This window comes from Rousettus aegyptiacus, unplaced genomic scaffold, assembly GCF_014176215.1.
Source record: "Rousettus aegyptiacus isolate mRouAeg1 unplaced genomic scaffold, mRouAeg1.p scaffold_m13_p_16, whole genome shotgun sequence".
In the NCBI taxonomy this organism is placed as follows: domain Eukaryota; kingdom Metazoa; phylum Chordata; class Mammalia; order Chiroptera; family Pteropodidae; genus Rousettus; species Rousettus aegyptiacus.
Genome location: NW_023416291.1, coordinates 32,629,148 through 32,701,236, shown reverse-complemented (window position 1 = coordinate 32,701,236; position 72,089 = coordinate 32,629,148). Strand labels below are relative to the sequence as shown.

At 37.1% G+C, this 72,089-nt stretch overlaps 1 protein-coding gene and 1 pseudogene across 1 annotated transcript; one reads left to right on the top strand and one right to left on the bottom strand.

The window, feature by feature from the left end:
* Positions 1-23,694: 23,694 nt before the first annotated feature.
* LOC107515095 (zinc finger protein 709-like) lies at positions 23,695-53,102 on the bottom strand. Its single transcript, XM_016153529.2, has 5 exons — positions 53,036-53,102; positions 28,501-28,575; positions 27,551-27,677; positions 27,302-27,374; positions 23,695-26,995 (listed from the first exon to the last, which is right to left on the bottom strand). The coding sequence occupies exons 1-5, from the start codon at positions 53,066-53,068 to the stop codon at positions 25,513-25,515; spliced, it is 1,791 nt and encodes a 596-aa protein (XP_016009015.2). The 5' UTR covers positions 53,069-53,102; the 3' UTR covers positions 23,695-25,512.
* Positions 42,942-43,060, top strand: LOC118612569 (annotated as a pseudogene).
* Positions 53,103-72,089: the final 18,987 nt, after the last annotated feature.

The window sequence follows — 72,089 nt, the reverse complement described above, 5'->3', positions numbered from 1 at the left end:
CCTGCGCCCAACCTTGGCTGCCGGACCAGTGGACGCAGGCCTATCTCTTATCTTTTTGATCATAGCCATGCTAACAGGTGTGAGGTGATATCTCATTGTGGTTTTGATTTGCATTTTCCTGATGATTAGTAAATACCTTTTCATGTGCTTGTTGGCCATTCATAGACCTTCTTTGGAGAAATGTCTGTTCAGGCCCTTTGCCCATTTTAAATTGATTATTATTTGTTTTTCTATTCAACTGTATGAGTTCTTTATGTATTTTTGGATATTGATCCTTTATCAAGTTTATGTTTTGTAAATATTCTTTCCTATTCTGTAGGTTGTCTCTTCATTTTGTCAATTGTCTCTTTTGCTGTGCAGAGCTTTTTAGTTTGATGTAGTCCCATTGTTGATTTTTGCCTTTTTGGTCATTTATTTATTTATTCGTTCATTTATTCATTTATTTATTAATTTATAGTCTCACATCTCTTTTCCCTTTGGCAACCATCAGCTTGTTCTCTATATCTATGCATCTGTTTCTGTTTTGTTTGATTCTACATGTAAGTAATATTATTTCACTTAACATAATACTCTTTAGGTCCATCCATTTTGTCACAAATGATGAGATTTCCTTTTTTTTTTTTTTATTGCTGAATAACATTCCATTGTATATATGTACCGCATCTTCTTTATCCAGTTACCTATTGATGGACATCTAGGTTGCTTCCATATCTTGGCTATTACTAATAATACTGCAATGAACGTAGGGGTGCATATATCTTTTTTAATTACTGTTTTTGTTTCCTTCAGATAAATACCAGAACTGGAATTGCTGGGTCATATGGTAACTATTTTTAAATTTTTGAGGAATCTCAATACTGTTTTTCATAGTGGCTACACCGATTTACAATCCCACCAATAGCGCATGAGGGTTCTCCTTTCTCCACATCCTTGCCAGTTCTTGTTATTTATTGATTTATTGATAATAGCCATTTGGACAGGTGTGAGGTGATATCTCACTGAGGTTTTAATTTGCTTTTCCCTGAAGATTAGTGATGTTGATCATCTTTTTATATGTCTGTTGGCCATCTATATGTCCTCTGTGGAGAAATGTCTATTTAAATCTCCTGCCCATTTGTTAATTGTGTGTGTGTGTGTGTGTGTGTGTGTGTGTGTGTGTGTGTTTTGTTTTGGTGTTGTTACTTATATATTATGTTATGAGTTACATATTTTGGCAATTAACCCCTTATTGGATATATTATTTGCAAATATCTCCTCCCATTCAGTAGGTTGCCTTTTTATTTGTTCTACAAAATCTTTTTAGGTTGATGTAGTCCTATTTGTTTATTTTTTCTTTTGCTTTTGTTCCCTTTGCTTTTGGTGTCAGATTTAAAAAATCATTACCGAGACCTACATCAAGGAGCTTACAGACTATGTTTTTTTCCCTAGAAGTTTTATGGTTCTAGATCTTGCATTTAAATCTTTAATCCATTTTGAATTAATTTTTGTGAGTAATATAAGGTAGAGGTCTAGTTTTATGCCTTTGCATATGAACATTCAATTTTCCTAGCACCATTTATTGAAGAAATTGTCTTTCCTCCATCGAGTTTTCTTGGCTCCCTTGTCAAATATTAGTTGTCCAAATACATGTGGCTTTATTTGTGGATTCTCAATTCTGTTGCATTGATCTATGTGTCTGTTTTTATGTCAGTATGATTCCATTTTGATTACTATAGCTTTAGAGTATAGCTTGAAACTATGAAGTGTTTTTGAAATCAGGAAACTTTACTCTTCTTTCTCAGGAGTGATCTGGCTATTTGGGGTCTTTTGTGGTTCCATATAAATTTTAGGATTGTTTTTTCTACTTCTGTAAAAAGTGTCATTGGAATCCTGATAGAGATAGCATTGAATCTATAGATCGCTTTGACTAGTATGAACATTTTAACAATATTCTTTTAATACATAAACATGGGATACCTTTTCATTTATTTGTGTCTTCTTTGATTTCTTTCATCAATATCTTATAGTTTTCAGTACACAGGTCTTTCACTTCCTTGGTTAAATTTATTCCTAAGTATGTTATCATTTTTAAAGTTTAATATATTTTAGCAACAAACTTGCCAGAACAGCACAAAAGACTGACAACATTAAAAAACATGTACTGGCATGTAGGACAATTCAGTTAAGCAAGTATAGTGAATGAATGGAATGTATTGTGCGATAAAAACTTCATTTTGTTACAAACTTCATTTTGCTTCATTTGTGCTACAAATTTCATTTTTTTTTTGCCATCGGTAAGAAATTTAATTTAAAAAATCCAAATGCTGCCATTGTTTAGAAAAAATTATCAGGTTTATTTATAATAGTTATAAAGTAGAATGGCTGAAACTTGTTTACTGAAACATTTTGAATTGCATTAATGCTTTATGTCCCCATATTTATATTAAAAATTTACATACAAATAAATGTAAATGAGAAAACTTCTCATACCTGATTTCTGTGCCCTATTTTTTTACTTGCAGTCATATACTTGGGTATCTTTTGACCTCATGGGGAAAAAATATCTAACATTCAGAACTACCAATAACAGGAAGAAGAGAAAAAAAAATTAAAGAATGAAATGGGTTCCATTATAGCGTATTCGCCACACATGCAGCGTGCTAGCTGGGTGTCTTTGGCATAATTGTTACACGTTTGGCAGGAATAGCACACAGGTTGGTATCTTTAAAAAGGCCAACTAGATAGGTCTCACTTGCCTCCTGCAAAGCACCAAGAGCTGTGGTCTGGAAGCACAGATCTGTTTTGAAGTCCTAAGCAATTTCTCGCAACATGCTGAGAGGGAGCTTTGCAAATGAGAAGTTCAGTGGACCTCTGATAATGTCTGATCTCAGAGACCCACAATACCAGGCCTGTAAAAATTAGGTTTTTCATTTCTCCAGTAGAGGGCTCGCTCTCGTGAGTGGCTTTTGCAGCCAGTTGCTTCCTTGGTGCTTTACCACCAAGCCAACTTTGGGACAGTCTGTGTACTACGACCCCTAGTATAGAGGCCTCCCTACTAATCCTCCTTCATCTGGCATTCAGTAAACTAGAGGTGGCGTTGGCATTAGACAGCAACACCAGTATTTTATTGTTTTGGATGCCATTGTGGATGGGATTGTTTTCTTTATTTCTTTTTTAGATAGTTTGTTGTTAATGTATAGAAATGAAACTGATTTCTGTATGTTGATTTTGTATCCTGTAACTTTACTAAATTTATTGATTAGTTGTAACAGTTTTTTGATAGAGTCTTTAGGATTTTCTCTCTATAAGATCCCATTATATTTTACTCCTTCCTTTCTGATTAGGATGCACTTTATTTCTTTTTCTTGCCTGACTTCTCTGCCTAGGACTTTCAGTACTATATTGAATAGGAATAGTGACAGTGGACACCTTCATCTTGTTCCTGTTATTAGAGGAAAAACTTTCAAACTTATATTAACTGTGGACCTGTCATATATGGCCTTTATTACATTGAGATCTGTTCCTTCTATACCCGATTTGTTGAGTGTTTTATCATGAAAGAATGTTGTATTTTTGTCAAATGCTTTTCTGCATCTATTGGGATGATCATGTGATTTTATCTTTCCTTTTATTAATGCAATGTATTACATTTATTGATTTGCATATGTTGAACCATCTTTGCATCCTAGGGATAAATCCCGCTTGATCATGGTGTACAATACTTTTAATGTGCTTTTGAATTCAATTTTCTAACATAATGCTGAGAATTTTTGCATGTATATTCATCGGGGATAATGGTCTGTAACTTTCTTTTATTGTAGCATGTTTGTCTGTCTTTGGTATCAGTGTAATAATGGCCTTGTAAAATTAGTTCGAAAGTATGCCTTCCTCTTCAGTTTTTTGGAAGAGTTTGAGAAGGATTGGTATTAATTTTTAAAAAATGTTTGGTTGGATTCAATAGTAAAACCATTTGGTCTTGGGCTTTTCTTTTTTTGGGAGATTTTTGATTACTGATTTAATCTCCTTACTTTTTATAGGTCTGTTCAGATTTTCTGTTTCTTCATTATGCAGTCTTGGTCGGTTGTATGTTTCTAGGAATTTATTATTTCTTCTAGGTTATACAATTTGTTGGTGTATAATTGCTTATAATAGTCTCTTATGACCCTTTGTATTTCTGTGGTTTCAGTTGTAATGATTCCTTTTTCCTTTCTGATTTTATTTATTTGTGATGTTTCGCTATTTTTCTTAGTCTTTGTCAACTTTTTGACTTTTCAATAAGCCTGCTGATACATTGATTTTTTTTTTTTCTGTTCTTTTCTGGTTTCTATTTTCATTATTTATTCTCTGATCTTTGTTATTTTCTTCCAATTTGGGTTTAGTTCATTCTTTTTCTAGTTCCTTGAGGTATAAAGTTAGGTTATTTATTTGAATTTTTTCTTTTTTTAATGTAGGAGTTTATATAAAGTCGCCTTTTGAATTGCTTTTGTAGTGTCCCATAGGTTTTGTTATGTAGTGGTTCCATTTTTGTTTAAGATATTTTTTAATTTCTTTTTTTACCCATTCATTATTTAAGTGTATGTTGCTTAATTTCCACATATTTGCAAGATTTCAGCTTTCCTCCTGCTATCGATCTTAAGTTTCATACCATTGTGTTCAGAAAAGATATCTGATATGATTTCAGGCTTCTTAAATTTTCTAACAATTGTTTTGTGAACTATTATATGATCTATCCTGGAGAACATTCCATGTGCACTTGAGAAGAATGTATATCCTGCTGTTATGTCTGTTAGGTCTGTTAGGTGGGACAAGGTCTCAAGGTCTGGGAGGTTCTTACTAAATGTTATTCTTTCTACATGTTAAAATGTAGCGTGGTATTTTGCAGATGCAGTTGTAAACAGGATGAGCTTGACAGGAACCCAACCTGATAAGTGTAGCCAACTGCAAAGAAGAAATCAATATGTAATTAACCAAATAGTATATATAAGCAATGGCTAAGCCTCCCTTCCCAGAGGGAGAGAGAGAAAGTCTGAATGTGAATCCGGCTCTTGTAGTTGTTGCAAGTAAATAAAACTATCAAAGGATGACCTTGTCTTATTTTTGAATGGAACACCCCAAGCAGGGGACACCCCTGAGTTCAGTAACAGGCCCATTTGGTCTAAAGCATAGTTTAAATTCATTTCCTTGTTGGTATTCTGTCTGGATGATCTATTCATTATTGAAAGTGCATATTTAAGTATTCTATTATTGTATTGTCTATTTCCCCCTTAAGCTCTGTTAGTATTTGCTTAATATATTTAGGTGCTCTGGTGTTGGATGCCCAAATGTTTATGATTGTTACATCTTCTTAATGAATTGACCCCTTTATCATTATAAAATGATCTTCTTTGTCTCTTGGTATTATTTATGACTCTAAGTTTATATAAATACTGCTCTCTTTTGCTTTTCACTTTCATGGGATATCTTTTTACATCCTTTCGCTTTGAGCCTATGTGAGTTCTTATAACTGAAGTGAGTCTCTTGTAGGCAGCATATAGTAGTTGGATCTTGTCTTTTTCTTCACTTCCTGAATAAGGAAGTGAGTGAGGGGAGGAGGGAGAGGGAGGGGGGAGGGAGGGAAGGAATGAAGAAAGAAGAAAGAAAAAAGAAGAAAGAAAGAAATAAAGAAGCAATGCTTGTGTGTATTTCTTTCGGGGGTCATTTCTTTCTTTCTTTCTTTCTTCCTTTCTTCCTTCCTTCCTTCCTTCCTTCCTTCCTTCCTTCCTTCCTTCCTTCCTTCCTTCCTTCCTTTCTTTCTTTCTTTCTTTCTTTCTTTCTTTCTTTCTTTCTTTCTTTCTTTCTTCTCTTTCTTTCTCTCTCTCTCTTTCTTTTTCCTTCTTTCTTTCCTTCATTATTCCACTCTATGTCTTTTGATTAGAGGATTTCAATCTATTTACATTTGAAGTTATTGATAAGTAAGAACTTACTAGTGCCATCTTATTAATTTTTTTCCTGTCTGTTTTGTAGTTCCCTTGTTATTCATCTCTTGCTGTTTTCTTTTGTAGATTAATTTTACATTGTGGTATGCTTTGATTCCTTTTGCTTCATCTTGTGTGATTCTTTTGTAGGTTTTTGCTTTGTGGTTACCATGAGGCTTACTTAAAACATCTTATAGATATAAGAGCCTATTTTATGCTCTTAACAACTTCAATCACATAGTAAAACGCTAACTTTTTATTCTTTTATATTTTTGATGTCACAATTTACATTTTTTATTAGTAATAATTAATAAATTATTATATAGTTACTTGTAATATTGTCCTTAACCTTTATATTAGAGTTAAATTGTTAACTTTTCACAATTTTACAGCATTAGAGTATTCCGAATTTGACTATATACTTACCTTTACCAGTGTGCTGTATATTCATAGGTTTTAATGTCACTAATTAGTGTCATCTCATTTCAGCTTGAAGATTCTACTCAACATTTCTTGTAAGGCAAGTCTAGTGGTGGTAAACTCCCTCGTATTTTGTTTGCCTGGGAAAACTTTTAGCTCTCCTTCAATTCTGAAGGACAGCTTTTCTGGGTAATGTGTTCTTAGTTGATAGTTTTTTTTTTTTTTTTTTTTTTTTCTGCCAGCACTTTGAATATATCATCCCACCCTCTCCTGGTCTGGAAGGTTTCTGTTGAGAAATCCTCCAATAGCCTTATGTGGCTTCTCTTATATGTTACAAGCTTTTTTTCTTTCTGCTTTTAAGAGTCTCTCTTTGTCTTTGATTTTTGACAGTTCTGTTCTAATGTGTCTTGGAGAGAATTTCTTTAAGTTCATTTTGTTTGGTGATCTGTGAACTTCATTTCCTTGGATAGCCGAATCTCTCCCCAGATTTGGGAAGTTCTCAGCCTTTATTTCTTTAAATAAGCTCTCCTCTCCTTCCTCTCTCCTCTTTCTGCAACTCTAAGAATGTGCAAATCTGGTCTTTAATGGCATCTTACAGATTATGTAGGCTTTCACTCTTTTTCATTATTTTTCTTTGTTCTCTGACTAGATATTTTCAAAGTTCCTGTCCTCAATCTCAGATTTTTTTTTTCTGCTTGATCAAGTCTGTTGCAGATGCTCTTTCTTGCTTCCCCCCACCCCCCCATTTCATTCTTTATATTCTTCAGCTTCCGATGCCGGCCCAGCACATAGTTAAAAGCTGCTAGCAATTTTCATGAGCATATTTAACTAAGTGGACAGATCTGATTAAAAGTGATTCAGAAAAACAGTGGCCACTCTGGAGAACATTTGAGATTCCCAAACTTAATTTTCTTAAAATGGAATTTGACCATAATAGTGCTGAGATTGGTAAAACTGAGTGGAAGGCCTATTGTGAATGGTATTTTGAGGCTTCCAAATGAGACCAAGAATTTGAAGTTGCCTCTTTGCGAAATAAAGTCTTAAAATTAATAGAAGCTACTGAGAATTTTAAAAAAGAATGCCATCTGAAGCTGGAGGAATTGTTCACTCAAATGGCTAACCTTATAATCAGCTCTTTGTTCTGCTTCTGTAGATATGCTTGCCACATAGGCCGAAGGGCAGGGTGACCTCGAAATTAACTAAAGACTCATCCCCCCTTTTGTTTGTTCTATCTAGGTAACAGATGTATTGCCTGAGTTCCTGTCTGAAAATCTGGCACTTTGTAATTTTTTGTAACTGCCTGTAACCTGTAGCAACTCCCACTCTTTGTAACTCTTTGTAACTGGTTGAGAACAAATTAACCAATGGACTGACCCATGCCAACTGGCCAAATGTAACTGTGTGGATAAACTATAAAAAAGCAAAATTGCATCTGACCTTGTGGCCCAGATCTTCAGAGCACTAGTTCTGGGATTGCTGGCGTTTTAAACCTGAGTTCTCCAACTCTCTGAGTGGCGCTTGGTTTCTCGCCTGTCTAATTTTGCAACAATTCTGCAACAAAGCCACCATTCTTCCTTTGCAGTGCTGTCTTGCCCTTCCTCCTCTCCTCCATCATCTTAGGATCTATCTCCAGGTCCACCCTATTCTTCTATGAGGACTTTACCTCAGGCTTGTTCCCCAACTAGTTTGCCTCAAGCTCCACCTTTGATGCCATCTTGCCTTCTACTCTCACCTTCCTTATCTTCATTTCCACTTCTAGTGCCATTTTCCCTTAAATCCTCTACTATTTTTTCATCCTCTGAACTTATCTTTAAGATTAACCCCCTGAGGATCCTAATAGAACCTGTTTCATATGTCCCCTGGACTAAAGCTGTGTTATAAGTTATTGTGAAGGAATTCCTTAATGTAACTGAGGATCCTCCCAAGTTCTGAGGAATTTGATATTATTGTTCAAGCCTAAAGCCTGGGTTCTCTGGTTTATACCAGCTACTTCATATGTTAGTTTGTGAAGGCCAGGCATGACACAGGATGAAAATTGCTGGATGCGAACATCCCAAAAGGGACTTGGAAAAGTAAACCTCCAATTTTGGGGAAGAAGCTAGAGAACTTGCTCAAAAACTACCCTGAGGGGCGGCTCCATAGCGTAGTGTTTAGCATGTCTGCTTTACACCCAGAAGGTCCTAGGTTCGCGCTTGAGGTGAAGCCATGGACCATACCCCGGGTGCGCCAGGTTCTGGGTGCGCCAGGCCCCGGGTGCACGCTGTGAGTGTGTGGGAGGAGATGCCCTGCCTTCAGAGATCTAGTTCTTAAGGGGAAATGGCAACATCCATAGGTCAGGGGTGAAAGTGGTGGGGGTGTGGAATTAAAGAGGGGGGAAAAATAAAAAAAATACACTGAACAATTCCCAAGGCTTCCCCAAAGCCTGTTAATTGGAGCAAAATTCAGACTTGTTCACAAAAGTGTGATGAATCTGTTCATGACTATTACAATAGGCTCCAGGTCATTTTTAAAGAAAATTTTGGGTCTTCCTTCAGATGCTGATTCCATTCGGGTAACTTTTAATTCTTTGTTAATGTACTGAACAGAGAGCCTAGATGTTATCTTTAAGAATGTAGAATTCTATTGACAAAATAGCCCTGAACAGAAAGCTGACTGCTCTATAAATTATTATTTTCTTGTATTTAGACTCAGAAAAGGATTGAAATGTTTGTATTAGTTTCCTAGGGCTGCTACAATAAAGTACCACAAACTGGGTGTCTTAAGATAACAGAAATGTATTCTCTCACAATTCTGGAATCCAAAAGTCTGAACTTTAGGTGTCAGCAGGGCTGTGCTCTGAGACTCTGGGCAGAGTCCTTCCTTATCTCTTCCTAGCTTCTGGTGGTTGCCTTCAGTCCTTGGTGTTCCCTGGCCTGTAGTTGCATCACTCCAATGTTTGCCACTGTTGTCACATGGTGTTCTCTCTCTGTGTGTGTCTGTATTTAAATGCCATTTTCCTCTTCTTTTAAAGACACCATTTGTATTGGGTTAGAACCCACCCTGATCTTAACTTAGTTCTATTTGCAAAGACCCTATTCCCAAATAAGGCCACACTCCTCTGTATTGGGGCGAGAAGACACAATTCAACCCATAATATGCTCATTTAAATTTTTCAGTTATCTTTAAATATATTTTATAAGAAAAATTAAATGCTAACATGGTTTCTCAAATTGGAAGATAAATTGTGACAGTTCAAGTCAAAATTATTATAGTTTTGTCATGTACACAATTCCAAAAGAACTTCAAACTTTAAATATTTCAACTTAATTCAACTTAATTTGTTAACTTAATAAATAGTACTTCCAAAATTTATAGAAAGATTAACTTAGCACCATAAACATTCATTGTCAATGTCACTTTTTTATTATAGTTAATTTATAATTTTATTTGCTGTTATATTCAAGTTTATTCAAAGACACAATCAAGAATTACAAGGGCCAGAGTCATTGCGAATACTCTATCTCATATGATATTCACAACTAAATATCTGTCAAATCACATTCAAGAAGGCGATGATATAAGCTTTGGCAGTTTTCGAGAGACATTGGTCAACCCATAAATAAATCTCAATGGATTAGTTAATATCTACTGATCACCTTCTTTTATAGTTAGGATTATATTAGGTGCTTAAGGAAAAGTAGTTTGGCTCAATAAATTTCAAAAATGTATATATTTAAAACTTATATTATTCAGAGTTCTTGGCAGAATTATATTTTGAGGTTTTTATTGCTGAGAAATTTGCGTTGTCTCTCTTTCAGACCCAAAAGCTCTGTTTTGAGTTCTCCAGGCTTCAGTGGAACTTCAGGTAGTGTCAGGTTCGGCCAGCAGTACTTGCATACCACTTTGGCCCTGCTGAACATGGTGGCCAGGAGGCTGGCTGCAACTATTTTTATGTAGGTGGCCCTAGACATAGGGCCATGGTTGGTGGGCACAGAGTACACAGGTGCTTGGCAGCAGGTCAGAGTATTAGAGGAAGTGCCATTTTGCCAAGCTTATTAATTGTCAGCTTTGGCAAATGAGAACTCTATGCAAAACCAAAAGACTCCAAACTTTTGCCATTATTGCAAAGAGCCAGGACACTGGAAAAGCGATTACTGTAAGTTTAAGCGAGGGGTCCCCTAACCCAGGGCTGTGGACCAGTACTGGTCTGTGACCTGTTAGGAACGGGGCTGCACAGCAGGAGGTGAGCAGTGGCCAAGAGAGCAAAGCTTCACCTGCATTTGCAGCTACTCCCCAGTGCTAGCATCACTGCCTTGGAGCTACCTCAGATCATCAGTCATTAGATTCTCATAGGAGCACCAGCCCCTGGTGCCAAAAAGGTTGGGGACCACTGGTTTAAGCATTTCAGATGATCTCAGCCTCCTAACCAGCCTTCTCAATGTCCTCCTAATCTCTAATGATGGGGTTCCAAGGGACTACAGGGAGTGTTTCCTCTGTTTCTATCTAGTGGGAAAGAACAAATAGAATCGACATTATTTTTCCTTAAATGTTCGGTAGAATTCACCAGTGAATTCATCTGGGCCTGGTGCTTTATTTTATAGGAAGGCCATTAGTTATTGATTAAATTACTTTAATAGATATAGATCTCTTCAGATTACCTGCTTCTTGATTTTTTTATTGAGATGTAATTGACACATAACATTATATTAGTTTTAGGTGTACAACTGTGGGCACCAGGCCTGACTGGACCAAAGTCTGGCAGTTATCCAAGGCCTGGCTGATCCAAGGCCTGACTGGCCCAAAGTCTGGTTGGTCCAAGGTCTGGCTGTAATCCAGGCTTGCAGCTAGGAATAGGACCCCAGATTTAGAAAACATGTGGACATACTTTAGCTTATTGTATCATGCATATGTAGCTGAATGCCACTTTTTTACTCTGCTATGTGAGGAGCCATGCAGTCCTCTAGGGAGGAGAAGGGGAGAGCAGAAGGGGAGCACAAGAAAGGGGAGCAGAAGAAGCACATGTAAGACTGTGTGCCCTGTGCAATAGACTGCTCTGCTCCAATAGAACTGCATTTCCTAACAGAAGTGTGCTTCGCACAATAAAGTTGGTGCCTGCCATTTCATCCTCATGTCTGTGTCTTGTGCATTCTTCCAACTGGGCATTTCACCATTGAACCTTCTCTACTCGGTCAGCAATACCACTGACACTTGACGGAGTGGACACAGACAGCTCGGCCCTGACATGATTTGATATTTGTATATGTTGCAAAATGATCACTACAATAAGTATAATTAACCTCTGTCACCATATAGTTATGTTTTTTTCTTGTGATGAGAACTTTCAAGATCTACTCTCTTAGCAACCTTTAAATATGCAATACAGTATTATTAAATGCAGTCATTGTGATGTACATTATATCCTCGACTTATTTTATAACTGGAAGCTTTTACCTTTTGACCCCTTTCACTCATTTCAACCACCTCCCTGCACCTTCACCCCATTCGCCTCCCTCCCCACGCCTCTTGCAACCATCAATCTGTTCTCTATATCTGTGGGCTTGGTTTGTTGTTGTTTGAATTCCACATATAAGTGAGATCATATGGTATTTGTCTTTCTCTCTCTTTGTATTTCACTTAGCATAATACCCTCTAGGTATATCCATGTTGTCACGATTGGCAAGATTTCTTTCTTTTTTATGGCTGAATAGTATTCCATTGTATGTATATAGCACATCTTTATCCATTCATCCATCGATGGGACACAGGTTGTTACCATATCTTGGAGAAATAATGATGCAATGAACATGGGGGTGCATATATCTTTTTGAATGAGTTTATTTTTATTTTCTTCAGACAACTACCCAGAAGTGGAATTGCTGGGTCATATGGTATGACCATATGGTCATAGGGTTCTATTTTTAATTTTCTGAGGAATGGCCATACTATTTGCCATAGTGGCTACAGAAATTTACATTCCTACCAATAGAATACAAGAGTTCACTTTTCTTCACATCCTCACCAACACTTTCTATCTCTTGTCTTTTTGATAACCATCCTAATAGGTGTAAAGTGATATTTCATTGCAGTTTTGATTTGCATTTTGCTGATAATTAGTGATGTTAAACATCTTTAAAAAAAACTTATTTAGTTTCAAGTATATAGTACATTGATTAGACATCTATATAGTTCATAAAATGATCCCCCCAATTGCTCCCTCCCTCCCCTGACCCTCCAACTAGTCGACATATTAATGCTATCAGCTATTAATTTGCACTTCTTTAACCCTGCACCCCATTCTCCCAGTCCCCCAAATCCCCCTCCCCTCTGTCTGTCACCAAATTGTCCTCTATATTTGTGAGTCTGTTTTTGATTAGTTTTTCCCTTTATTCCTTAGATTTCACATATAAGTGAAATAATATGGTGTTTATATTTCTCTGTCTGACTTAAACACCTTCTAAGTCCATCAAAGCAGTATCTTTTTCCATCCCTTTCCTTTTAGTCTGTGTGTGTCATTTAATCTGAAGTGAGTCTCTTGTAGGCAGCATATAGGGGTCTTGTTTTTTTTTATCCATTCATCCACTTTATCTTTTAGTTGGAGCACTTAATTTTTTTCCATTTGAGGTACTTAGTGATAGGAATCTAGTCATTACCATTCTTTATTCCTGTTTTTGATACATGTTTTTTTCTTCTTAAAGAAGTCCCTCTAACATTTCCTGTAATATTGGCTTGGTGGTGATAAATTCCTTTAGCTTATTTTTGTCTGGGAAGCTCTTTATGTCCTTCAACTCTAAATGAAAGCTTTGCTGGATAAAGTATTCTTGGTTGTAGATCCCAGAACTTCATTACGTTGAATATTTTGTGCCAAGCCCGTCTGTCCTGCATAGTTTCTTTTGAGAAATTAGCTGCCAGCCAGTCTTATGGGTATTCCCTTGTAGGTAACTATCTGCTTTACTCTTGCTGCTTTTAAGAGTCTTTCTTTGTAGTTAGCCTTTGGCATTTTAATTTTAATTATGATGTGTCTTGGTGTGGTCCTCTTTGGATCCCTGATTTTTGGAATTCTCTGAACTTCCTGGGGTTGTATATCCATTTCCTTCAGTAGGTTAAGGAAGTTTTCCATCATTATTTCTTCAAACAGCTGTTTGACATCTTGATTTTCTTCAGTTATGCTGATCAGATGGATATTTTGACCTTTAATAGTGTCCCATAGGCTCCTTAAATTATTTTTCTAGTCTTGGCATCTTTTCTCTTGCCATTCTGCTTGCATGTCCTTGGCTTTCCCATCCTCTAGACAGGGCATTCGATCTTTTTCTTTATTCACTTTGTTTATTCCTTTCTTTACTTCATTTAATATACTTTTTATCTCAGATAATGTGTTCTTCATTTCAGACTGGTTACCTTTTATAATTTCCACTTTTATTTTTATGCTTTTTCTCTTTTTAAAAGTTCTCACTGAATATATCTACACTTCCCAAAAGTTCATTGAACATCTTTATAACCAGTATTTTGAACTCTCCATCTGCTAGATTACTTGACTCCATTGTATCCGGATCTGTGTTCTGTTCTCTCATATGGTTTCTGCTTCTTTGTCTTCCCATTTTGGCTGCCTTTCTGTGTCTGTTTCTATGTACTAAGCAAAGCTCCTAAGTCTCCCTGTCTTATTAGTGTGGATTTGTGAAGTAGGTGTCCAGTGGCACAGTCCTGAGAGGGGTTCAGCTGCAGGCCAAACTTAGCCCAAGTCTACGCTCCTCCGGGGCCACCTTTTAAGATTCAGCAAGCAATCCACAGATTCCATGCTTATAGTTGCCTCAAAAGGCCACACCAGAAACTGAGGCTAGCTGCCTCCAGTGTGAGTCTAGGCGCTGCTCAGCAAGGAGCACCTGATGCACTGAGGATATACCTGGATGTGGCTTGGGTGTGGCTGTGAGTTGGACAGAGCAACCTCTGTTATCCAGTTTGCTGACATATCTGCTATGGCAGTGTTGTGTCCATGCACTGGGAGGGGGGAGGGCTCAACAGAGGAACAATGGATACCACCAGCACTTCTATACAGAGCGAATCTCACCCAGGCTCTTACAGGGAGATAATATCTCCCCGAAAGTCCCTGGTGCCCTCTGTGCACAGCTAAATTGGCACTGGTGCTCAGAGCAAGCAGGTCTGTCACTGCAAAAGTCTGCTCATGGATGTATCCCCTTTAAGAGGCTTCTACCGCTGCTGCTGTTGCAGCCTTCGTCTCACTCAGCCTCTCGGGACTGGACAGCCCCCTGTCTTGGCCCTGTCCTACCTTCTGCCATTGCAGGGTGATTTCTTGGATTTCTCTCTAGTTGAATGAGTTGTTCATCTAGATCCTAGGTGATGTTTCCTTGCTGTTTGTTCCTTGTTCCCATCACGACTTTGATTTGGTTGCCAGAAGGACGACTAGAGCCTCTGTCATCTATATTATTATTTTTTTCCTCTTGAGCATCTTTTTATGTACCTGTTGGCCTTATGTATGTCTTCTCTGGACAAACATTTATTTAAATAGAGGTTATTTGTTTTGTTTTGTTTTTGCTATTGAGTTTATGAGTTCTTTATATATTTTGGCTACTAATCCCTTATCAGAAGATGATTCACAAATATTTTCTATACTCATTGATTAGGTTGCCTTTTCATTTTGTTAAAGAGTTCCTTTTGTGGTGCAGATGCTTTTCGATATAATAAGACTTGTTTTCTTTTTTTTTGCTGCCTTTGTGTTTGGAGTCAGATCCAAAAATGCATCGTCAATATTGATGTTAAGGAGATTCCCACCTGTTTTCTCCTGGGAGTTTTATGGTTTCAGATCCAACATCAAGCCTTTAGTCCATTTTGAGTTTATTATTATTATTTATTTATGCCTACAGTACCTGGTCTTCCTAGGTGGTCTCCCATTCAACTACTAACCAGGCCCGACCCTGCTTAGCTTCTGAGATCAGACATTGGGCTTGTATTATTATTTTTTTATGGTGTAAGACAGCCACAAAAGTGGCTGTCCAGTTTTCCCAGCACCATTTATTGAAGAGACCATCCTTTTTCATTGTATATTTTTGGCTCCTTTGTTGTAAATTAATTGACCACATATAAATGATTTTATTTCTGGGCTACTTGGTTCCATTGAGTTATATGTGTTTTATACTCATACTATATATACTGTTTCGAATACTATAGCTTTGTAATATAGCTTGAAATCAAGAATCACGATGCCTCCACCTTTGTTCTTTTTACTCAAGATTGCTTTGGCTTTTCAAGGTCTTTGGTGGTTTCACACAAATTTTATGATTGTTCTATTTTAGTGAAAAATGCCATTGGAATTTTGAGCCTGTAGAGTGCTTTCGGTAGTGTGAACATTTTAACAACATTGATTCTTAATTCTTCCAATCTATGAGCATGAAACGTGTTTCTATTTATTTGTGTCTTTTTCAATTCCTTTCATCAATGTCTTATAGTTTTCAGTGTACAGGTCTTTTGCTTTCTTGGTTAAATTTATTCCTAGGTGTTTTATTCTTTTTGATGTAAATGTAAATGGGATTTTTTTTTATTTCTCTATTTACCAGTGTATAAAAATGCAACATATTTTTGTATGTTAATTTTTCTATCCAGTAATTTTACTGAATTCATTTACTAATTCTAACTCTGTGTGTGTGTGTGTGTGTATGTGTGTGTGTGTGTGTGTGTGGAGTCTTTAGGATTTTCTCTGTATAGCATATCTTCTTTAAATAATGACAGTGTTACATCTTTCCAATTTGGATATTTTTTTTTGTTTTTCTTTTTGTGGGCTTTGGTAGATTATGACTTTCAAGAAATTGGCCCAATTGGTCCAGGTTATCAAATTTATGGGCATGGAGTTTTCCATAATATTCTTTTATTATTCCTTTAATGTCTATTATATCAATTGTGATGGCCTCTTATATGTGTGTGTGTGTGTGTGTGTGTGTGTGTGTGTATTTATTTATTTATTTATTTTTGATATTAACAATTTGTCTTCTCTTTTTTCTGTTACTCTGGCTAGAGATTTATCAATTTTGTTGATCTTTTCAAAGCATTAGTTTTGGTTTCAGTGATTTTCTGATTGATTTGTGTTATGTTTCTTTTGACTCATCTTTCTCTAGTTCCAAAGGTGGATTACATTATTGATTTTTAAATTTTCTAATGCACATATTCAATGCTATCAATTTCTCCTCGAACACTGCTATTGCTGCATCTCACATTTTGATATAAGACATATTTTAATTTTATTAGTTGAAATGTTTAAATTTTTTTTCTTTGGACTTCTTTGGTGTGTGTTATTTAGAACTGTGTGGCTCAATCTTCAATATTTGGTGATTTTCCAGGTATCTTTATGATACTGATTTTTGGTTTAAATCCATTGTGGCCTGAGAGCATACTTTGTTGTATTTCTATTTGTTAAATTTTTCAGGTGTGTTTTATGTCCCAGAATGTGGTATATCTGGTAAATGTTCCATGTTATCTTGAGAAGAATGTTTATTCTGCTGTTGTTAGACAAAGTGTTCTATAAATATCATGTAATTCCAGTTGACTGATGGTACTGTTCTCTTTAATAATATGTATACCAATTTTCTTCCTACTGGATCTTCCAATTACTGGTAGAGTGTTGTTGAAGGCCTCAGTTGTAATTGTGGATTTGTCTGTCTTACAGTTCTGTACATTTTTGTATCAGTTCTTTTGACAATATGTTGTTCAGCACATATATATTAATGATTATGTCTTCCTGATATAATCATCATTTTTATAATGTTCCTCTGTAGTTTGCTTCATGTGAAATTAATAATTATTTTAAATTCATAGCCTAGTCATTAAAAAATCTCTGCCATACCTGTCTTGTTTTGATTTCTTTGTCTCTTCAGAATGTTTCTCTTGTTTTCTAATTTTTGGTTAAAGGGTAAATCGGCCTTTAGTGTGAGCTTTCATGTATTCTTGAATAGGCGTTAGGCTGCTTAACGTTCACTGTAGCTATAGGTGCCAGAGGCTCAATATCCTCTGTTGTCCTTGTATTTTTCTCCCCTGGTGTATCTGCATATCCCTAGAAAGTAATTCTTTTTTTTTTCTTTAAATTTTTAAAAATTTATGTATAGTTGGTATAGAATATTAGTTTCAGGTGTACAAAAGAATGATTTGACATTTATACTGAATTTTTTTGAGGATGAGAACATGTCAGTTTTCTTTTTTAAAATAAAATTTATTGTGGTGACATTGGTTAATAAAATTATATGTTTTAAGTGTACAATTCAATAATACGTCACCTGTATATTGCATTAAGTAGAGTCTGTGTTGTGCAGCTTGCTATTTTAATTCACTGCGATTATAGTGGGGCCCTGACGACATGGTGGTAAGATATTTGGAAATAAAATGTTTTGTTATATTATGATTAAACCTGCAATGTTTTGGTTGGACAGAATCTCTGGCTGTGAAAATCAGAAAATGTTTTCTGCCTTTATATTATCTCTGCTTTTGTCAAAGAGGAAAGCTAAAGAGGGCTAGATTTATCTAACTGCTCTTTTCCCAATCAGATAAATTAGTTTTCTTTGAGGCGTAGCTGAAGTTATGGAGACCAGAATGCATTGTATATATATCAAAATATATTCCCATTTCCTGGATAAAGTATGAGGTGATTTTTTTCAGTCTTTATGGTGGGAACCTGATTTGGCTCCTGCAAAAAGAATTCATTCAACAGTGGGGGCTTTCCAGACCTTTTAATTCTCCAGCTACTCTGTACTGTGTCTCCAGCAATTCATCTATTACAGTTTGTGTTCCTACAGATTACTGGCTTGAATGGCTTCTGCTTCTGGTTGATTGCTCAAAAGCACTTTTCAAGAGAGTACAGCAAGTGAAACAGGTACAAGTGACTGGAACAAAGGAGTGAGATTGTGTCGACCTTTAATGTGTGAAGGCATTGAGGCTGAGGGTTTTTAAGGTTTGCCCCTACTATCCACTGGTACAAAAAGAAAAGGGGCGTATGTTAATCTTCTTAACTCGATTGCCTATTGTGGGCCAGAGTAAGTGGGTATCTAAAGCCAATTAACAGTCAACATCAAAAATAGAGTCAATATCTTTATTAAAGTTTACTCCTGATGATTGACTGAATTCTGCTAATCTCATTTACATGAATTTAATTTTGAATATGAATTTTAAAAGCCATGTGAAAAGTACAAGCCACAGTTGAGGAAGCCTTATAAGTATCAGTGGGAAAAGTATCAGTGGGGTTCCAGAGTTGTTCAATTACTTTGTAACGTTATTGGTTTTCATCTGTGGTCTTATTTGTTGTGTTACAGGTGGCACCTTGCCAGTATAGCCTATTCACATTCAGCAAGGGAACAGAATTTTAAGGGAACAGAATTTTCTCTGGCTGCTAATAGTCCAACGCTACCATCATCTACCATGGCTGCAGGAAATTTCTCTTCATGGACAGCCTCTAAAATACTAGCTGTCTGCTACATGTTTAGAGTGTTTTGGGCATTTCTTGGTTGGGATCAATGATGTTTGTTGGATGGCAACACGTGTCAGTACCAGTGACTCCCATGACAGTATTTGCATGAGTGCAACTGGTAGGAAAGCAGTACATTTGTGTTGAGTTGGGCCAGAGGGTGTTTTGAAAGTGTGTCCAAAAAGAAATATTGACACTTAGAGTGCAGCATATAGGGGAAGTTAGGAGGAAGGTCCAGGGGTGGGATAAAAGAGTATGCTACTGGGCACTATTAAACAATAGGTCTGTGATAATGACCATTCTGACAGAAATATCTGGTATAAAAAGGCCTCTACTTAAGCTGATCATCAGGCTTACTGGCAATGGGTCCATACATGCAAACTAGTGGGTGTCTAATGCCTCAAAAAGCATAAGGCTTATTTTAGAGGTTAGCACAGTTTGTCTTAGGAAGCCATTCTGGCTTTGTGAGGGCTGTAGCCTGGGGTCATAAGAGGCCAAAGTCCCACTGAATGCCTTTTTTTTTTTTTTTTAAGAACCCACTATTGTTTAAAAAATGAGTTGACCACATGGATGTCTAGAATGTCTTGGTGAGTCCTCACATTTTGGCCTCATTGGTGGCATGTCTGATAGGATAATATGTCTATATAAGAACATACCATAGTCAGAGCATAGCAAGTAGCCCTGCTGAGTGGGTAAGAAGCCCTATAAAGTCTGTTGTTCACTAGCTGTTGGGACCCCTTCCTCAGCCTGGGAATTATGTCGATATTACCAATGACATTTCCCCACCCCCATCAGGTGCATGGTCAGTCACTGTTAGCTACAGAAAAGGGGGCAAGCCTCTGACATTCTGCCTAGAGCTTCAGGTAGAGGTCTCTAAATGATTTCATATTTCGTAGGCTCACAGACCAAAGTTTAGACCCTCAGGTCTGAGGTACTGGTATGCATCTCAGAAATTCGACTGTCACCCTGAGCACTGAAATGAGCATCTTGTTTGAGGTTTAATATGCAGAGTTAGGAGTCACCTTGATTGGGTAATTTTGAAGGGTGACCTTGGATAAGGAGCCCTTGTTGCTATTGGTGGGCCCAGACAGCAAGATCATTGGCAATGGCCAAAGGATCTGTAAAAAGTGCAGGGGAGTTCGGCTCTTGGCCAGGGCACCTTTTAGTGCTGGCATGCCCTCCAGAATGACTGAGCTGATGCTGGGGTGCTGTCTTCAATCAGGAAAGCCTGTTTCATCAGAGGACAGAATGCAGCACCTCTCCATTGGGCTCCATCAGGTCTGGTGGCACATGGCCCCATAAAATATATGAACTCTCTTGGTCATTCACATGACCTCAAAGGACTCCCCAGATGGCTGAGTCTAGAAAAGGAATGACTTCCTCCAGAACTGCATCTTTCTGAGGACAGGGGAATACACACTTCTTTCTGTAGGGCAGATAAACTAGAGATCCCATTTTCTGCTCTATCAGTGAGAAGCCCTCTGTGAAGTAAGCCTGAGGGGCCCAAACTTGATGACGACTCAAGGGAAAATGAAAGGCTGCCTACGTTGGAGCATCAGCTTATGACCTATGAAAGCCTCCATTTTCAGGTATTTTTTGGTTTTTATCTATCATCTATCTATCTATCTATCTATCTATCTATCTATCTATCTATCTATCTATCTAGCCAGCCAGCAGTGGCTGCTCTTAGCACCAGGCTAAGAATTCTGTGGCCATCATGGGTGAGTCAGAGATAATGGGAAGCATGATAGGGAGACACCAATGGACTTGCTCATTTGATCAGATTCTAGAGCCATTTGTTTCTCTAAACTTGGTCATTTTTAATTATTTTGTGACTAAGCAAGTAGAGCTGATTGATTATACAATCCCCAGGATTGTTGTGGCTGAGGGGCATGTGTCCCTCTCACTTCACAGCTCCCTGGAGTTGTCACAGGGAAATTTTCCTGAGTAGAAGCAGGTGTAGCTTTCTCAAGACGCTTCCCAGTAAGCAAGCAGAGTAGGCTTGAGTTGGGGAACTGAGAACTGTCAATGACCCCAAGATAGCCATGGAGAGACATGTCAACAAATTACGATGCTCCTGGGCAGACCCCACTGGGAGAGAATTGACGTGCCTTTAGATTTCAGAACCATAGTGTTCCCAAAGATCTGACCAAGGAACCTGATTTAAACTCAAAGGTTTGGGGAGGGCCCTCACATCTCCTGTTCTGAGATGAGGGCAATTGAAGATCTAGAGAATGTTTTTAAAATTAAGATGCAATTTCAAAAAAGGCTTATTGGGGACCAAGTCCTCCTTCCCCAGCCCTTCCCAGTTCTTCCTCAGTTGTATCCCAAGGCGGTGAAAAGAAGTATTGCACAAGTAAAAATCAAGGTTTAGCAAAGTTTAATATTCGAGCATATGAAAGCATTTTTGTTGTTTTCTATTAATCATTGAGTATATACACATACTATTTCAAATATGGTTCTGAGTTTTCACAAATGTATACTAATACTACTATCAAAAGTAGAGAACACTCCACCCCCAAAGAACTTTCATGATGCTCCTTTGTACTAAATGACTTCACCATCAACTGATTTAGGTGTTTGCCTTTTCCAGCAGGTAATAGAAATAGAACATACTGTCATGAGTCATTTGTGAAATTTTGTACCATATTTGAAAAGTGCATAAATTCTTGCAGTGTTCTCAGTTTACAATTTTGACTGTTAATTCAGGTGGCACACATTAGGCTTTCGAAATCAAGAGATTCCAGTACTGCACACTTTGAGAGTTTGGGTAAGAACCTGTTCTGTGCTGAACTTTCTCATTTGCAAAATGGAAGGAATTGAATGGCAGGGGCATCAATAATAATTATATAACGACCACCTCTAGTGCTAAGCAAACACAGGTTGGCACTAAAAGATGAAGAATTGGCTTTCCTTTGCTCTTTAATAAAATGCAAAGCTGTTACTTTTGTTTTCTAGTCCATAACATGTGCTAGAAGTCAGAACATATGGAAATGATACCTGTGAACATTAGATAGGCTAGGAGGCTTTGTGGGTCAATGAAACAAAGTTTCCAACTACTCCTTACAGGAAGGCATTAAAAATTCCCCATATCTCCTTTTACATTAGGATATTACTCAAAATGATATCCTCTCTCTGCCACTCACCTAAATTATTCCTTGGATGATTGTCTTCTAATCATCCATAGCTCTTTTTAATGTTTCCACCAGGAAATGAGAGCAGACTTGCATAAATATCACTCTATTCACAGAAAAAATTCATGATGAATAGAACAGTGCAGATAAACATAACCTTTTCTTCACTTGCAACTCCAGAGTTTAATGATGTACGTGTTGTGTCAGTTGGTATAATGAAAATGCCAAATGCTATAAAACTTTGAAATAGCTAAAGGTGAATTAGAATTCTCTTAAATGCTATCAAACACAAAAAGACATGAATGGAAGCCTCAAGTCCCAGATACCCACGTCTAAACTTACAATAACATTACACATAGAAAGCTGCAAAAAACAAAGATGAACCATATCTGTAACTTTAAGGAGAATCTTTCCTTTTAATCACAGGAATACAGGGCTTTCTACACTGCTGTGCTCTATTTACTTCCATACAAAAGCAGTTCCTGAAATAATGTTTAAAATGTACATCTGGAAATACAAGTGACTGGCAATGGTACAGTCACTGAAGCTCTTACCTTCACAGAAAAAATATATACAACACCTCTGCTTGTCATTTACTTTACATTCCATCAAAGCCCTTATATCCATCTTATAAACCAAAGTTTTACCATTTGTTAACCATCTCTTTTTCCCACCAAAGAATGAGTGCCAAGACTGCAAGAACTTATGTTATACCTCTATAACGAAGCCTTTCAGTGCCTTGCTTACTTGTGCAAAATTGAGTATGTTTTGGATCTAGTGTCTGGAAGATGAGACATGTTAAAAAAAATTAGCATCAAGAGTATAGTCTCTGAACAAGAAAGGCTTCACTGGAAGAGTGGTTCTGTCTTTCTCCCTTTCTAAGTTTTTGTGTTATCTTTCAACTTCAACTTACTTAAGCATACAGGCTTCCGTTGAGTGATAAAGGAGATATTAAAGGTTTTATGTACTTTACTAAGAAGTAAAGTATATTTTGACTGAAGTACATCCATACAAAACACCACAGGAAATGTATCAGTATATTTAGATAATTAGTAGGAAAAACAAAACCGGTTTCAGTGGACTGAGGGGCTGGCCTTGCATTCCCTTATTGTGTTGATGAGAAAAATGTCAAACATTTCTACCATCAGACAAAGGTATTCAGTGATCATGATAGATCAAGACAAAAATAAAGGTATTTTGTAACCATATCTTTAAAACTGGTAAGAGACAATTCCAAATCATAAAAATGACCAAAATTCTACCCTTAATGATATGACCTACTGAAGCTTCTTACTAATTTAGCTCTACTACACTGTTTTTGCTTTCTAGAAAACAAGTTATGATAACCAATGATAGAATTTAGGTCACTTCCTCAAAGCATACATCTAGAAACATCTTGCTTCCTTGAATAGCAATTAAATCACTTGTCAAAGCCCAAATTATGCCATTTTGGGTACCCTCTTACTGGCCAATCCTAGTCATTTAGGATTTGCAGTCTTTCTCTTTCCTATTTATTTTTTCCCTCCTCTCTGTTGTAGTCATTCTTAATACTACAATATACACCACTCATGTTGACTGCTGGTGTGATCTTGTGGGTTTTGGCAAGATAGTGCTGACAAAAGGAATAAATGAGAAATTAGTTTCAAGAGAAAAACTACATAATTTTAAAAATACAATTTACTTGAGAATAAAAATAACTAAATGTGTATACACATGGTAATATTGAGTATGTAAAACTATTAACTTGATAAAATTATAAATTGGTCTAAAAATCCAGAGTTATAATAGGATATTTTAATATATGTGCTCAGGAAATAAAAGTCACAATAACTGTTACATACAAATTATATAAAAGTTAATATTTCTAAGAGCTACAGAAAATTTTGTTTGGCAAAAATACATTGTTTTTAATCACAAACACACGATTGAAAACGTACTGCAGAATTATGTACAGCTGTGAGCAATGGGAAACATCCATAATCTGCTTAATGAGAAAGGTGCTTATTCTCACACAGAGTGGGATAGAGAAATCACTACACAGTGCAGCAGATGAACGAACTCCAACACGGTTCTTGTGGACAGCACCACTACAGCCGTCACAGTGGAATCAGGAAAACATGGTCACAAGCAGTATTATCAGAGCAAAGTGTTTACTACATAAATCAGAACTTATATGAATACAATGTAGAAAAGATATAAGTCCACGCATCAAAAGATACTCCATTAAAATTCAAATTCAGTTACCTAGTGGATACACGGAAGATCAGAGTAACGTCCAAACGATGATGGATCTTGGGTGTGAAATTTATGAAGATACATATGGAAGTCCACACCTCTGAGTAAATGGAAGTTGGGCAGTTGATTGTGGTTTTGAGAATACTTTTGATTGGCAGAACAAGGAATCAGGAAAGCAGGTGTCTTCCAAACTCCTGTGCATCTGCCTCCCTCCTTCTGTGGTGGCTCCAAAACTAGACTACTATCTCCTGTACCTCTGCATTTCAAAGCTCACACAAAGCTATAGGTAAATTTCTAACATGGAACCATGAAAGATTCTAGGTGTCACATTACCCAGGTGACAAAACACAATTTAGGAGAATTCTCCGTTTCATTGTCTAATAGCAGGTCTGTCTTAATGTAAAGTCTACTATTCAAATCCTAGTCTGAAACAATAATAAAAGGCAAAAAAATGTAAATACAGTTGACCCTTGAACACTGCATTCAAAGTGGGTAGGTACACTTATTCACGTTTTTGGTTTTTTTTGTTTTTGTTTTTTTTTTTTCAATTGACAGCAGTTCAATCATCCCACATAGTTCAAAAGTTAACTCCAGGGTTGGAAATCTGGGTATGTGGAAGGCGGACTAGTTATATTTGGACTTTCAACTGTGTGGGAGGTTAGAGCCCCTAATCTCTGCATTGTTCAAGGGCCATCTGTCACTCATATGAGACTATACCCTATGATAAGCTCTGCATTATTAGTAAAAAAAAAAAAAAAAAAATTTGAAAAAGAAAAAAAATGGGATAAGGATTTTCTGGCCAATACAAAAAAGATTTTTCTCATAGAAAAAAAAGAAAGACAGAATATGTAATTGGTAAAAGACATCCAGTACCTGGCATAGGAGGCCTGTAGGAAAATCCCAACAAATACCAAAATATCATTTATCCGTAAGCTCCTTACAAAACAATCAAAACATAAAAAATGAAACCTACCTGCATATTAGAAATACATTATGATTTACCTATAGATCGAACAAGCTCCAAAATGGAAAGAGAAAAATACTATTAACTGATTTAAGGAAAAAGACCTATTAATCTTTGTAGTATTGTGTAGAGCATTATCTCAGTATTCACTTTTGGAATGAAGTGGTTAATATACACAGTCCAGAGATCCACCTTAAGAATGAGGCACTAATAAAGACAATATGTAACTTATAATGATTCATGGTATAGTTTTCTGGAACATTATACATGGGTGAATTTATATCAGGCTTTCTCTTATTTTTATTCATAAGATTGAATTCCAGTGGGAGTTTTCATATACAAGGATGAAGGCCAACTATGTCTTTTCCACACTGCTTACAGTCAAGAGGTCTTTTATTCAGTATGAGATCTTTTATGCCTTCTAAAGGAATTGTGGCGACTGAAAGCTTTCCCACATTCTTTACATTTGTATGGTTTCTCGCCAGTGTGCATTCTCACATGTCCTCGAAAGGTAGTGCGATAAATGAAGGCTCTTCCACATTCTTTACATTCATAGGGTTTCTCTCCTGTATGAGTTTTTTCATGTGTTCGAAATGATGTATAACAACTGAAGGATCTACCACATTGTTTACATTTATAAGGCTTCTCTCCAGTGTGAGTTCTTTCATGTATTCGAAATGAACTGGGAAAATTGAATGCTTTCCCACATTCCTTACATTTATAACGTCCATCTCCAGTATGCATTATCATGTGTGTTCGAACACTTGAGGGAGAAATGAAGGCTTTTCCACATTCTTTACATTTATAGGGTTTCTCTCCAGTGTGTTTTCTCATGTGTCCTTGAAAGGTTGTACGATAAATAAAGGCTTTCCCACATTCCATACATTCATAAGGCTTCTCTCCAGTGTGAGTTCTCTCATGTATTCGAAAGGAACTGGGCCAACTGAAGGTTTTACCACACTGTTTACATTCGTATGGCTTCTCTCCAGTGTGAGTTCTTTCATGTGATCGAAAAGAACTGGGACAAATGAATGCTTTCCCACATTGCTTACATTTATAAGGTCCATCTCCTGTATGCATTATCATGTGTGTTCGAATGCTTGAGAGAGAAATGAAGGCTTTCCCACATTCCTTACATTCATAGGGTTTCTCTCCAGTGTGAATTCTTTCATGTATCCGTAAACCTAGAGGAGAACTGAAGGTTTTTTCACACTGTTTACATTCAAATTGTTTCTCAGCAGTGTGAGTCCTTTCATGTCTTCGAAAGGAACTAGGACAACTGAGGGCTTTACCACATTGCTTACATTCATAGGGTTTTTCTCCAGTGTGATTTCTTTCATGTATTTGTAAACCTAGAGGAGATCTGAGGGATTTACCACACTGTTTACATTCATAGGGTTTCTCTCCAGTGTGAGTTCTTTCATGCGCTCGAAATGAGGTGGAACAGCTAAAAGCTTTCCCACATTCCTTACAATTATAAGGAGCATCTCCAGTATGAGCTATCATGTGTCTTCGAAAGGTTGTGAGCCATGTGAAGGCTTTCCCACATTCCTTACATTCATAGGGTTTCTCTCCAGTGTGAGTCCTTTCATGTCTGTGAACAGATTTTCGGTAACTAAAGGCTTTCCCGCATTCCTTACATTTATATGGCTTCTCTTCACATTCATGGTATTCATATGGTTTGTGTCCAGTGTGAGATCTGATGTGCCTATTAAGGGATGAATGACGCACAAAAACTTTTCCACATATACTACATTTACAGGGTTTTGCTCCAGAAGAAGTTTTCTTGTTCAGATTAAGATCTGGAATCTGGCTGATGGGTTCTCCACACTGACTACCTTCTTTGTTTTCATGACATTTTTCTACCATGTGACTTCTGTAAAAAATGACAAACATGTTATCAATGATTTCTTTGTTAGTTTCAAGTTTACTAGCAGTGTATTTGAATTACTTTTTAATACTTTACAACAAAAGTGAAGGTTTTATGTCCTTTCTGAATTGTTTGAAAGTGAATATACTGAATGCTCCATAAGAAGACTTGATAATAGGTATCATGAAAACAGTAATATTAATATATGGGGTTAAGGATAAGTACATTTAAAGAAGGGGTTGTTTTACTTGTTTTAAAAAATTCACAATGGACTGGAATTCTCATGTGGAATGATGCTATCATGTGACTCACCTTAGTTTTCTCCCGTGGGTTTTGTACCTATCTTCAATGTTATGATATTCCCATTTTTTCCCTAAATTCAGACCTATAAAAATAATTCAAAATTATTAGAAAGCATGGAAAAATTCTTAGATTCTAGATCCATGATAGCTGCAACCATGCAGTTTATTTTACTAATGTATTCCTTTTCCACATTCCGCATCTTGAAACAACATTGATACTTGTTTTCTAATTCAAAGTAAGAAATATTGTCATTCTTACCTATTGAGGCCAGGTTCCTGAAGGTTTCCTGCATCACAGCTCTATAGAGTTTCTTCTGTGAAGGATCCAGTAAAGCCCACTCCTCCGAGGTGAAGTTCACAGCCACATCCTCAAAGGTCACTGAGTCCTAAAACATTGCAAATATGTGTATAGTAGGATGCATGAGTCTGACGGTGCTGGAGAATAATACATAATTTATAGGAAAGTTACATATGATTCTGCAGTCTCCGAACATTTATTTTATGTCTTGGTCATTAGAAGCTTACTCTGTGCACACTTACTTCCTCATAAATTTAACACAACATGAGTACATGCAAAGAATTTATTCATTTTTACCATGCTCACTTTAAATATTATTGCTCTCTAATAGTCTCTACAGTACTTTGGAGAAACAAGAGAAATGCTACAAATAAACACAAACATTATTTTAATTACATCCTCATTACCTACCATTTAACTCAGCACTCCATGATGTACAGGGTCAAATCTACATGAAGTTTTAATGAATAAAAACAAAGTGAAAAAGAGGAAGCTTTTTCTTCTATTCCTGTCATCAAACATGAGAGTCCAGGTGACCTGTGGAAAGCCAACTTATAACAAGGATCAGCTTGCCAGATTGGCCTAGGTCATTTGAAGTAGCCAGATCCAGATGAGTAAATGAAAGTTTTCTCATAAAGAAGTAGTACTTTTAACTTCTGTAATATTTATCACACTCAGTCTTCCCATTCTCTCTGTCCCACTTAATGGGACTAGAAAGTTCTTCAGACAACTCAGCATAATATGACATGCTAATAATGCATGATAACTTAGACCTCCAACAAAAATCCTATACATATAATCCTTAAAGGTGCTTCTCACCAGTTTTTAACACACGAGACACACTTACAGAGATAAGGTAACAGAAGAGCTCTTCTGTCAAACCCTACCAATATACCTTGGCCCTTGCTGACCTGAAGGAACACACATCGGAGCTGCATATTGCAAGGGAGTTCACTGAAGTCCACAATGGTCTGATGGACGGCCCACTATAAAATACAAAAAGAATTCTGCAGTGCTTCCCTCCAAAAGAACATAAAACCTCCATTTTCTAATTTCAAGAGGATGTTTCCTGACCAGATACTCTAGAGGCAGCCCTCCCAACCTCTCTCATTTTTGAGTTCCCCTATGGTGCACAGAAGCATAACATTCCATCCCTAAATTGAAGCCACTATACACTGTCAAAAGGATGAATTTATTACTTCCATAAATGAGGTCTCTGGGGAGTAAGACAGCCTTCTCATGGCATAAAATGATTTGAAAGAGCAAGGAAAACCACTTAGACTTTTTTTTTTTTGAGATTGTGGGTGGACTAAATGAGTTCACTCACAGGGCAGCAGCTTGCATGGATTCAATCTCCTGCCACTCCTAAAGGAGAAAGCATAAAGGCTTCCTTATCACCTTGCACAGAGGTGTGGCACAAGAAGGAGAAGAAATGAGGCTTCAAGTTGTCAGCAGTCAGCCATCAAAAAATGGAGTCAAAGACTTGTTCTATTTGTTTGTTTGTTTGTTTGTTTGTTTGTTTGTTTATTTATGGACTGTCATATAGTGAACTCAGAAGACACTGTTCCAAACCTCACAAGAGAAAAGCAAAAAAACTTAAAATGAATAACCCTTCTTATATCTATCAAAGAACTGCGAACATATGAAAGCCAGAACTGGAGAAACAGTAAAGAAGCTATTTTGAAATATGACTAGAACAGTCTACTCTTAACAAAGCTTGTTCTCAAAATAATCTATTTCACCAGGACCAAATGCAGAGACAAAAAAAATAATAAAACCCACAATATCCAAGAACTTTAGGATAATTCTCATTGTAAAATGACAGGTGTAAAATACACATAATGGGAATACTTGATAGAAAAAAAAAGGGCGAAAGAGAACAGAAAAAAGTAAGGGAAGCAATAACCGCTGAGATTTTCCTAACAGTAACAGACAACAAACTGCAGATCCAGTAAGCTAAGAAAACACAAAACAGTAAGGGGAGAAGCGGTCAGCTGCCAAACAGCCCAGGTTCACAAAGGCTCTCAGAGTCCCATGGCCTGCAGGTACCCGCACTTGCCCGCCCTGCTGCCACAATGCCCAAGAGGAAGGTCAGCTTCACCAAGGGGGCGGTGAAGAAGATGCCTAATAGAAGGTCAGTGAGACTGTCAGCTAAATCTGCTCCTGCAAAAGTGGAAATATATGATTTTTTGTTTATTTTTAGATTCCACATATACGTGCAATCATTTGGCATTTGTCTTCCTCTGACTTATCCACTCAGCACACTATCCTCTAGGCCCATCGTGCAATATCTTTTCCCATCCCATTTAGTCTATGTGCTTTTAACCTGAAGTGAGTGTCTTGTAGGCAGCATATGTGAGGGTCTTGTTTTCTTATCCATTCAGCCACCCTCTCTATTGACTGGAGTACTTAATTCTTTTTCATTTAAAGTACTTGTTAATATAAATACAGTCACTGTCATTCTCTAATCAAATTTTTTCTTCTTAAAAGAAGTCCCTCCAACATTTCATGTAATGCTGGCTTGGAGATGATGAACTCCTTTACCTTTTTCTTATTTGGGAAGCACTTAATCTATCCTTTGATTCTAAATGATAGCTGGCTAAAGTAATCTTGGTCGTATATCCAGGGTTTTCATCACTTTGAATATTTTGTGTTAAACCCTTTTTGCCTGCAAAGTTTCTTTTGAGAAATCAGCTACCCATCTTATGGGTGCTCCCTTGTAGGTAGCTGCTTTTCTCTTACTGCTTTTAAGATTCTTTGATTTAACCTTTGGCATTTTAATTATGATGTGTCTTGTTGTGAGCCTCTTTAGGTTCATCTTTTTTGGGACTCTCTGAGCTTATTGTTTATTTCCTTCACCAGGTTAGGGCAGTTTTCCATCATTCTTTTATCAAATAGGTTTTCAATTTCTTGCTCTTCTCATTCCGGTACTCCTATGATGTGAATATTGTAACAACTGATGTTATCCCATAGGCTCTTTATATTATCTTCATTTTTTTTTCTTGTTGCCATTATGATTGGGTATCCTTTGCTACCCCATCCTCTATCGGTGATTCGACCTCCGCTTCCTCCACTATGTTGATTCCCTCTAACATACTCTTCATTTCATATATTGTATTCGTCATTTCTGACTGGTTCCCCTTTATAATTTCCATCTCCAATTTTAAGTTTTTTTATCTTTGTTAAAATTCTGAGTTCATCTACTCTTCCCCTAAGTTCCTTGAATGTTCTTATAACCAGTGTTTTGAACTCTGCATCTAGTATATTGTTTGTCTCCATTTTGGTGAACTTTTTGAAGCTTTGTTTTGTTCTTTCAAGTAGGACAAATTTTTTTCTCTCTCCATTTTGGCTGCCTCCCTGTGTCTGTTTCTGTGTATTAAGTAGGGCTCCTAAGTCTATCAGTCTTAGTAGCGTGAATTTATGTAGGTGTGCTGTGGGGCCCCTTGGCACAGACCTGAAAAGGTTCAAGCTGCAGGCCAAGCTCAGCCACAGCCTGTGCATCTCTGGTTAAGAGTCACCAAGCAATCCACATATGGCTGCCACCCATACTAGGTTTATAGGTGCTTTGAGGAGTCAAGTCTGAAACAAAAGCTGGCTGCCACTAGCGTGGGGTTTGAGGTTGCTCAGCAGGAGGTACAGGGCATGCTGAGGCTAGATGTTACTTTTTGGGTTTTGTGAGCCTTTGAGAGATTTTATTAAAGTTCGCAGCAGGAGCCAAGACAGCCCGTTTGTATGGAATAAAATCACTAGAAGCTGCTTGGGTGGGCCCACAAGTTGGGAGGGGGCGCGTCTCAGGGAATCCCCTGGGCAGTGACCTGCATTATCCAGGGTGATGGTGCCCAAGTCTGCTGAATAGGAGCAGTGAGGGCTCAACGAAGGAACAATGGCTTCTGCCTGTACCTCTGTCCAGGAGCAAACCGTCTCTCCAGCCCTCGCCCCGAAGCCTGACAGCTCATCACCTCCCTGTTGTCCCTGGTGCCCCTCAAGCAGCTTACCCAGTGCTGGAGCTCAGAATGAGTGAGTCTGTCAGCGAGTAAGGCCAGGCATGGGCCTTTTAAGACAAAGGTCTCCGTTTCACTCAGCCGCAACCTCTGCTGGTTTCCCCTGCCAAAGGTTATGGGGAATTCTCTTTCTGGAGCTGGGGCCCTGGGCTGGGACCCCTCACTCCTCAGGTAGGGGAGGTGGCTCTATAACCAAGAGAGCGCCCATGATTCTTGACTGCCACTCGCGGTTGTGGGACTGGGCCATTTCTCACATATCTGCTTCTCCTACCATTTTGAGGTGACCTGTTATTTGAGGTGAGGTGACCTAGTTGTAGGGCTTCTGTTTGGCCAGACCTCTGATGATTCTGTGTATTGGTTGCTCTGTAATTTGTTATAATTTTGGTGGGGTCACTAGAGAAGGCATGTACAGCCTTTACCTTTTGTGGCTTCTTGAATCTCCTGGAAATATGTGATTTAAGTGACAATTCAAAAGTGCAGATCTCCAAAGACTCAGTCAGATACAAGAAAACTCAGAAAGGTAGCAAGAAAACTCAGAAAGTGAAACTATAATAAAGAACTAAACAGAAATACTGCAACTGAAGAACTCATTAAAAAAATCTGGAGCATAATAGGGAGCTGGGGAACAACTGCGATATTGAAAACAGAAACCACGAAATGCCTCAGGTAGGGGGAAAAAAAAGAATTGAGAGGAAAAAAATATATATGAAAGAACTCTATGAGATCTGACTCCGTCAGAAAAACCAATACAAAAATAATGGGTATAGCAGAAGGAGAAGAGAGGAAAAAGAAATAGAGAAAAACACTAGATCCTCGAATCAAAGAAGCTAACGGAATATCTAATTATCTCAATCCCAAAGGGCTTCCAATGCACATTGTATTCAAATTGTCAAAAATCAACGATAACCAATTCTCAAGGCAGCTACGGAAAAGAAAACGGTAACCTATAAAGGAAATCCCATTGGATTTTTTAAGCAGAAACCCTACAAGCTACAAGACGGTGGAATCAAATACACAAATCATTGAAAAGGTAAATCACCAGCCCAGAATAATTTACCCAGCAAAGTTATACTTTAGAGATGAAGGAAAAATAAAAGCTGATCCAGACATACAGAAGCTGAGAGAATTTTCCACACAAAAGCTGCATTACAGGAAATACTGAAGGGAGTTATTCTACCTGAAACAAAAAGACAAAAGGATACAAAACTATCAGTAACAGAGTAGGAAGTTTTAACTTTTTTAGAATAGGATATTTAATTCTTAAATATAACGTAAGGGTTAAAGAAAACAACAACAAACTTAAAGAAAGATTAAAGTTACTCCAAGTTGAAAATGAACTAAAAGCATAAAAATAATTTGTGACAACAAAAACATAAAAAAGGAGGGAGTAAAGGACTGCATATGCACAGGGGAATGGAAAAAAGATGCAACCAAAAGAAAAAAGACTATTGTCTGTGTGAAGCTTTCTTTTACATACACGTAATTGTAATCATGCATACACAATCCGGAATCGAGACAGATAACATAAAAAGAGGAAAATTCATAGAATACCAGAAAAACGCGAGTAACAAAAACCAAGAAAAAAGAAACAATAGACAAAGAACTACCAGAAAACAAAAGATAAAATGGCTATATGAAATCCTCATATACCAATAGTCACTCTGAATGTAAATGGACTGAACTAAACAATTAAAAGGCACAGAGTAAGTGGGAACATCAAAAACAAAACCCAACTATCTGCTGCCTGTAGAAAACACATCTCAGATGCAAGGACAAATACAGATTTGTAAAGGGGTACAAATTGATACTCCAAGCAAATGGAGTCCAGAGAAAAGTGACTGTAACCACACTTATATCTGAAAAAATACATTTCAGGATGAAAAAGGTAATGAGAGACAAAGACAGGTATTTTATAATAATAATGAAGACAATACGTGAAGAAGACATAGCACTTATTAATATATATGCACCTAGCCCTGGAGCACCAAAATATAAATAAAGCAGTTGCTAACAGAAATAAAGGGAGAAACTGACAAAAACATGGTTATAGTAATAAGGGATAGATAGAAATACCCCGCTGACAGCCGCAGATCATCCAAACAGAAAAATAAGAGAATATAGGCCTTAAATGACACATTAGATCAAATGGACATTTACAGAGTTTTTAGTCCCAGAACACCAGATTATACATTCTTATCTAGTGCACATGAAACATTCTCACGAATAGACCATGTTTTGGGGCACGAAACTAGTCTCGACAAATTAAAGAAAATTCAAATTTTACCAAGTAAAATTTTTCCAATTGCAAACACATGGTTTGCAATTGGAAATCATCTGCAAAAAGAAAGTGGAAAAAACCACAAGTGTACGGAGATTTAAAAACATGCTAGTAAATAATGACTGGGTCAAACGAGAAGGAAAAAAAGGGATTGAAAGATACACAAGAGACAAATGAGAATAACGAAGTGACATCAAAATTTCAGGGGTACGGCAAAAATGGCAATAAGAGGGAAGTTCGTATCATTACAGGCCTACCTCAAGAAACAGAGAAGACCTCAAGTAAACAACCAAATAGTTCACCTTAAAGAAATAGAAAAAGAATGAAATGTATAGTCCAAAAGGAGCATAGTAATAAAAATTAGAGCAGAATTAAATGAAATAGAGAACAAAAAGACAATTAAAAAAATAATGAAACAAAGAACTGGTTCTTTAAAAAGATTAATAAAATTGACAAACTTTGGTTGGACTCACTAAGGACAAAAAGGAAAAAAGAAAATAAAAATCAGAAATGAAAGAGGAAAAGTTGCAACAGACACCCTAGAAATATAAAGGATCTTACAAGACTACTATGAAAAACCATACGCTACCAAACTTGATAACTCAGAAGAAATGGCCAAGTTCTTAGATTACCTTCCTAGACTGAATCATAAAGAACTGGAAAATCTAAACAGACCAATCAACCATAAGGGAATTGAAACAATCATCATAACCTCCCAAAAAAGAAAAGTCCAGGACCAGATGGCTTCACTAGTGAATTCTACAAATCAAAGATGATTTAATATTCATCCTTCTCAAACTCTTGCCAAAAACTGAAGAGGTGGCAATACTTTCTAACCCATTTTATGAGGCCAACATTACCCTGATACCAGTACCTGGGAAGGACAAAACACACACACACACACACACACACACACACACACACACACACACACACAATTTCAGAGCAATATCCTAAAAAAAAAAGAACTAGTATATTGAATACAACAATATATTAAAAGGATAATAAATCATGATCAAGTGGGGTTCATTCCAGCCAGGGGTGCAAGGATGGTTCAACATGTGCAAATCAATGTGAGACAGTAAATTGACAAAATAAAGTATAAAAATCACATCATATCAATAGATGTAGAAAAAGCATTTTACAAGATATAATATGTATTAATGATAACTTTCAATAAAATGAGTGTAGAAAGAAAATACCTAAACATAATAAAGGCCATATATGATAAACTCAAGGTTAAAATCATACTCAATGGTGAAAATCTAAAATCTTTTCCTCTAAGATCAAGAATAAGACAAGTATGCTCACTGTCACCACTATTATTCAACACAGTACTAGAAATTCCTGCCAGAGCAATCAAGCAAGAGAAAAAGACATCGAAAGTGAAAATGAAAAACTGTCAGATTTTGCAAATGACATGATTTTCTATATAGAAAACTCTAAAGACTCCAGCAAAAAGTTATTAAAAACAATAACCAAATACAGTTGAGTTGCAGGAGACAAAATCATTTGTGTTCCTATATACTAACAGTAAAATTTCAGCAAAACAGAATTTCATTTGCAATTGCAAGGACAACAACAAAAACACCTCGGAGTAAACTTATAAAATGTGAAGGACCAATACACTGAAAACTGTTAAGACATTGTTGAAAGAAACTGAAGACGCCAAAAAATGGAAAGATATTCCACATTCATGGATTGGAAGAATCTGCATACTTAAAATGACCACAATACCCAAAGCAACATACAAATTTAACACAATCTCCATCAAAATCCCAATGACATTTTTCAAAGAAATAAAACAAACAAAAAAAACCCTTCAAAGTTTTATGGAACCACAAAAGACCCCAGATATCCAAAGCAATCCTGAGAAAAAAAGAACAAAACCAGAGGCATCACACTCCCTGACTACAAAGCTACAATAACCAAAATGGCATGGTTATTTGCAGAAAAACAGACACAAAGGACCAATGGAACAGAACTGAGAGCCAAAAAAATAAACCCACACATACATAGAGACAAGTAATTTTTGACAAAAGAGCCAAAAACACAACGAAAGCCTCTTTAATAAATGGTACTGGGAAAACTGGAAAGCCACATACAAAAGAATGAAACCAGACTGCTATTTGTCACTGCACACAATTAATTTAAAATGAATCAAAGATCTAAATATAAAACATGGTATAAAGTATATAGAAGAAAACATAGGTTCTAAACTTATGGACCTAGGATTTTATGAACTTGACCCCAAAATTAAGGGAAGCAAGCAAAAATAAATGGGTGGGACTGTATCGAAGTAAAAAACTTCTGCACAGGAAAAGAAACCATCGACAAGATGAAGAGGTGCTCTTTGAGGAAGATGTGGTAGCAGCTGCAGCTGAGCTTTGTTCTGCTTGCTGTTGCTCCTGACTCACTGCTGTTCGCTCTCATGGAGGAACAAGTCGGTTAGGAAGCCATGCCACAGCCATGGCTTGTCAAGATACTAGAAAGAAACCTATGGAACTAGAAGTGGCGATTCACCGAATTAGAATTACTCTGACCAGCGTCAACATAAAATTTTTGGAGAAGGTGTGTGCTGACTTGATCAGAAGTGCAAAGGACAAGAATCTCAAAGAGAAAGGACCAGTTCAGATGCCTACCAAGACTCGGCATCACTGCAAGAAAAACTCCTTGTGGGGAAGGTTTTAAGACTTGGGGTCATTTTCAGATGAGGATCCACAAGTGACTCGCTGACTCGTACAGTACTGAGATTGTTGAGCCAGGAGTCAAGGTTAAAATCACCACTGCATATGCTTAAATCAGCCCTTTTAGTAAATTATCAGTTGTTTAACAACAACAACAAAGACACAACCAACTGAATAGAGAAGATATTTGCAAACAATACCTCTGATACGGAGTTAATACCCAAAATATATAAGGAGCTCATACAACTCAACAACAACAAAACCAATGGAATTAAAAATGGGCAGAAGACCTGAGCAGAGACTTTTCCTAAGAAAACATACAGTTGGCCAACTGATATAGGAAAAGATGCTCAACTTCACTAGCTAAGGAAAATGGTAATTCAAGACTACCATAGCTATTATGAATAAGAAAAAAAAATAACAAGTGTTGAAGAGGATGTGGAGAAAAAGGAACCCTCTTCGACTGTTGGTGGGATTGAAAATTGGTACAGCCACTATGGAACAGTATGGAGGTTCCTCAAAAAATAAAGAATAGAGCTACCATATAACCTAGTAATCCCACTTCTGGGTTACTACCTGAAAAATTTTAAAACATTTATTGGTAAAGATGTATGTACCTGTATGTTCATTGTAGCATTATTCATGGTGGCCAAGAAATAGAAACAACTTAAATGTCCTTCAGTGGATGATTAGATAAAGACGTGGTACACAGCCATAAAAGATGAAATACTGCCATTTGTGACAACATAGATGGATCTTGAGAGTATCAAGCTAAGCAAATTAAGTCAGACTAAAAAAGTCGAGAAGTACATGATTTCACTCATATGGAAGATATAAAACAGACAGCAACAACCAACACAAACAAAAAACTCATAGACACAGACAATAGTATATAGTGCTTTACCGGAGAAGGTGTGAGGTGGTAAAAGGAGTACAAATACACAATGAAATGTACTGATGATATATTATAGAACTGCATACTTAAAACTTATATAACCTTATTAACCAATGTCACCCCAATAAAATTTAAAAAATTTAAATAACTGGTTTAATTGAAACCCACAGGATACTTCATCCACTAACAAAATACACTTTTTTGAAGTTCACATGGAACATTTATTGAGATGAACTACCTTCTGAGACAGAAAACACACCTTACCAAATGTGAAAAAACAGAAATCATACAGCACATTCTGTGGGACCACAGTATCATCAACCTAGAAGTAAATAACAGGAAAATAGATAGAAAACTCCTAAAGACATAAAAATTAAACACTTTTAAATAACACAAGATCAAAAAATTCTCTAGAGGAATTCAAGCTTAGTTTGTTTGAACTACAGATGCTCCTTGACTTATGATGAGGTTACACCATAGCTTAGCCTAATCTACTTTAAATGTGCTCAGAACACTTACATTAGCCTACAATCAGGCAAAATAACCTAACACAAAGCCTATTTCATAACAAAGTGTTGAATACCTTATGTGATTTAGTGACTACTGTAGTGAAAGTAAAAAACACAATGATTATATGGGTTTCACTTTTACACCATTGTAAAGTTAAAAATTTTTAAGTTAGGGACCAACTATAAATGAAATGAAAATAGGACATATCAAAGGTTGTCTGATGCAGCAAAATAATGCCTAGAAGAAAATTCATACCACTGAGCAAACAGAGAAAAAGGATGATTATCAATAATGTAAGCATCTCTCTGAGAAAACAATAAAAAAGAGCAAATTAAACCCAAAGCAGAATAAAAGAAACAGTCCAGTTTAAAATAGTGATGTAAGATCCTGAACTCAATTCCCCCCACAGATGCACTAAATCTACAGCTACAAACAGAACAATTTCCTTGAAATAAAACCCTCCCAAAACTAGTTGAGCAGCTCCTACATCTTGGTGAATGAGAGAAAACCCACAGCAAAGCAGGTAAGAGAGGCTAAGACCAAAAGTTGCCATAAACCCCACCCCTGTTGTGGAAACCCATAATTGAAAGGGAACTCAAAATCCCAAACTTCTTGAAAAGCCAAGGTTCTGAACTCCATGCATGTGGTACACCAACTTTTAAGACCTGCAACTGAAGATGAGCCCCCACAACATCTAGCTTTGAAAGCTACTGGAGCATGCATCCATGAGACCAGCAAGGCTACATACAACAAACTGAGAAACAGTTCTTATAGGGTGTATGTGTGTGTACTCACCCACCTCATGGCACAGCATAGAGGCAGCCAACTGACAAGCACCCAGACTTTCTGTGAAGGAGGCTTACCTGCTTATCTTAAATCATCCGCCTGAGGGGCAGGCATCTACTTTAACACACATCTAGGCACCTACTGAAATAATTCTTCAAAGACAGAGGTCTGTGGATGCAATGTCCCCTCTCCCTCTGCCTCTCTGTAGCTCTCTGGTGTCTTACAGAAGGAACTTGCATCATTGACTGATGCCCCGATTTTTGCCGCTGTCACCTGGGGACATTGCTACATCATCTGGCGCTGGTGGCCAGTGGGGCTTATGCTAGAGGATCCCAAAAGAATGTACAGATGGAGAAAGAGTTCTTAACTGGCTACCACCCTGAAGGCACAGAAGAGAGATAACACAATGTTGGTAGGATGTAAACTGGTGCAGCCACTATGAAAAATAGTATGAACGTTCTTTGAAAAATTAATCAGAACTATTCTATGGCCCAGCAATTCCACTTCTGGGTAGTTATCTAAGGAAACAAAAACACTTATTTGAAAAGATCAATGCAGCATTATTTACAACAGCCAAAACATGGAAACAACCTAAGTGTCTGTCAGTGAATAAGAGGATAAAGAAAATGTGGTATATACATACAATGAAATATTATTCATCTATAAAAAAAGGAAACCTTGCCATTTATGACAACATGGATGGACAATGAGGGCATTATGCTAAGTGAAATCAATCAGAGAAGAACAAATACCATATGATCTCATCTATGTACGGAATCTAAAAACAAAAACAAAAACCTGAGTCCTTGGTGCTTGCCAGAGGTGGAGGGTGGGGGACGACAGGTGGTGGTTATGGGTAAAGGGTGTCAAAAGGTACAAACATTTAGTTATAAATCATGGGGATGTAAATATAGCATGGTAATTTTAGTTAATAATATTATATATTTACAAGTTGCTAAGACGGTACATCTTAAAATTTCTCATCACAAGAAAAAAATTGTAACCATGTTATATGATGGACGTTAGTAACTAGACTTACTGTGGTGATATTTCACAACATATACAAATACTGAATTATTATGTTGTATACCTGAAACTAACATAATGTTATATATCAATTATACCTTGACAAGTAAAATAAAGTGGCAAAAAAATTAGATGCATACATATGTAAGAAATAGAGAATATGAAAACTAATGTTTTTTGAAATACTTAATAAAATTGATAAATGTCTAGTCAATCTGAGTAAAGAAAGAAGACAGAAATTACTAATACAGTAGTCTCCCCTTAATCTGCAGTTTCACTGTCCACAGTTTCAGTTACCTATGGTCAACCATGGTGCAAAAATATTAAATGGACAATTCCAGAAATTAACAATCCATAAATTTTAAATAGTGCTCTTCTTACTGTGATGAAATCTCATGCTGTTGCTGTCCTGCCTAGGACATGAAACATCCCTTTGTCCAGCATATTCATGCTGTATATGCTTCCCACCCATTAGTCATTAGTAGCCATTTCGTTTATCACATCAGAAGATCAATAGCAGTCTAATACTACATCGCAATGCCTACATCACTCACCTCACTCCATCTCATCACTTAGGCACTATATCATCTCACATCATAAGAGTGAACCCAGTATAAGATATTTTGAGTGAGACCTCATTCGCATAACTTCTTTGATAGTACATTATAGTAACTGTTCTATATATTAGTTATTGTTGTTAATCTCTGTGTTAATTTATAAATTAAATTTACCAGTTATGTATACATAGGAAAAAACATAGTATACATAGAGTTCAGTACTAGCTGTGGTATCAGGCATCCACTGGGGACATGCAACATATGCCTACTATATTAAGAATAAGAGGAGAAAATGAAAAAGTGTTTGATAAAATCCAAGACCCATTTATAACAAACTAAGAATAAAGAGAAGTTTCTATTCTTGAAAAAGAACATCTACATGAAACTTGTCTGTAACATCATACTGAATGTTGAAAAACTAGATGCTCTTCTGGTAAGATAAGAAACAAGGTAAGAAGTTTCCTCTCACTATTCCTATTCAATACTGTACTAGAAAACCCAGCTAATGCAATAAGGCAAGAAAAAGAAGTAAAAGGTATACAGATTGGGAAGCAAGATATAAAACTTTTTTGCATATGACATAATTTTCTATGTAAACACCTGAAAGAATCCACAACAGAGATCATTTTGGAAATTAATAAAAGAGTATATCATACCAAAGTTGAAGGATAATTTATTTTTTTTCCTATAGACCCATCCATACAAATACAGTCAACTGATCTGTGACAAAGGACTAAAAGACAATTCAATGGAGAAAATAGTCTTTTAAACAGTGCTATTAGTGGTTATCTACACACAAAAACAAAACAATGAATCTAGATACAGACCTCACATCTTTCAAACTGAGAGATCATAGATCTAAATGTAAAATGCAACAGTAAAAATCTCCTAGAAAATAACACAGAAGAAAATAAAAGTGAACATGAGTTAATTGACAAATTTTAAGATACGCCACCAAAAGTAAGGTAGTAAGTGTCACTTCATTAAAATGAAATTCCCATTCTATAACAGACAGTGGTAAGAGAATGAAAAGATGGGCACAGGCTGGTAACAAAATCTTTGCAGAACACTTATCTGGTAAAGGACTATAGTTTCTAAAATGTCCAAAGAACTTTTAAAATTCAACAATAAGACAGATAATCCAATTAAAAATGGGCAAAAGATCTGAACACACACACTAAAGAAGATATACAGATGACAAATAAGCATATGAAAAATAGGTCAACATCAAAGGTCATCAGGGAATTGCAACAATGGTTATCACTAGACAATGATAAAAAAAATAGATGAAATTCAAAAGACTCAGAATACCAAATATGGTGAAGATAGAAAGCTACAGGAATCTTCATTCATTGCTGGTGGGAATGGAAAATGATACGCCTACTTTAGAAGACAGGCAGTTTCTTACAAAACTAAACATACTCTTACCATAGGATCTAGCAATCACACTCCTTGGTATTTATTCAAATGAGTTGAAAACTTATATTCACACAGAAACATACAAATAAGTATTTACAGGTATTTTATTCATAAATATTGAGACTTAAGAGTTAAGCAAGATACCCTTCAATAGTAGAATAACCAACATGTGGTATATCCATATGATAATATATTGTACAGAGATGAAAAAAATGAGGTATCAAGCCATGAAAAGGCAAGAAAACTTAAAAGTATACTGTTAAGTGAAAGAAGACACTGACAAGGCTATATGTTTTATGATTCCAAGCATGTGATAATCCGGAAGAGATAAAACTATAAGCCAATAAAGAGATCTTTGCTTGTGAAGGACTTGAGCACTGGAGGGAGAGATGAATGGACAGGTGGAACACAGGGTATTTTGAAGGATGTGAAACTATTCTGTATGATATAGAAATGATGGTCATATGTCAACATACATTTGCCAAAACCCACATATTGTATAACTCAGATTTAAAGCTAATATAAATAGTGAACTTTAATGCATCAATATTGGGACATCATTGTAACACACTACAGTAATACCAGAAGTAAAACGGTGCAAACTGTGCGGATACAAAGGGTCAAGTGGAAACTCTGTACTTTTTGATCAATTTTTCTGTAAACCTAAAATGGTCTGAAAAAAAATGAAGTTTCACTGTTTCACATCTTTAAAAACTAGACTTAAAAAAAATAGTATCTAGTAAATATGTTAATCCTTCACATGCATTTAAGAGAAACAGAAATTTATATATACACCATATTTTACTATTTGATAGTTTGTTTTTAATTAACTTTTGCTACTTTAAATTTAATTTTAAATTAAATTTAACTTTTCTATTTAGAAAATTATTCTGAGATTTAATTCTTTAAATACTAATGGGTGTAAAACAGCAAACCATAAAAAATAAAAATTTTCAAATCTCTAAAAGGACAAGAGACATAGTTTATCCCCCCACTTCATTTCATATCGAGGATATTGTCAGAAGTGAGTAGTTTAGGGGTTTGTATTTAATTTCTGAAACCAACTCAGAGTTTCAAAGATTTACATAAGCTCAAGCTGTTTTCCTCCTATCAATTAAAATAGGAATTCAATAGCTTTTTTCTCTCATCAAATAAAATAGAAATTTGTCTTAAGAATAGTATAGTCTTGTCTTATCTATGGCCATGCTACCCTGAACAAGCTCAATCCCATCTGATCTTGGAAGCTAAGCAGGGCTGGGCCTGGTTAGTACTTGGATGGAAGACCACCTAGGAAGACCAGATGCTGTGGGCTTAAAAATAAATAACAGATTGTAGGCTGACAAGGTCCTTGAAACCTGTGAGGTCAACCAAGGGTTGCCTTGCCTAAGAAAAAAGAATAGTATAGCCTTTTAAATACCAAGTTCTCTAGGAACATGCACATAAAAAAAACTAATCGAAAACTAAAAAATGTGCCTGAGAACTTAAATATACCCATCTCGGAGCCTGAGATTCTATTGCCTGAAATGGAAAAAAAATCCTGTTTGGTTCCAGGAATTTCTTGCCTTACAAACTTATTTCTCAATCAATTTACATTTTCAAAGCCCAAGAAATAAAAAATCTTCCACAGGAAATAAAATTGTGAACTGCTAAAAAAGCCCGCAGTTAAATGACTGATATATTCAGTAAAGATACCTAAAGGAAAGAAATATAAATATTAAAATCAGCTAAGATAAGCAGTCTGCTTACCCACAGTTAAGAAAAACTCACATTCAGAAAGTTGAACACATTCCCAAGCTTAGGTTCCAGGCACACCCCAGTTGAGACAGAACCCCTAAATCAGGTCAGTCCTTTGGGAAGGAGGAGGGACACCTGAGCAATCCCAGGAATGAACTCTCTCCTCTCCTCCTCCAGCTTCCATTCTCGCAAGTGAGGAACCTCAACCTAATTCAGTTTAAGTTCTGACCTAAATGAACTCCAAAATTCATAAACCTTTTTGTCCAGGAGACAGGACTCCTGGCCTTCACAGTCTTTCTCAATGTGCACAAATTATACTGAGTGCACCTATATCACGAATGCAAAACTTAGCATGTAAAAAACATCTAGGCCTAAGAAAATCCCCTTTGCCAGCTCAGAGTGGAACTTACTTTGGAGTCACTGGCCTCAGGCCTCTACTTCCCAGTCACAATGCTTTGGACCATCACAGATAATTTAAATGACATAAACCAATGTTTCAATAATCCAGCAAAATCACTTAAACCCAGTGTTCATGTGTAATGAAATAAGAAACTGTAGGGGATTTTTACTAGTTCAACAAGCCCTGATATGCCATTTCAAATCATGCAAAGGAAAAGAACAGACCACACAATATTACTACTCCCCCCTTATGGGAAAAAAAAGAGAAACAAAATTTTAAGAAATGTATGTAATAATGAAATATTTTATTTTGAAATTCTCCTCTTCCTTGCTACTTTGGAAATACTTTATACTGTTTCCCAAGCTCTAGTGATTAAATAAATTTTAAATGTATTGAAAAACTAAATCTCAAGTGAAAAAATCTTTTCAAAGTGACAAACATAGGGAGGGGCAGAACTGACCTGGAACTGTGCTGAAAGGACCTATCACCCAAGAAAGTTTCCCAAGAGGAACATCCATCCATCAGACTTCCCATAGGATGTCTGTTCCTATATGAAAGATAAAATCCTGGGGGGAGAGGACCAGGGATTTCATACAACATATTCCAGGTGGTTGTCTCCTGCTTTCCTCTCAGGTAAAATATCCACAAGGATAAATTTTTGAAAAGCGTCATACATGGCTCAGAGGATAAATGAAAAACGATTAAAATACTACGTCTGTTTGAAATGCGCCGTGGAGAACAAACAGTTAATGCTGCTGCTAAGAACTGGAGAGGGGAAAGATGGCGCCTAGGAATGCGGGGAAAAATCTGGAAATTTAGGTATTTACTGCCAGCCCCAGGAAGAGCTAGGCTAGGGGTGCGGGGTGGTGGATTTGAAGCCCTGCTTCCCAAACATTTGAAAAGTAAGGGGAAGACGAGTCCCCTAAGGGGAAAGGAGGACCTGGGATCTCACAGACCAGAGCTACTCCCACGCATGAACCCTGGATACAGCGTCCCAATAACCCTTCTCATGGTGACTGCACAATCTGAGGGAGACACGGCCGTGCGCGGTGACGGCCGCAGTGGCAGGGCAGAATGCCCGGAGGTCCCAGCTACCAGAAGGCTGCGTGCTGGATGGGGCTGAGGTCCGAGCGGACTCGGGTCTGCAGACTAGATAGTGGCCTCTGTGAGGTCGCTTCCCATCTTGGCTGGTTCCAACTAGCCCCTGTCCCCGTCTCGACACCCGTCTCCGCACACTTACCATTTCTCGGTTTCTGGGGTTCCCTGCCAACCACTCTATGACTCCAGCGGCAAGTGCATGGCACAACGCTAGATAATGTGCCGCAGCCACCTGAGGCCTTTGATAGCACCAAAAGAGCAGAACGTGGCAAGAAGGAAAAGATACTAGCACGCAGTCCACGCAAGCACGTCGTTATCGCAGACTGCCCCCACATACGTTACCGATAAACCCCCTGATTGGACAGTTCTCAAGGCTCCGCCCCCTCCTGTCTGAATGACAGCAGGCTGGAGGTTTCATCTTTGAGCTGTTATCTTGGCAGTAGGCCAGAATCTGTCCTCTCCAAGGACACTGCGTTTAACCGTAAGGCCGCCAGGCCACTCACGAAACTGTGACCTTCACAAACACAGACATTTAAAAGTGACCTTAACATTCACATAATGATGAGTTTGGCTCCATTTTGATCTTTGACCCGGTTCCAGTGGGGAGACGTTACCCTTCCTCCCAGTCATCTGGTACTTTAAAGAATCCTGTGGTCTCAGGGGCACTTGGCTGTGGTGGGAAGTTTGAACCTCACAGACCTGGTCTAGGCCCAACGCCAAAGGTACCAGCATGTGTGAAACATATGAAGCAAAGTAATCACTGGAAAACCTTTTCAAAGAACTCCATTAATATCCATTCAGTGAAAGGTCAAAGGATGCAAAACTGAAAGAACACTGTTTAGTGAAAAATAATAGATGGCAAAGGTATAAAGAATAGTCAGGATAGTAGTCATCTATGGGGCAGGACAGAGATGAGTCAAGGTCCAGAACATCAGGACAAGAGGGCCACTGCCCACAGGCCATTTATAAATCTTGATGATGATTCTAAGGGTGTTTATGTTGTCACTATAAAATTGTACAATGACACTGTATATTATTTTCTGAATATATTTGATGATAAAAATGTTAAGAAGAAATTCATTTTTGAAAACAATATAATGTATATATTTGCCTTGTAAAGTGGCAATCATGGTTTTGGCAGCAAAAATTGGTAACAAGCCATGTGTCTATTTAGAAAGAATGGGTTATATAAAACTCATCATCACATATGCCTTTTAAGAACAAAGTGTGATATCTCCTGATATGTGAAGATCTAGAGTATTTATCAATAGAATTGAAATATATTGAAATACACACACACACATACACACCATGTTATCTCTTCTATAACTATTTCATGGTCACCTGCAGAGTCAGGTGGGCCCCCACACAGAAACATATGAAAGAGTTTATGACTTCCATAACTGAGGCGTCTGGGGAGAACAGTGCAGGGCTCTCAAGCAGGTGAGAAATGCCTTGCTAGAGGAAGGCAAGGAGTCTGGCCTGGGTTTTTATTGAGGTTAGGGGGTAGGCTAGGGTGAGATTTTGCACACAAGTGGAGGGGCTTCCAGGGGTTTAATCTCTTGCCAGTGCCAAAGGAGTGAGCACTCAGACTTTATCAACACCTTGCACAGATGTGGGGCATAACGGGAAGGAGGGCTAAGCTGTCAATCATTAAAAAATGGAATCGGAGACCTCTGGTTTCTCCTCTAGCATGTAAGGAGCTTAAAAAGTGAAATTCCTATCTCCGCCAGAAAAAAAAACTAACAAACTTAAAATTAACAACTCAGCTCTATCAAAGTATTAATTATAGGGTAAACTGCTGTCTAGCAAAATTGGACAGAAAAATAGCCATTTTGAAATATGCCCATAATTTTCTGTTCTTCATAACAAGACCTGTCCTCAAAGATTGTTCCAGTAGAGCTGAACTGACTAGGATTTTACCGCACCAAATAGACATGAGGGAGGGAAATAGGCAACTTGAGTCCTCTCTAGCCTTTCTGTCTGACTTAAGTTGAAAGTGGGGCGGAAACTTAGAAACACTTGTGAGGTTGATAGATTTTTTTAAAAAAACTCCTGACAGCAAATAATGCAGTGTGTTTTCCAAAACCACTTCTCCACTTCTCTGACACCAGCTGCATGGCCTACAGTTCATTTCGATTCTAATACTAACCAGAGTTAACATCAGACTCCATGATTTAAGGACTCAGTTCCAAAAGGCTGTCCCACTTCAGATATGCCAGCCACAAATAGGAAGGTCCAGGCCACACACATTTCTGTATGGCTGACTACAAATTTGAAAGTTCCCTGGACACACCCCATGTTTGTTTATTCAATAGAACGACTCTTAGAACTAAGAAAAGTGCTTTATTATTATTAGTTGATTATAAAATATACAAATTAGTAACAGTCCAATGGAAAGGATGCACAGGGTAAAGTGAGGGTGAGAGGGTAGGAGGCTCCACACCCACCCCAGGCACGACAGTCTCCCAGCACACTGATGTGTTCACTGACTCAGATATTTCTGAATCCCGAGGTTTAGGGGTTTGAATGGAGTTTCCTCACCCAGGCATGACTGAATCATTGGCCAGTGGTGATTAACTTAATCTCTAGTCCTCTTCCCTCCCCAGAGGCTGGGGGCTGGGCTGTAAATTGTAAACCTTTAATCAAAGCTTGGTCTTACTGGCAACCAACAGCTATCCTGAAGCTATCGATGGGTGAGTAAACAGTCGCTTCAGTAGGACTTAAGATGCTTCTATCACTTTAGCACCCAGAAAGTCCAAGGGCTTTAGGAGGTCTTTGCTAGGAACTATAGAAAAAGACCAAAAAGCTTTCTTATTAGACCAGAAAGTCACGGTGCAGGCTACTGGCCAACTTAAATACTAAGACCAAATGAATTGTAGGACTATAGAACACTTCCTCACCACCCACAACACAGCACTACATCAGGAAGACTGCTGATGAATGACAGTGGAATAAGCTGAAAGAACTACACATTTCAAAACTTATTTAAGACTATAAAACCTTAAAGAAGACATAGAAGACAAAAGCAAGGACATCTTAGTACATTTTGGCCTCTGACAGTTATAGCAAATATAAACACAGCCTAAACACTAGTCAGATAAACATAAAACTTCCACTAAAGGCCTATTTACCTCAGTTTCTTTTACACAGCACATCATGTCAGGCATTCATCATAAAATTAAAAGGCATACTAAAAGAATTAAAAGACATAGTGTGAAAAGAAAGAACAAAGAACATAATTCATATGTAGTAGGTATGTTGGAATTATTAAACCAGAAATGTAAAACAACTATGATTAATGTGTTAAAAACTCTAATGGAAATAGTGAACAACATGCAAGAATAGAGAGGTAATATAAGCAGAGATGGAAAATACAAGAAATAATAAAAAGAAAAAAAAGAACAGAAATGAAGAATTTCTTTGGGGAGCTCATCAATACACTGGAAATGTGTGAGGGAAGAATTAGCTTGAGAAGTCAATATAACCTTCCAAATTGTAATTCAAAGATAAAAAATAAAATTAAAAAGGCAGAACAGAAATTCTAGAACTTTGGGACAATTACAAAAGGTGTATCATACACATAATGGGAATACATAAAGGAGAAGAAAGGAATAAATAGATAAATAAATAAATAAAATGATAACGAGTGAGATTTCTCCAAAATTAATGACGGACACCAAAACAAAGGTCTAGGAAGCTAAAAGATCACTAAATAAGATAAAAACCTAAAAATGTACACCTAGAAATGATGTATTCAAAGTTGAAAAAAATCAAAGACAAAATCTTGAAAAGGAAAAATACTTTATAGAGAAACAAGGATACGAATAGACTTCTTTTCTGAAACCATGGAAGCAGGAAGAGAGTTTTGTGAAATAAAGGTTTGAAAGAGAAACTACTTAATTAGAATTTTGTGTCAAGCAAAATTATCTGTCAAAAGTGAGGAATAAATACTTTCCAAGACAAACAAAAATTGAGAGAATGTTTTATCAATACCTCTGCTTTGCAAGGAAATGTTCAAAGAAATTCATCAGAAAGAAGGCAAATGATAAAGGAAGGTAGAATGCTAGGGAAGGAATAAGGGTAAAATAAAATCATTTGTTTTTGTCATTCTTAACCTGACATACATTTTGTTGAAAATTTTAATAGCAGCAATCTATTCAGTAATTACAGATTTTGGATATGTGAAATGAATGGTAGCAATGTTGCAAAAGACAGGGATAGAGGAATTGAGAATAGTCTGTTACGAGACATTTTCACAGAGAAATGCTTATGCTGTTACTTCAGAGAGGACTTGGGTAAATGCTTACTGCAAACTAAAGGGCAATGACTAAAAAAGTAAAAATAATTGTATAATGATATGCTAAGAGAAAATAAAAAATGGAATCAGGTAAAATGCTAAGAAAAAGGCAGAAAAGGTAGAAGAAAAATAGGAGACAAAAAAGAAAAAGGGCAACAAATAAAAATGGTAAAAAATACGATAGCTATTAATTCAGCTATGTCAATAACCACTTTAAACATCAATGGTCTAAATATGACAAGTGAAAGACATGTAAGCAGGACGGTGGAATAGGAATTTTCTTCCCAAATCTCTCCATAGTTCACCGATTTTGACAACCAGCCAAGGATGAGAATACTTTTCTGGGAGTCCAGTGGAGAAGTTCTGGCAGATCACTGGAGCAAATAAACTGAGAATGGACACATTGCAGGCTAAGGATAACTTGCATTCCCCATCCCCCAAGGCAGCACACTTCACTGCTGAGAGAGACTCCCTCGGTCTGCCTGTGATTCCTAGTAAAGAACTTAGTGATTGAGCACCTCTGCTGCTTCTGCCCCTGCCACCTTCTTTCTTTCTAAAGAACTGCTCTTTTAGGAGTGACCACCCAATGGGCCCACCTCTTGCACAGGGTCTAGTCTCCATTTCCCAGCCCCACCTGTGGAGTATGTTGAGGCCAACCCAGCCTCTGTCACAGCTTCACTCTAACACACAGATTAATGCCAACAAAGACATCCAGGTCCATTTATTTGTAGGAGGGCCCCGCTCCACATTCCTGCTCCCAAATGCACTCTCTGGCCAGCTGCACATAGAACTGGGGTTTGCAGGGTCAATGCTGCCACATGCGACGGCACAGCTCACAGCCCTAGCTCCCCAGCCCCCAGCAGCCCACAGTGCGACTGCCACCAGGCAGCAGAACAGGGGAGCAGGTCAGAGTGAGAAGTCAGACCTACGGGGTGGCCACATAGGGACATATGGCTTACTGAGCCAACTGTTACGGTCACCTGCAGAAGGGTGGCCCCTCCACTCCCACTGAGAGGTTAGGAAAAGGCTTACAACTCACATAATGGAGGTCCTCAGGGGAGCAAAGAAGGTGCCTTTCGAGCAGCTCTGATATGGCTTCAGGAAGCAAGGAGAGGAGCCTGGCCTGGGTGCCCACTGTGGTTGGGAGCAGGGCCGGGACTAGAATTCTGCTCACAGACAGAGTGTCTGTGGTTGGAAACTGAAGCCAGAAAGAGGAGGGCACCCTGGACTTTCTCCTCGGCCTGTTCCAGGTGGATGCAGGGAAGGGGAAGAGAAGGGGAGGGGCAGGGGGAGGCTTCAGCGGTCAGCAAACAAAAAAATGTACAGTCCGACAGCTTATTACGAGGACAAACATGGGTAAGAAAAATATGCATTTGTAATGGCTTATTTTTATACAAAGGAATACTAAGGAAGCTCAAGAAATGATCAAAACTGTGTATATGGGGGTGGCTGGAGTAACAGCGCTGAAGCGACCTGAATGTGTTTGCAGAAAGTCTTCTTAGACTTTTTTTCATCTTAGAGATTTAAAATAAACACAGAAATTTATATACACCATAATTGACTATTTACTAGCTATTCTAAAATTTAATCCTCTAAAAATCTAATTGTCACAAGAGTATAAACAATATAAAGAAAATTTTCAAATTTCTTGCTAACCAAATGGATACAGGGCATCATATTTGTTCTTCCCTTAATCTCACATGTATTTTCAGGAATAAGTAGCATATTATGATATAATACGGGTTTGAGTTTAGCCCCTTAAATGTATTGGATTTTCAAAGATTTACATAAGCTTTGTAGTTTTCCTCACATCAATTACAATACGAATTCAATTGCTTTAGCCTTTTAACTGTCATGGTTCTTTAGAGACCACACATATAGACACTGATGCAAAAATGACAAATGTACCTAAGAATTTAAATACATTTATCTCACATCATCAGGTTCTTTTTGACTAAAGGGAAAAAAAAAATTCCATTTGCCTTCACCATTTTCTTGCTTCCTCACCTCCTATCTGTCAGTCATCTTACACTGTCAGTGTCCAAGAGCTCAGGGACCTGGAGGCAAAGGGCTGCACTGTTCAGTGGATAAAGGAGCCAAAGGAAAGAATCAGCTCAGATGAGCAGCCTGCTTCCCACGGGACAGAAGGAAAGCCACTTGCAGAAGTTTCCACATTCCAGACTCTCCAGGCTGAGACAGAACCCCTGCAGTGGGTCAGTCCCAGGGGAAGAAATGGAGGGGCACCTGAGCTGCTCTAGGAATGAACTCTGGGACCCAGCACCCTCCTCTCCCCAGGTAATAATGGAAATGCTCCCTCTCTCTGGCTTCACCTCACAGTGAGGAAACGCTCAGCTGGATTCAGTATAAGATTCTGACCCAAATGAACTCCCAATTCACAAACCCTAACCCAAGATACAGATTCCTGACTTTCACTGACTTTCTCAATGTGCACAAATTAGAATATGAGGTCAACTGCACAATGTATGGAAAGCTCAAACATAATGTCTAGAAATGTTGAGGCCTAAGAAGCCACAGCCTCAGAAGGTGTGTCACCGCCCACTCCTCCATATGCAAGTGCACCCCTCATCTTTCCAGGGCCATAGCTTCTCCTTCCATGGTGGGTGTGAGCAGGTAAGACACCTGCAGGGGGAGGCTCCCCAAGGAGAACCACTGGGCCTTCAAGTGCTTCCCTTTACATGTCAAGAAGGGGGTGCTTAGCTCAGTGACACTGACCCCAGGCTTTGCATCCCACTGGAGTGTCTCTGAACCACCACTGATATTTTAAATACACAAAAATCAATGTTTGAACAATCCAGCAAGATCACTCAAACCCAATGTTTATGAGTAAAGGAGGGAAGAACACTGTAAAGTGTTTGGTTAGCTTAACAAGAAAATCCACAAGTATCTACTGCTTTCAGAAAATAATTCATTATTATTTCCATGGCAAGAAATTGTTCTGTAAACAACTGATTACATTTAAACACTCTGCTGTTGAAATTTCATCTGAAATCACCTCCGAATCATTTCCAAAATTTACCTCTTTCATGACTCTTTGGAAGTATTTTATACTGTCTTTAAGATCGATTGATTAAATGCATTTTACATTTATTGTAAAATAAATTTTTATAAAAGGTGAGTGAATCTTTTCCAGGTGACAAAGTCAGGGAGGGACAGTGCTGACAGGAGAGAACACCCAGGAAAGTTTCCTAAGAGGAGCCTCCGCCCAAAGGACTTCCCACAGGACGTCTGTGCTTGGGGTAGGTTCTGGTGGAGAGGAACGGAGATTTTATACAACATCCTCCAGCTGGTTATTCTCGCCCTTCCTCTCATGTAAAATATCCGCAAACAAAAATTAAATCTTTAAAAATGATCCATTCAGTGACTGTGGGAAAATGATAATTAAACACAGTATGTCTGTTTGAAAGGACTTCCAGAGACTAAGTCACGACTGTTTCCCAATGACCTCTACCCGTGGCCACCACACCATCTGGGGAGACGTGGGGCTGCAGAGGAAGAGCTGCCCAGAGAGGCTCCGGGGCCAAAGTCGCTGTGTTCAGCAACGCGACAGAACGCCCGGGGTCTGGCTGCAGGCCCAGCCCCCATGCTGTGTGCTGGAGGAGACTGAGGTCCCAGCGGAGCTCCAGATGGACACGGTGGACAGACTCAGAAGGTGACTGTGGGGAGGCCGGGTCCCACCACAGCTGGTCCCAACCAGCCCCTCATCCTCGTCTTGGACCCTGGTCCCGCACACTCACCATTTCCTGGGTCCTGGAGTCTCCTAGCATCATCCCTGCAGCTCCCGCAGCCGCTGCAGGTCATAGCGGAACTGAAGCTGTAGCAGAGACACCTGGACCGTTGACCATAAGCACAGGTGAGACGCGATCTCAATAGCAGCCAAGAGCGACCATGCGCTTTGCAGTGCGCCGCCCCACCCGTCTGCACTGCTGTGCCCCTCCCTGGTTGGACAGTTAGCAAGGACCCGCCTCCTTCATTCCTAGGCGATGATGGGAGGAATATACTGGTTAGATGGCTGAGTTTAATCAACTTCCGCCTTTGGTCGTCAACACCTCTCCTTCAGGGACGCTGGCTTTTAATCAAAACTTGTCCCTGGCCCCACAGGGACAGTGGCTGTCTTCCTGTAGCTCCTTCTGAATGCAAGAACATAGTCGTATGCAGGGAATTCTAGAGTCGGTTTCCGGAGAGAGGGTCGCCCTCGTTCTGTACAAGAGGACTCCCAGGCCACGCCAGACTGGGACCAGAGTGTCAGAGATCCTCCCTGGGTCAAGCATTGGCATAGGCTACAAGCCATGCACAAAACTATTACCCGTATTTAAGAACACACTTAAAAATTACCTCACCACATAGAATAAAAGGTCCGGCTCTATTTTGTTTTTTTTCACTGCCGTCAGTGTTGAGGCTTCCACCCATTCGTTCTCCATCTCCGTACATGCGGTACTTTTGTTGCAGAATTCTCCAACAGAGAGACAGCACCGGAAAGCTATAAGTAGGAAATAGCATTTATTGATGCCCAACCAGCTCAGCAGGTTCTTATCCAAAGGCTGAGCCTTGACTGTAACATAACAGGCAGTTTTATACAGTTTTGTTGTTCCTACACGGCTACAGATATCAGGAAGAACATTAATTGATTGGCAAGCTGTGAAACAACTGATGTTAGCTGGAGAGTCCTCGAGGTGGAGGAAGGGAAGTCAAGAACGAACTCATTGGAGCAGGAAATGGCCAGGCAGGGTCAGGCTGCCACACTTTAGCTGAAGGATCCCATGGCTGTCCAACGCCTTGTATGTTTGGAAGCTGGAACCTGGAAGCCCTCACCTAGACACAGAGATTCTTTTCCAACCAACCATGAGCTATTAGACATGTTCCATAAAACTCTCAGGTGTATATTTTACACTACAAGAAAATTTATTTTAGTTTTTGAGTGTGTGCCTAGAGGGTTTGTAAATGGCTATTATACCCCTGAGGCAACTGAATTCCTGTTTTCATCAATATTAGAAAAAACAAAAAATTATGTAAATATGAGATGTATTCAAAAGCTCAATATACTTAACACATTGCTTGAAAATGCTTAATGTGGCAGCCTGACCCTGCCTGGCCATTTCCTGCTCGAACAAGTTCGTTCCTGACTACTCTCACCCCCTTCCAAGGACTCTCTGCTGACCTTAGTTTTCTCATAGCTTGGCAACCAATCAGTGTTCTTCCTTATATCTGTAGTTGTGTAGGAATGACAAGACTCTATAAAACTGCCAGTTATGTTACAATTGGGGCTCAGCCTTCGCATAAGAATCTGCTGAGCTGGTGCTGGCATCAATAAACACTGCTTCCTGCTTATAGCCTCGGTGTCCAGTCTCTCCGTTCAACAATCCCACAACACCAATGCATTTATTTATCTGAATAGCTTTATTGATATAGAATGTACACATCATATCATGAACTCTTTTAAGGTATATATCTGTATATTCACAAACACATAAAATTATAACCACGATTTAGGAACATTTTGGTTGCCTCAAAAAGGAATCTCTATACCTTTTAACTATCACTTCCTCATTTTTCCATCTTATTCCTCCAAGCCACAGTCATAAGCCCCCTCCAATCTACTTTCTATCTCTATAGATTTCCTTACTCTGAATTTTCATGTGAATGGAATCATAAAACATGTCTCTAAATGACTTCAATCACTTAGCATAATTTTCATAAGAAACATCCAGGTAGTAGCATGTATGGATACTGTATTCATTTTTATGGCTGAATAATATTCCACTGTATTAATAAAACACATTTGGCTCACCTATTCATTTGTAAATGGACGTTTGGATTGTTTCCACCATTTGGCTATTATGAATAACACTGCAGTAAATATCCGTGTCCAAGTGTTTGAGGGACTATATATTTTCATTTTTCTTGGGCATAAACCTAGGAGTGAATTGTTAGGTCCCATGGTAATTCTAAGTTTAAACTTGAGGAACTTCCAGATTATTTTATAAATGGTTGCACCACTTTATTTTCCACCAGCAGTGTATAAAGGTCCAATGTCTCCATATTTTCAACAAAATTTATTATCTCACTTTTTGATTTTAGTCATTCTAATAGTTGTGAAGCGATATCTCATTGGGGTTTTGATTTACATTTCCTTGATGACTAACGATATCCATCATTATTTCATGTGCTTTTGGTCATTTGTACACCTTACTTGGAAAAATGTCTATTTATATCTGATATTTTTAAATATTTTGATATTTTTAAATTGTGCTATATAGCTTTTTCTTATTGAGTTAGATGTGTTCTTTATTTTTAATTTTTTTTTGCCAACAGACCCATATTTATTTTATAACAAAGATATTTGAAATATAACTTCAACATTTTAATCAGTTGCCATTTAGTGATTTCCCCTGATTTTCATATATTTTAAAATATGTTTAAAGTTTCATTGATAGATTGGGAGAAAAATGTTATGTTCGGTCTTTTTTTTCCTCCTTCCTATTATACGTCATCTGTATATTATGTGGTGTACTCACCACTCAAAGTCTAGTCTCCTTCGGTCAATATGTATTTGACTCCCTTGACCCTCTTCATTTTCCCTCTACCCCGCTTCCCCTCCAATAACCAGCGTTCTGTTGTCTGTATCTATGAGTTTGTTTGTTTTGTTTGTCCATTTGTTGCTGTTCCTTTTATATCTCACATATGAGTGAAACCATATGGTTTTTGTCCTTTTCCATCTTATTTGGCTTAGCATGGTACTCTCAAGATCCATCCCTGTTGTCACAAATGGTTGTATTTCATTCTTTCTTATGGTTGAGTAGTATTCCATTGTATCTTTATCCAATCACCTATCGAAAGACACTTAGGTTGTTTCCATGTCTTGGCTACCATGAATAATGCTGCAATAAATATAATGGTGCATATATCTTTATGAATAACTGTTTTTAATTTTGGGGGGTAAATTCCTAGAAGAAGGACTTCTAGGTCATATTGTAGCTCTAAATTTTTTTAGAAACCTCCATACTGTTATCCAAAGTGGCTTTAACTAATTTACATTCCTACTAGCAGTGTATGAAAGTCTCCTTTTCTCCACATCCTATCCAACACTTGTTATTTCTTGTCTTATTGATAATAGCTCTTCCAACAGGTATAAGGTGATATCTCATATGGTTTTGATTTATCTTTCCCTTACAATTAGTGAAATTGATCATCTTTTCCTATATCTGGCGGCCATCTGTATGTCTTCTTCGAACTAGCCTGTTCAGGCCCTCCGCCCATTTTTTAATTGAATTTTTTATGCTGAGTTGTATAAGTTTCTTATATATTTTGCGTGTTAGCCCCTATCAGAGGTATAGTTTGCAAATATCTTTTTCCATTCAGTTGGTTGCCTCTTTGTTTTGTTGATGGTTTCTTTTGCTGTGAAGAAGATATTTAGTTTGATGTAGTTTCATTCATTTCTTTTTCCTTTTACTTCCCTTGCTTCTAGGGTCAAGTTCATAAAATGGTCTCTGAGACCATAAATTTAGTACTTATGTTTTCTTTAATGTATTTTATTGCTTCAGGTCTTATATTTAGGTCTTTAATCTATTTTGAGTTAATTTTTGTGTATGATATTAAATAGTACTCTAGTTTTTTTCTTTTGTATGTGGCTTTCCAGTTATCTCACACCATTTATTAATGAGGCTTTCTTTTCTCCACCGTATGTTTTTGCCTCCTTTGTTGAAAATTAGTTGCCTGTATATATTGTGGGTTTGTTTCTGGGCTCTCAATTCTATTCCTTTGGTCTGTGTGTCTATTTTTCTGCCAATACCATGCTGTTTAGATTATTGTCATTTTGTAGTACAATTTGAAGCCAGAAAGTATGATACCTCTGGCTTTGTTCTTTTTTCTCAGGATTGCTTTGGCTGTTGGGGGTCTTTTGTAGTTCTATACAAATTTGATGATTTTTTTCTCTATTCTTTGAAAAATGTCGTTGGAATTTTGATGGAGATTGTATTAAATTTCTCTATTGCTTTAGGTAATATGACTATTTTAACTATGTTGCTTCTTCTAATTCATGAACATGGACTACCTTTCCATTTTTTTGTGTCTTTTTCAATTTCTTTCAGAGATGTCTTGTAGTTTTCAGTACATAGGTTCTTCATTTGCTTTCTTAAGTTTATTCCTAGGTATTTTATTCTTTTCATTGCAATTGCAAATAGAATTGTTTTCTTCATTTCTTTTTCCGATATTTCATTATTAGTATATTGGAACACAATGTTTTCGTACATTGATTTTGTAGCTTGTAACTATACTTATTTGTTTATTGTTTCTAATAGTTTTTTGATGGACACTATAGGGTATTCTATATAAAGAATCATGTCACCTGCAAAAAGTGACAATTTTACTTCTTCATTCCCACTTTGAATGTCTTTTCTTTCTTTTTCTAGACTAATTGCTCTGGCTAGGACTTCCAGTACTATTTTGAATAATAGTGGTGAGAGTGGGCATCTTTGTCTTGTTCCTGATCTTAGAGAAAAAGTTTTCAATTTTTCACAAATAAGTATGATATTAGTCTCACTTCCTTTCGTTGTGTTAGTAATTGTTAGATACACACATATATATATATATACAAATATACAAATATATATATATATATATATATATAGCTGCTCCCAGGTTGGGTGCACATATATTAATATGTTATATCTTCTTAATTGTCTTCTTTATTATTTTAAAGTGTCCAATTTTGTCTCTTGTTACCTTTTTTATCTTGAAGTCTATTTTATCAGATATAAGTATAGCTGCCCCCACTTTTCTCTAGATGTCATTTGCTTGGAGTATCATCTTCCACTCCTTCACTTTGAATTTATGTTTGTCTTTGTAGCTGAGATGGGTTTCCTGAATGCAGCAAATAGTTGGGTTTTGTTTTTTAGTCCATCCTGCTACTCTGTGCCTTCTTATTGGTGAGTTCAGTCCATTTCCATTTAGGGTGATTAGTGATATATGGGAACTTTCTATGGCCATCGTACCTTTTGTTTTCTGGTAGATTTGTGTCTCCATTGTTTCTTTTCCCCTGTGTTTCTATTATTTGAGTTTGGCGATATTTTATGACTTTTTCCTTTGTTCCTTTGTTTTCTCTCTCTCTTTTTTTTGTTATGTGTCTCAGTTCTAGTTTGTGTGTGTGTGTGTGTGTGTGTGTGTGTGGTTACCATTAGGTTTATACGAAAGAAAGTTTCATATGTATAATAGTCCTTGTTCTTCTGATTGCATCTTGTCTCCATTCCCCTGTGTGAGTTTAGACCTTTTCCCCTCCTCTTTTATGGTTTTATTGTCAAAATTATCTCTTTTTATGCTGTGCATTCATTTCCAAATTCCAGTAGCTATTTTCTTCTTGTTTAATGTTCTTACCTACTTTAACCTTTATGTTATGTTGCAGTATTTAATATCCTATTCCGAACAGGGTTGCAATTTCCTGTTTCTGTTTTTTAGTCATCTTACTTATAGTGTTATGTTTGTTTGTTTCAGCTAGAAATGCTCCTTTCAGCACTCGTAATAGGTCTTGTGGTGGTAAACTCCCTCAGCTTCTCTTTGTCTGGAAAAGCCTTTGTTTCTCTTTCATATGTAAAAGATAACTTTGCTGGATATATGATTCTTGGTTTGTGACTTCTCTCTTTCAGTATTTTGAATATTTGATTCTACTCTCCTACTTGCAGAGTTTCCGCTGAGAATCTAATATAATCTAATGGGGTTTCCTTTACAGGTTATAATCTTCTTTTCTATGGCTGCCTTTAAAGTTCTTTTTTATTAATGTTAATTTTTTGACAGCTTTAATATAATGTGCCTTGAAGAAGGTCTTTTTGGATTGAGATAATTAGGTGTTCTGTTACCTTCTTTGATTTGACAGTCTTGCTCTTTCTATAGGTTTGGGAAGTTTTCATCATTTGTTTGAATAAGCTCTCTATCCTTTTTCCTATCTTCCTCTTCTGGAATACCCATTGTTCTTATATTACTTTCTAATGGAGTCATATAGTTCTTTTAGAGGTCTTTCCTTCCTTTTTCCTTTTTTCCTTTTTTTTTTTTTTACTCTAGATCCTCTTTCTCCTCCCACCTGAGTCATTTCTAGATTTCTATATTCAATATCAATAATCCCTTCCTTCATCTGGTCTACCCTATTTCCTAAGCTCAGTAGTTCATCCTTAATTCATTTATTAAGTTCTTCCACTTCAGTATTTCGGTTTCTTTTTTATAGTTTCAATCTCTTTCTTAAAGTATTCTTTTTGTTCATTAATTTGATTTCTGAGTTTGTCGAATTGCCTTTCTGAGTTTTCTTGTATCTCATTGAGTTATTTTTCAGAATTGAAATCTTGAATTCTCTGTCATTTAAATCACAGTCTTTAAGTTTATCTTCTGGAGATTTTTCTTTTTCTTTCTGCACTTTCATGTTACCTTGGTTATTCATGTTATGCGATGGGTTATTATTCTGCCTGGGCATTAGGGGCAATGAAATTTTTTTTTAATACTTGATTTTTTAATTTGTTTAGCAGATTGATAAGTAGAGGTCTCTCCTTTGTAAATGGTGCTATAATGCAAGATTTTTAAAAAAATCTGTACTGCTGTGACTTCTGGGATGTCTGTACTCAATGTCTGCTGGGCCATGAGAAATGCCCTGTATTCCTCAAGGAGATAGATGTTTTTTTCTTACTACTTGATCACCCATGTCTCAGAGTACTAACCTGGTGATGGCTTGAGTTGGGCGATGAGGCTCCTGGGCTTTGTGTTCCCAGTGTCATTTTCCTGTAACCAAAAGCCAGGTTTCGTGCACTGCTACAGTGGTCTCTACCAGGCTCTGCTGTGGTAGGTGGAGGAGGGGCGGGGGTGGGGGATAGTGCTCTTGTGTCTAGAGCTTGTTCCTTCCAGTAGGTTTAACCATAGTGGGTGAAGACCCCCAAATTGAAATGCTGCTTCTGCCCCTTTGTGATCAGCCAAGTTAGGGTTGCAATGGCAGGCAGGCCAAGGAAGGTGAGTAGGGGCAGATTCCTGCTTCTATGTCTTTGTCTGCCTAGCAATGGAGGCTGATCAACTGCTGCCACCTCCTGACCTTTCCCCTGTCTTTGATACTTGGTTCAGCTTCAATGTATATCAGATACTCAGGGAAAATTGCACCCCTAGGTCCACTCAGTGGGGATAGCAGCCTGACCTATCACCACAATCACCTCCACTGGGGCTGTGATGAGTATCAGGTCGTGTCTGTGGTTCCTGTCTTTGTCCTTCCTCCAACCCTGTCTTCCCTGTCCACTCAGGTATGCCCACTTTCAGATGTCTCAATGTGCAGATCTCTTAGATGTTATTATGTGTTGAACAGGGAGTCCTTTGTTGAATCATAGTCATCTAACTTACATAACTATATAAAGAGCACTTTTAATTGTGGCAAATACATATACAACATTTAAATTTTAATAATTTTTAAGTGTAGAATTTAGTAGTGAGAATACATAGACATTGAGAAACCAGTCATAGAACTGTTTTTATCTTTCAAACTGAAAATCCTAAGAGTGGTACAATTTAATCTCTTATGTTTAGGTTTGATGCATTTTGGTAAATTATTGTATGTGGTGTGATGTAAATGTCCAACTTAACTCTTCTGTGTGTGACTATCCAGTAGTCACAGCACCAATTTTTGAAAAGAATATTCTTTCTCATTCTTGGCACTGTTTTCAAAAATCAGTTTCCCATACATGTATACATTTATGAAATATCAATTCTAATCTAATGATCTATATGTCTATCTTTGTGTCAGTATCACAACATCTTCATTATCATTGTTTAGTAGAAAGTTTAGAAATAAGAAAGTGTGAATCCTCCTACTTGTTTTTTTCTTTTTCATGGTTGGTTTCACTATTCTGAATGCCTTGCGATTCTACATGAATTTTTGAAACAGATTGTCAGTTTCTATAAAGAAATCAGTGAGGATTCTGATAGGGATCGCATTAAACCTGTAAATCATTTTAGGGAGTATTGCCATCTCAAAAATGTTGTCTTCTGATATACATACCTGGGAGTTTATGTCATGTATTTAGATCTTTATTAATTTTTCTCAACAATGTTTTGTAAATTTCAGAGTTTTTGTTTGACTTTTGTTCTATTTATTCCTAACAATGTTGTTCTTTTTGATGCTAATGTAAATGGATTTGTTTCTTAATTTCGTTTTCAGATTGTTCTTTGCAAGTAAGTGTATAGAGGTATAGTTGATTTATATATATACGTATATATATATATATATAAATGTGTGTGTGTATATATATATATTCTACATATATAAGAGTATATATATATTCTTTTCCATGAGAGGGTTTGTGAAGAATCATATTAAATCTTTGAACGTTTTGGAGAATTTGGTGGTAAATATTAAATAAATAAATAAACCATCAATCTATCTATAAATAAATCTTATATCCTTAAACCTTGCTGTACTCAATTGTAAATTCTAACAGTTTTTTTAGTAAAATCCTTAAAGTTTTCTATATTCAAGACATATCATCTACAAGTAGAGATGCTTTTACATTTTCCTGTTGAATCCGAATTCATTTTATTTTCTTTTATTGCATATTTTTCTGACTAAAGCCTCCAGGACACTGTCAAATAGTGGTGCTAAAAACAGACATCTTTCTTTTCTTCATGATCAGATAAAGGCATTTAGTCTTTCGCCATTAAATATAATATTAGTCATTGTTTTTTTATAGATACTAATTTTCATATTAAGGAAATTTCCATCTATCCATGGTTTGCTAAGGTGTTTTTTCCCCCCTATCATGAAAGGGTGTTGGGTTTTGTCAAATACTTTCTAAGTCTAGTGAGATGATCATGCCATTTTTGTTTATTACTCTATTAATGCATTGTACTGCATTAATTGATTTTGAGATGTTAGCCCAACATAGCATCCCTGCAACAAATACGATTTAGTCATGGTGTAGAATTCTTTTAAGATTTTGCTAGATTAGGTTTGCTAGTATTTATTGAGGTTTTGTGCATCTATTTTTACAAGAGAAATTGGTCTTTAGATTTTTTTGTGATACTTTTGTCTGGTTTTGGTATCAGAGTAATACTGGCCCCATAGAATGAGTTTGAAGTGTCGTGTTGATTCTATTTTCTGGGAGAGTTTGTGAAGAATCATATTCACCCTCTGGATGTTTTGGAGACTTCTGTAGTAAAGCCATGGGCCTGAGCATTTCTTTTTGGGTAGTTTTTAGGTTAGTAATTCAGCTACTTCAACTGTTATAATTCTAGTCAGATTTTCTGTTTTTTCTTTTTCTTTTTTTAAACCTTGAGTTAATTTCAGTAGTTTGTATATTAGTCCAGATCATCTAAGTTATTTAATGTGTTGTTGTACTATTGTTCATTGAATTCCTTCATAATCCTTATTATTGCTGTAAGGTAGATGATAACAATCCTTCCGTCTGATTTTAGGAATCTGAGACTTCCCTACTCTTCTATAGGCCAATCTAGCTAAAGATTTGTCAATTTTCTCCTCCCAAGACTACATAAAAATTATAACTAAACTGCAGAACAGCCATCATTGAGAACTTCTGAAGAAACCCAAAATACTAATGCAAAAAGATATATGCACTCATATGTTCACTGCAGCATTATTTACAATAGACAAGAAATGGAGGCTACCTGAATGTCCCTCAATGGATGAATGGATAAAGAAGAGGTGGTACATATATACAATGGGATATTACTTAGTAATAAAAAGAATGAAATCTTGCCATCTGCGACAACATAGATGGACCTAGAGGGTATTATGCAGAGTAGAGTAAGTTAGAGAAAGACAAATGCCATATTATTTCACTTATATGTGGAATCTAAAGAACAAAATAAGCGAACAAAAACACCATAAATAAACCCACCTTGTGAAAAGGGAGGGAGAGATTAAGAAGAACACATTGGCAGTTACGAAATAGTCATGGGAATATAAAGTATAGCATAAGGAATATAGTCAATAATATTGTAATAACTATATATGGTGTTAGATGAGTACTAGATTCATCAAGGTGATCACTTCATAGGTTATATAAATGTCTAATCACCATGTTGTACACGTGAAACTAATTTAATACTGTATATCAACCATAATTTTAAAAAATTAAAGTAAGATTTGTCAATTTTATGGATCTTTTCGAAGAATCCATTTTTGGTTTTGCTGATTTTCTGTGTAGTATTTCCTTTCTCTATTTCACTAATTTCTGCTCTAAGCCTTATTATTTCATCTCATTGCTTTGGGTTTGGTTGCTCATCTTGTCAAGTGTGTTGAGGTAGAAAGTTAGGTTATTGATTTGAGATCTTTTTTGTTAGTATAGACAGTTATAGATAGAAATGTCCCTCTCAATACTATTTCAGATGCTGTCCATAAATTTTTGTATATTATGTCCTCATTTCCATTCAACACAAACTATTTTCCTTATTTCTGTATTGATTTTTTCTTTGACACGTTGATTATTTAGAAGTATGTTGTTTAATTTCCTCCTATTTGTGAATATCTCCTAATTTTATTACATTTTTGACTTTTAATTTCATTACACTGCTGTTATAGATCATGGATTTTATTTATTCCTAGTGTTTTAAACTTAATTGTTTTATACCCTAGCATTTGTATTACCATGGAGAAAGTTTCATAAGCACTTGCAAAGAATATATATTCTGTTGTTGTGGGTGGAGTGTTCAGTAGATGTTGGGTGTACTTATAGTGTTTTATAAATCTTTTATTTCCCTGTTGATCTTTTGCTTGGTTGTTGCATATAATATTTAAAGTGGGATATTAGAGCCTACAGTTATTGTTATTTGTTTCTCTCTTCATTTCTATCACTTCTGCTTTATTTATTTTGGTACTCTGTTATTAGGTGCATATATGATTTTAATAGCTTCCTGATGAATTGACCATTTTGATAATGCCCCCTGTATCTCTAGTGATACTTTTGTTTTAAAGTCTGTTTTATTCTTGATATTAGCACAATATCTCAAGATATCTGATGGGTGGTGTTTACATATATATCTTTCCCCATCCTTTTTGCATGTTTGAATCTAAAGAGCATCCTCTTGTAGAGAGCAAATAGTTGGATGTTCTTGTTAAATGTAAGGTAATAATCTCTTGATTGGATTATGCAATCCATTCACATTTGGTATTACAGATATAATTCCAGTTACATTTGCCATTTTACTTTTTTCCTCTTACAGTTCTCATGTCTTTTTGTTTCAGTCCTACTTGTGTTTATTGATTTTTAAAAATTAAGTCGAATACTCTCTAATGTAGCATTTTACTTTAAAAATATATGTATATTTTTAAACACACAATAGGACAGGGTTAACATAGTTCTGGGGCCTTAGGACAGTGAATGGGATCCCAAGGTCTGTAGAGAAGAGGTGAGCAACTAGATGAGGCACCCCTGGCGATCGAGTCTAGAGATAGTCTCAGAGTCAAAGGACTGTTTTGGAAAGGATCTTTTTATGGACACAGGAAAAGGGACAAACCCAGAGCTGAAAATGAGGAGGAAAGAGATTTAAAGCTTTGGAGTATTTTGGGGTCCAATGGGATTTGTACAATTCTGCGGCCTTTCCTCCGTGTTTTATGATTATGGTAAAATATATATAACATAAAATTTATCATCTTAACCATTTTCAAGAGTATAGTTGATTGGTAATTACATTATATTGTTGTGTAAGTATCACCACTTACCATCTTCAGACTCTTTTCATCTTCCAAAATTTAAATTCTATACACATTAAACAACGGCTGTCCACTCCCCTCACTTCCAGTCCCTGGAAACTGCCATTCTACTCTCTATCTCTATGTATTTGACTTCTCTACATACCTCATAAAAGTCTTACTTTTCCTTCTTTATTGATTTTTAAAAATTAAGTTGAATATTTTCTATATATTCATCTTAAATAAATAGAATATTTTCTATACATTCAACTTTGAATATATATACTAGACAGTATTTGGTTTTTATATGAATAGCATATTTCACTTAAAAAAAAGTCCTGAAGTTTTATCTATATTATAACATCAGAATTTTTTCTTTTAGGGTTAAGTAATATTCCACTGTGTGTGTATATATTTGACCATCCATTCATCAGTCGATTCACATTTGGGTTGGTTCCACCATTTGCCTAGAGTGGATAATGAAGCTATGAATGTAGGTTTACAGATATCTCTTTGAGACTATGCTTTCAACTGTTTTCAGCATTTCCCTGGAAGTGAAATTGCTGGACTATGCGGTTATTCTGTTTTTAATTTTTTGAGGATCCAATATACCTTCTTCTATACTGGCTCCAGCATTTTACAGTTGTACAGCATTGTACCACTGTCCCAACTTCTTCACATTCTTGCCAACACTTGTTATATTTGTTTTGTTTTCTTATATTATGAATCCTAATTAATGTATGTGAGTAGGCCTTTATTTTTATAGGAAACATTATTGTTGCCCTTAAATGCAGAAGTGTGTCTGTATTGTGTCCACTATTTACATTCACACCTGAGAAATTCCTGAGACAGTGTTAATATAAGATATGTTAGATGGTGGAAATGAAAATGATTCATGACAACATCCTTAATCACTGAGACTACTACCCTCCACAGAGAAGATATACAACACATCCTTGGTTCCGTTATCTCATGTCATTCTAAACTTCCCTTCAAAGCTCTTATTTCTGATTTATAAACCAAGCTTTATTATCTGTTAACAATATCTCTATCCCCACAAATGTAAAAGCCCCAGGACTGTAAGAACTTGTTTCATATCTCTATTCCCAGAGCTCAGAGTACCTTGATTAATTTTGTGTTTAATTATGTTTTGAGTCTAGAGAGCCTGCTATAAGAAGAATGCTCAAAAGTCAACATTAAGACATGGTCCCTAAGCAAGCAAGGCCTGATGTTATTAGTGGCTCAGTCTTTGTCTCTTCCTACATTTGTGTTTCTGACATTTAATCTAAACATATAAGCTTCATATGACTCATTAAAAGTGTTAAACTACTTTTGAAACTTCATACTTAATGAAATAGGTAGTTTCTAGTCTCAAGAGTCCAGAGAACTCCTGAGGGACAGGGCTGCAAGCTGTTGTAGAGGAAGGCATTTAGGGAATAAGGAAAGAGTGTTTGGCATCAGTTCATTGGCCAGGGTCGCACATCTGACCTAATTAAGGACAAGAAAATCACTACAGATTCTTGGCAGCTGGGGACTGGCTGGCTGGACAGACTGTTTCTGGTCAAGTGGAGTATTTACAGAAATGGGAAGGTTATCTAACTTGCTGACATGGCTTGCCAAGCGGAAGCAGCTCCATCTTGGGCCTAGAAACTTATTTCAACAAAACAGATACTAAAAGTATTATGGAGTTTGCTAAGGAGTTAGGGAATTTGTATAGTATAACTAAGTAGTTGTATGGAATCATTTAAAAACATTGGCGACTACAAAATAAGAAATGTTTAAATGTTTAGATAATAAGTGATAAAGAAAAAACAGCACTGGATAACAAGGAGCTGCCTCCCATTAACTGGTAGGCCAAGTTTTATTCTATTAAAGAGAAAAATGCCACATTCCTCCACTAGATAATGCTGTTTGGTAACTGTGATAGATCAAAGGACCTCTATAATCATGTGTCTAAAAACGGTAAAAGAGAACAAAGTCCAAACCACAAAATGACCAAATATTCCAAACGATTATGATTAGCAGTCACAGAATTACATTTATCTCCTCACAGGCACCTAAGAGAGCAACATCTGTCTCTACTAAATATCAATAAAATGACCTATAAGTCTAAATTCTATAAGAAGCCCTTTGAGCACTCTCTTACTAATATACCCAGTCATTAATTATTTGTGGTTGTGCTCATTACTACACGTTAATATGCCCCTCTCTGTGACTACAGGTGTGTCCTGGTTGTCTTTGGTAAGAGGGTACTGATAGAAATATAATTATGTTTTTGGTATTATAAGTGAATGATGAACTTATTATAAGTGAATGATGAACATTTAAACTATATAAGTAATATTAAATTTGCTTGAAAATAAAATGTTCTGAACTTGTATGACATGCTAATATTGACCCAGAATGATTAAATGGAGGAAATTAATAGATCTCAAAATCCAAAATTAAAAAGAAATATTTTAATATATGCTCTCAGTAAATGGAAAATAAAGACAACATTTGTTACCGAAGCAGTAATTCGAAAGCACAGCTTCAGGATATTTCTAAGAAACATCCATATAAGGATTTGCCACAAATTGTTTTTTTTTTTTTTTTTTTTAAATATGAGAGGTAAGTTTAAGTATTCTTAAGAATTTGAATTTTGCCCTGGGTTTTCATTTTGTAGTTTATCTGTTTATAGTGTTTGAAACATAAATACATTTTCTCTTCAAAAATCGATATAAATATAAACTGTGTGTCCCTAATGCTCTCAAATCCAACATTTATCTGTCTTCTGCTTGAAATTCCCAAGGTTTGGCTAATATCTGACCAGGAATCTTGAGACTGTAGAAAATACCTATAATTCTTATTGTTTCTAAAAACAAAAACAATTTTAACCAAGAAGTGAAACCAGGAAGCACATATATTAACTTCCACATATTTGTAAATTTTAACAATAATATTGGAAATAATTAGGCCTTTACTGTAATGTTTTATGTTTTCTTGAATAGGAGGTACACTCTGTTTAGTGTCCTCTATGGCTGTAGGCGTCAGTGGCCTCAATATCCTCTGGCATCTTTGTTTTTTCTCCCTGGTGTCTTTGGGTTTCCCTAGAAACTGATTTGTAATTAAGTCTGTGTCTTGCAGCTATTTTAATCCACTGTTTTTACACCAAAGCCCTGATGATATTATGCTCAGATATTTGAATAGGAAAATGTTCTCTTATGTTATGATTAAATGTGTCATGTTTTCGTAGGACAGAATCCCTGGACTATGAACTCCAGAACAGGTTCTTAGTATTGATTCCTGCCCTTTTGTCAGATCGGAAGTTATCTGGCTAACCTTTCCCCAAGCAAATAAGGAAATACTCAAATTGCTTATGGTTTATGTAATAACAAAGCCAAAACAAGAATTTTAACCAAGAAGTGAAAGGGAGCACATTTGTTTATATTCCATGTACTTGTGAATTTTCACAATAAGATTTGAGGTAACTATACCTTAGTGTGACATTTTCTAATTTCTAGAATAGGTGTCTGACCATGTTTAATGTTTGCTGTAGGTGTCAAGGGCTTCAATATCCTCTAGCGTCCTTGCATATTCTCCCATGTGTTTGTCTATTCCTAGAAACTCAGTCTTAAGTACAGTCTGCATCTTTAGCTCACTATTGTAACACACTTTTTATACTGGAGCCCTGGTGATATGGTGGTCAGGTATTTGGGTGGGAAATGTTCTCTTTTGTTCTGATTAAACCTCGTTGTGTTTTGGTGGGACAGAGTCCTTGGACATTGAACTTCAGAACATTGATTCCTCTACTTTCATCAAAGAATAAACTTGAAGGGTCTGGGAGATGTCTGATGGCTCTTCCACCATGAGATAAGGTTTTGGCAAAGTAGTTTTCTTTGAGGGATGGCTTAAGTTACATAGAACAGAATGCTTTGTGTGTGTATCAAAATGTTTTCCCATTTCTTGCAAGAAGCACAAGGCAATTTTTTTCCAGTCTTCACTTTGAGAACTTGTTTAAACTCTCTCTCACACACACAAAATCACAAACTGTAGGGAGCATCCTAAGACAGTCCTCCTCAGGTAGAGTTTGCAAATCTTAAGCTAGTTCTTATTGTGTCTCCAGCAATTCATTGATTCCAGTTTACATGTTCCTAGAGATTGCTGGCTCCATTGGCCTCTCTGTAAGTGGCAATTCTTCATATTCAGCCATCTCTTGTTTTGGGGGCATTTCTTTGCCATATAACCTTAAATATCTCATGGATCTAAGAAGAGGAGTTGCTTTTCAGGTTTTTCAATTTTTTCATGTTGTGAAGATGAGAATGAACACTCCAAGCTCTTAATGTATAGGAACAGAAACCATCCATTCACTTTTGTTCCTGTTTATTTTCTTTACAAGGCTATGGCATTTTCAATTATTGATTCTACTCCTAGTGCCCCTGTAGGTGGTTTCAAAGTTTTTCTTTTGTGATCAGTGCATCTCAAAGCATTATCATAAGAGGATCTCTGCATTTGTATTTATTGTCTTCTCAAAATTCCCCACACTGAACAGCTGTTTGTCACCTAAAGAACCTTTTCTATTGGTTACCTTGTTTCATTATTGCCCTTTTGGGGGCTAGATTAACATCCTACTTAAAAAGGGACCTAATGTTAAGACTGCATCACATGGAATGTCACCACATGCATCAAGTGAAGAGAAAAACAATTATTACTCAAAAGTACTTTCTAAGAACAAGGGGAGGGTAAACTCATATATGTGGCTTCTACACAGAAGAGTACGGTAGTCTTTTAAGATGTGCAGGGTTAGAGTCTGTAAGTTTTCAACATTTGACCCTCCTATCTGCTGATACAAAGAGAGACGTGTCAACATCGTAACTGTGAGCAGGTATCTGAAGTTGATTAAGGGTCTAATACCAAAAATGAGCTCAGCGCCTTTACTAAACTCTCCCAAGCTTTGTTGATTGATGTCACATCTCCTTTAAATGAATTTGAAAATAAAAACCATGTAGTAAACACAAACAACACATTATAATTAAGTTGGTAAAACCTAAAAAAAATTTTTGAATCCAGTCATCTTTGGGTGTTGGAGAGATCCAGTAGAGTGAGTCAGTATGGTTCCAGAACTGTTTGAATGTTTTAGCGGTTATTGTTTTTTATCTCACTTGTTCTCACTGGTGGCACCTTGCCTCAGTGTAGCCTACCCACATGTGGTGAGTATCCTCCCTGGCTGTTAATAAACAGTTCGAAGCCAAGTGGTCATCAGCTACCATGGCTGTAGGGTTTTTCTTCCAGGAAAACATCTGAAGCATTAACTGTTTGTTACATGTATTTTGACTGTTTTGGACATTTCTATATTGGCATTAATGATGGGCTTGTTGAATGACATTATGTGTGCCCAGTTCAGAACCAGTGACTTCAAGGACAATGAGGGCATGAGTGCAATTGGTAGGAAAACAGTCCATTTGTTGGGTGGGTCAGAGGGGTATTGAAAGAAGGTGCTCAAAATGAAATAGACATGCAGGGTGCACAGACTACAAGTGATGTTACATGGAAGACCCAGGTGTGGGATGTGAGGTTGTGGGAGGGTGCACTCTTCTGATACACCAGAGACTGTAGGAGTGCTCATAAAGTACTGGTAAGCCTGACAATCAGAACAATGTATGGTAATTGGCCCTAATAACTGGGCACTAAGTCTAAATCCTGCCTCAAACAGCAGGAGAGCCATTTAAAAGAAAGCAAGGTTTCTCAAAGAAAGCCATTAGGTCAACCCACTAGAGTTGTACAAGGACATGAGAAGTTCAAGGTTCACAGATTGCTTAATCAAGAGCCTGGTGTTTTCTATCTTGATAAATTAGTTGACAATATCGATTTCTTCTAAGTCTTTGCACTTTGGCTGCAGTGGGGTCATGTATGCTAAGATAATTTGTATTTGTTTCTACCATGGTATGAGCATAGCAAGTATCCCAGAAGATAGGGTAAGGAGCCCTAAAAAGTTTATTTGCCATTAGCTGTATGAAAAATGATTATATTATTAGCAGCATATTTTTTCCACATTAGGGGCATTAGTCAGTCATGAAGTTAGCCATGGCAAAAACAAAACAAAACAACAACAAAAAAAACTCCCTTCAATTTTGCCTAGACCCTTAGATTAGAGGCCTCTGAATGGTTTAGTATTAGGTGGGCCCAAGGTTAATAATATCAAGTCTGATCTGCCATGTGTGTCTCAGAAATCTGACTCAATTTATCTCCCTGAGCACTGAATCAAGCCTCTGCAGAATGAAGTTTAATATGTACAGTTATGAGTGACCTTGATTTGTACTTGGCTATTGAGAAGCAAGATATTCCAAGTTCACTATGCCAAACTGGATAAGGGATTGATGCTATCAGTGGGATGAGACAGCTAGATATTGTAACAAGCCAAAAGATCTATAAAAATGTGTAAATGAGTTCAATTCTTGGTCATGGAATTCTCTAACGCTAACATGCCTGGAATTTGACTAACAAATCTGCTGTGTGTCCAATATTTTATCAGGGATGGCCTGTTGATCTAGGGACAAAATGCAGCATCTCTGCAGTGGACTGAATCAGGTGTGGTGGTAGCACACTGTCGCTAAAGTATATCTGGCCACTCATGTGCTCCAAGAGTGGCAAAAAATGTCTAGCGGTCAGCAGCTACCATGGCTGTAGGGTTTTCCTTTAGGAAAACATCTGAAGCATTAAGTGTTTGTTAGCAAATCCCTCCTCCTGAACAGATTCCATTAATGTAAAGGAAACACACTTCCTCCTGTAGTTGGGATTTGCCAGGGGCACCATTTTTGGCTCTGTGCTGTAAGTACTAGTATTTCTTCAACCAGGAGGCTGGTGGTTAGAAAGCCCAAGGGTCCTGTGTTTATGACCCAAGGTAAAATGGAAAGCAGACTGCAGGGCATCATCAACTTAGGGCCTGGAAGGGCTTCCATCACTAAAAAATTTTGTCAGTTGTTGACAATGGCTGCTCAAATTGTATGACACATGGTCTGAGAAAAAGTCTCTTGAATAAGAATGCCCTGGGAAATTCATGCCCACCATAGGTGGTTTGGAGACTCTTGGATGCATATAAGAAAGCTGCTAAAGACTCTATAGTAAAAGGAAGTGAAGAGGGAGGCACTAAT

What these genes read in the sequence shown, in the direction of transcription:
- LOC107515095 (XM_016153529.2), bottom strand. Translation starts at nt 53,068, where the DNA reads ATGATGCTAGGAGACTCCAGGACCCAGGAAATG. An exon ending in CAGGAACCTGGCCTCAATAG is followed by an intron (nt 27,375 to 27,550) that starts GTAAGAATGACA and finishes TTATTTTTATAG; the next exon opens with GTCTGAATTTAGGGAAAAAA. An exon ending in ACCCACGGGAGAAAACTAAG is followed by an intron (nt 26,996 to 27,301) that starts GTGAGTCACATG and finishes CATTTTTTACAG; the next exon opens with AAGTCACATGGTAGAAAAAT.